General features: G+C 38.0%; 1 protein-coding gene across 4 annotated transcripts; it reads right to left on the reverse strand.

Moving 5' to 3' along the window:
• Positions 1–614: 614 nt before the first annotated feature.
• EED (embryonic ectoderm development) lies at positions 615–35,218 on the reverse strand. 4 transcript variants are annotated; one of them, XM_082628623.1, is made up of 13 exons: positions 34,474–35,206; positions 29,086–29,238; positions 27,033–27,125; positions 23,716–23,781; positions 22,065–22,190; positions 21,336–21,417; positions 16,110–16,201; positions 14,172–14,305; positions 11,332–11,437; positions 10,087–10,161; positions 2,402–2,560; positions 1,367–1,440; positions 615–950 (listed from the first exon to the last, which is right to left on the reverse strand). In XM_082628623.1, the coding sequence occupies exons 1-13, from the start codon at positions 34,585–34,587 to the stop codon at positions 824–826; spliced, it is 1,401 nt and encodes a 466-aa protein (XP_082484749.1). In that variant the 5' UTR covers positions 34,588–35,206; the 3' UTR covers positions 615–823. The 4 variants fall into 4 exon arrangements, with proteins under 4 accessions (XP_082484749.1, XP_082484750.1, XP_082484752.1 ...); XM_082628624.1 differs by lacking the exon at positions 10,087–10,161 and having other exon boundaries at positions 34,474–35,200; XM_082628626.1 differs by lacking the exons at positions 27,033–27,125; positions 29,086–29,238 and having other exon boundaries at positions 34,474–35,218.
• Between the last annotated feature and the right edge of the window lie 36,871 nt (positions 35,219–72,089).

Below are 72,089 nucleotides of genomic sequence, written 5' to 3' on the forward strand. Positions count from 1 at the left end.
TTACTTATTTCTCTTAACCAATACCCTTCTAGAAAAGGGGACAATAACTCACTATACAAACGTACTCCCCATTTCTTTCATTTTTCAACCCACTGCATTTAAGCTTCTATGTCCTCTCCTCCCTTGCTCTACTGATAGTATTTCCACTAAGATGACTAATGACCAAGTTGTAAATCGAATGGCAATAATATTTAACTATAAAGATAGATTATTAAAACATTACATGTCACAACTCTTATAGAATTTACTTATTACAAAATTATTATAGAAGAAATCATTAAGAAATATAAAACCATAGATAAGATAAGGGTTAAAGATAAAGATAGGGTTAAATAAAGATAAGGGTTTAGTGTAGTCAGGTACTGTTCTAATTGCTTCACATGTATTAGATCACTTGATCCTTTTACTTACCCAAGGTCAGTTAGTGGCAGAGCCAAGATTAAAATTCAGTTTGTTCTAGAGCTTATACTTAATCACTATATTATATAGCTTTCTCCAGTTACACAAATAAAACAATAATAATCACTGCAAAAAGATAAGGTGTAATTTTATTACTTTCAACATTTCTTTTCATCACAATGAACAAAACAAAATAAACTAAAATACAACACAGCTTTACAAAAATAAATTTTTATTAAAAGCAGTAGAGTCTGAGCAGGAGACAGTACAAAGAGTGTAAACAATGTAAACATCACTACATTCAGCTCAGCTTGATTGAATGCTGAAAGACAACTCTAAATGCTCTATGTGCCCTTACTAGCAAGATACGTTAGTTCTACTGTACACAGAAAACACACTCTAATTTTGATTGAGAAAAAGTATTTTATCGAAGTCGGTCCCAGCGCCAAATACTGGCATCATCACAAACAGCTATAAGAATGCTGCTATCCCTGCTAAAACTGGTTTGTCGAATAGCAGCACCACATTTATGATGAGTCAGTGTTGTGCATCTAGGGAGAAAACATGACAACAGGTTAAATACCATGCATATATAATGCTGTCAGTATCTAACTTAAAACAATGAATCAGAAAATGAATAGATGTTCCAAGTCATATAGAAAGCACTTGAAACCAGAATACACTTCACAAAGAGCCCAATCTCAAATGTCATAAAATTTGGGTATATTTTAAATCCAAGAGGCACCATATAACTTATATTTAAAAAAGAGAAATAACTTATTACCAAAGTACTTGGGAAAAACAATCATTATTAGAATAAAAAAGAAATACTTTACAGTACTCTGAGAATGTAAGTGTTACAAATGATTTAAGGATGGCATTGCAAGTATCAATTACTTCCTCTATGCTGACATAACACTTTGGAGAAAAAGTGAGAAATTATGAAGAGGAATTTCTAAATACTTACTTGGCTTTATGAGGATCTTCTACTTCTAAATCCCAAACATAAAGTTTGCCAACCTGATTGCCCAATGCAAGCATCTGTATAAACATATTTTTTTTAAAAATCAAATTATTAAAATAAGCTATAAAGATTTCAAACAATCTTAAGACATCTTTCTTATTTCAGAAAAACCTCAGCTCTAGCCTATGGCAACGCTCTTGGTTATTTCTTTGCATCTTATATTTCTTTTTGTTTTGCTTTTTTTTTTTTTTTTTTTTTTTTTGGTGGTACGCGGGCCTCTCCCGTTGCAGAGCACAGGCTCTGGATGCGCAGGCTCAGTGGCCATGGCTCACGGGCCCAGCCGCTCTGCAGCATGTGGGATCTTCCCAGACCAGGGCACGAACCCGTGTCCCCTGCATCGGCAGGCGGACTCTCAACCACTGCGCCACCAGGGAAGCCCCATCTTATATTTCTTATATTGTGTAAATGAGGATAAGAGCAACTAATGCTTCACAAAGATGTCTTGAGTAAAATAAGGAGGTTATTTTGCAAATTTACGAAGAACTTTACAATTTATTTACATAGTTAGCATGTATTCTTTATTCTGCCTTAAAGAACTGTAGTAAAAGCCATAGGAAATTTCCAAAGCTTTCATATAGAAATAAATACCCAAGTAATTTGTTATCACAAAATTCTAACACCAAATTTTAAAAAAATTTTAGGTAACTAATATTTTGTCTCTATCTTCCATGTTGGTTTTCTATATAAAAAGATTAACACTCTAATCCAAAACATTAAATCTTAGTAACAGATATTACAGAAAGTAAACACCTAACTGCCACCATTGACACCTGTCAATTTCATTTATAATAAGCACTGCAGATGGTGTGCAGAGCCACAAGGGTAGAATAAATAACATCAAAGCCCAAAGCAATTAATACAAAAAAAATCAAGGTAGATTAAACTTAGAGGTAATAGAATACAGATACACTACAGAGAAAACTAAAATTGCCATGGTTTTAAGTCAAATAATTTCAAAATGTAAAAATATGTTGCTACCTTTTGCCAGAAATCCATAGAAAACCTCATGTACCAAATGTCACACTGGCTGTAATCAAATCGCCCAAGAATAGTCACATTAGACTCACTGGGTTTAATTTTATCTATATCATCTTCCATTTTGCCAGGTTTCCAGCATACAATGGCATTTTCACAAGACTTTAAAAAAGACAGAAATGAGAAAAAAAGAAATGTTAATCAAAGAACTGAATTTTAAACATTAAAAACAAAGCTTCTTCTCTACTATCATTTCAGAACTCACAGCTCTTAGAACCTGGTTATCCATCTACTGAGTCCAGCGATATACATTCATTTATATTTACAGAGTCAATATCCACACTTAAGGACAAGAAGTCTGATTATCAACAGATTTTAACAATACAAAAGCATTACACTGTTAGAATATTCATTTTTGAAGTCACAAATTCTCTTTCAAACCAAAACAAATTCAGCTTTAGATACTTCAGCATCCAGAGACTTGAAGTATTTTATAGCAAAGGTAAAATTACACTGTATTAGAATACACAGCTCTTCAATATGGCCCCTGCTTACTCTGCTAGTTTCATCTTTCCCCATTCCACTTCTAAACCCCCATGGTTCCCTTTATATCTGGTTAACTATTAATCCTTCTGTCTGTACTACATGATAGGTGCTCAAGAGATGTCATAGGAAAGCTAATGAATTCAGAGAAGGGGCCTTAGAGATCAGGTTATACAGAAGGCAATAAAAGCAGTGGTTCAATATTAAGACACTGATAAGGGGATGGAATTAAAATAGGCTGAGTTACACCTTCCCTATCCTGCAACACTGAACCTTTACATACATTCTATTTAAGCAGCAAGTGGTAAAGAACAGAATGGGAGGAAAAAATGCAAACAGAGGACACTATTTATATTCCTGTGTAGGTCAGTGATTTGCTGGCTAAGGGATATTTGGCAATGTCTCTGGCTTCTAGTTAATAGAAGCCAGAGATGCTGAACACTTTGCAATGCACAGAACAGCTCCTCCCACAAAAAAGAATTGTCTTACCCAACCTCCACAGGGCCAGGATTGAGAAATCCTGGTGTAGGTGAAGAATGCCTCCTGGAACTTTACAGGACACAGCCTAACAACCACATGTGGTAGCTCTGTGGTGTCACAGGGAGATTAGGGAGTGGACAATATGCTTTTTTTCTTCTCTGCCCTTTTTGGATTATATAAAATCCCAGGGATATAGATCTGTTATACAAGTTCTTTTTTTTTTTTTTTTGCAGTACGGTGGCCTCTCATTGTTGTGGCCTCTCCCGTTGCGGAGCACAGGCTCCGGACGCGCAGGCTCAGCGGCCATGGCTCACGGGCCCAGCCGCTCCGCGGCATGTGGGATCTTCCCAGACCGGGGCACGAACCCGTGTCCCCTGCATCGGCAGGTGGACTCGCAACCACTGCGCCACCAGGGAAGCCCTATACAAGTTCTTTATTGTAAAGTATCTTAGAGATCACCTAGGCTGATGACTCTTAACTAAGTACACAATTGGATTGATATAGACTGTACATTTTTCTTTAAAAACTCATACTGACCCCAACCCTACTGAATCACAAACTCTGAGAGGGGAGGCCAAAGCAGCAGAATTGTAAAATACTTCTTTAAGTGCTTCTTACTGACTGTACTGGTAAAGGATCCTTAATCAATAGAGTTCCCTCATGGAGAACTAAATAATCGCACTAATGGATGGCTGTACTAGAAAATCATCTAGAGGGTTTTTTTTTTTTTTTTTTTTTTTTGCAGTATGCAGGCATCTCACTGTTGTGGCCTCTCCCGTTGTGGAGCACAGGCTCCGGACACGCAGGCTCAGTGGCCATGGGTCACGGGCCCAGCCGCTCCGCAGCATGTGAGATCTTCCCGGACCGGGGCATGAACCCGTGTCCCCTGCATCGGCAGGCAGACTCTCAACCACTACGCCACCAGGGAAGCCCTAGAGAGTTTTTAAACATTACAAATTCCCAGGTCCTTATGCCAGATTTAGAATATCTGGGGATGAAGCCTAGGAATCTATTTTTACAATGTCCTCCCAATAGTTCTGATGTGGAGCCAGATTTGAGACCACCAATATTCAGTTCAGCTTCCCACCTAAAATGCAGAAATCCTTTCCTATCATCTGATTAAGTTCTAAGAGCAGAAATTTTGGAGCTACTCCTTTTTTAATTCTGCTTCCAAAACAGATGAAGTAGAGGCACTTTTTCCTATTTATCTCATTAAGTACAGCTTAAAAGTCTGAAGGCTAGGGAGGAGGCAGACTGATTAGGGGCCCTGGGATATGAAGGTCATTGAGTTGCTTGGTTTTCTTTTGCTTCTTTATGTACCCCAGAGTGGATGCTAGAGAAGGTATCAACTCAACAAAGCTAACAAGTGAAGACAAAACAAAAAAAAGCCCCAACAAAAGCCTACTCTCTGCAAAGGACCAGGAAAGCGGCAACCTAGCATGAGAGAAAATTTTCAGGTAAACACTTAATACCACAGGAAAAACAGTGGACCCATCCACACATGTGGACCAGCAAAGTCCCAGTGGAGTCCCTTCTCAGGTGATAACTAAACACTTCAAGTATGTAACACCCTGACTCCTCCATACCCCTCATGGTAATGAGGTGACTCTCCTCCTCCTCCTCTGCCTGGGGTGGTATTAGAGGAAGCCTAGCAGAGAGTCAGAATGTTCACAACTACCCACCACTCTCAGTGTCAGTGGAGACCACTCGGGGAGCAGTACTGAGGCCTCCCAACCCCTCTTGCTAGGGTGGTGTCACCTGAGGCCCAGTGAAAAGCCTGAACTCCCACCCCAGTACTAAAGAGACATCATCACCAAGTCAACCAAGTGGGGAACCTGAACTTCCCTTGCCACCTGCCAATAATGAAGCAGCACTCCCCTTCCCTAGCTGAAAATTTATCAAAGAAAGCCTGCTTAAATATCAGTAAGATCCAGTTTTGTAACAGTAACCAAAATATCGATATCTTAATCAAAATTCACTTGTCATACCAAGAAATGTAAAAATCTCAACTTTAATGAGAAAAGATTACCAAGAGATACCAACAGTGAGATGACATAGATGTTAGAACTATCTGACAAGGATTTTAAAGCAGCTATCATAAAAATGCTTCAATGAGAAATTACAAACACATTTAAAACAATAAAAAAAGTCTCAGCAAAGAAATAAAAGATAAGAATCACATGTAAATTTTAGAACTAAAAAAACTATAGCTAAAATAAAAAACAACTGAAGGGCTCACCAGCAAAAAAAGAGAGATGAAAGGGTCAGTAAATTTAAAGTTAGAACATAGAAATTACCCAATTTGAGCAAAAGAAAACAGACTTATTAAATAACAGAGTCTCAGGGACCAAACAAAAAATATAATATTCACATCATTAGAGTTCCTAAAGGAGAGGGGGAAGAAAGTGGGGCTAAATAAGAATTTGAATAATGGCTGAAAAGTTCCCAATTTTGGGACAAATTATGTCCCCCAAAGACAAACCTACTACAGATTCGAGATGGGTGAGTGAACCCCAAAAAAGATAAACTCAAAGAAATCAATATCAGGCATATCACATTCAAACTTCTGAAAACTAAAGACGAAGAAAAAAAATCCCGAAAGCAGGTAAGACAGAAAGAACACCTTACCTATGGAAAAAAACAATTCAATGATGGCAGATGTCTCATTACAAATGACAGAGACCAGAAAGAGGGGGAACAACATTTTTCAAATGTTTAAAGAAAAGAACCATCAACACAAAATCCTACATTCAGTGAATATATGCTTCAGGAATGAAGGGGAAATGAGAACATTCTCAGACTAAGAAAAACTAAAAGAATTTGTCACCATTCTAAAAGAATGGCTACAGGAAGTTTGATGAACAGAAAGGAAATGATATAAGTAGGAATCTTGGAATATCAGAAAGGAGGAATGAACAACAGAAAAAGCATAATGAGTAAACACAACATTCTCCTTCTTCTTGAGTTTTAAAATTCTGTTTGGCAGTTGAAACAAAAATTGTAATACTCTTTGATGAAGTTCTCAATTATAAAGCGAATATTTGAGACAATTATAAGTGGAAGAGAGAGAGAGGTAAGCTTCCTATACTTCACTTGAAGTGGTAAAATGTTGATATACTGACTGATCATATATATATATATATATATATATATATATATGTATATATATATATATATATATACACACATACACAGTAACACCCAGAGCAAATACCAAAAAAGCTACACAAAGAAATATACTCGAAAGTAGTACAGATAAATCAAATTGGAATTCTAAAATATGTGCACATAGGCAAAAAACCCCCAGAGAAATGAAAAGAATGAAAAAAAATTAAATAGTAAACTTAATGTAATAATTGGTAAGTTAAGGCTCAAATATAAATGGTCTGAATATACTAGCTAAAAGACAGTTTGGCAAAGTGAATTAAAAAAATATGACCCAACTATATGCTATCTTTAAGAAACTCACTTCAGGTATAACAGTACAGGGAGATTAAAGGTAAAAGGTTTGAAAAAGATGGGACTTGCCTGGTGGTGCAGCGGTTAAGAATCCACCTGCCAATGCAGAGAACACAGGTTCGAACCCTGGTCCAGGAAGATCCCGCATGCTGCAGAGCAACTAAGCCCATGCGCCACAACTACTGAGCCTGCGCTCTAGAGTCCGTGAGCCAAAACTACTGAGCCCGTGTGCCACAACTACTGAAGCCCATGCACTCTAGAGCCCATGCTCCGCAACAAGAGAAGCCACCACAATGAGAAGCCCGCGCACTGCAATGAAGAGTAGCCCCCACTCGCTGCAACTAGAAAAACCCCGCGCACAGCAACCAAAATCCGATGCAGTCAAAAATAAATAAACTAAAAAAAAAAAAAAAAAAAAAAAAAAGATTTGAAAAAGATATACCATTAATTAAAGGAAAGCAGGAATGGCTATACTACTGTAAGACAAAGGACCCATCAAAGCAAAAAATTTACCAGAGACAGAGATGGACCTTACATAATGATAAGAGGGTCAAGCTACCAAGACAAAGCAATACCAAATGTGTATACACCAACCAACAGAGCTGCAAAATGTAACAGAACTGAAAGGAGGAAGGGAAAAGGCCAAAATTATAGTTGAAGGCTTCAACACTTATTTCTCAATAATTTATTAATTATTAGACAGAACAGTGGACAGAAAATCAACAAAGACATAGAAGAATTCAACCACACTGTCAACTGACAGGATCTAACTGACATTTATAGAACACTCCACCCAACAGCAGAATATACATTCTTTTCAAGCTCCCATGGAACATACCCAAAACAGGGTCATAAAACAAATCTCAAAAAATTTAAAAGAATCAAAATCATAAAGAGTATATTCTGACCAAAATGGAATCAAACTAGAATCAATAAGAGAACGATAACAAGAAAATTTCCTAGCACTTAGAAACTATACAACACACTTCATATCAAAATTTTTGTGAGATGTAGCTAAAGCAGTGCTGACAGGGAAATTTATAGCACTAAATGCTTACATTAGAAAAGTCTCAACTAAATAATCTAAGCTCCCGTCGTAAAAATAGAAGAACAAAAACAACTCACAGCAAACTAAAGGAAAGAAGGAAGACAGGAGATAACAGAAAAAAAATTGACAAACCCTTAAAAAGACTGACAGAAGAGAAGATATAAATTACTAATTTCAGGAATGAAACAGGGGCTATCACTAGAGACCTTGCAGATATCAAAAGGATAATAAGGGAATACTACAAACAACTCTCCACACATAAATTTTTTATTAGATGGAATGGATCAACTCCTCAAATGGCACAAACTACCACAATTCACCCAATATGAAACAGTTCATTCGAATAACCTTTTCACTTTTAAGGAAACTGACTGTTTAATTTTTAAACTCCTCCTCAAAAATTTCTAGGCCTAGAGGCCAGTATTATTGATACTAAAACCAGACAAAGGCAATATAAATAAGAAAACTTCAGACCAATATCATATCTCACTAATACATATAAAATCTTTAACAAAATATTAGCAAATAGAATTCAGTAACATATAAAAAGAATTATACAGCAAGACCAAGTAAGCTTATTCCAGTGATACAGTATTCAGAAACAATCAGTGCAATCCACTGCATTAACAGGCTAAAAAAGAAAAACCAGTGATCATATCAGTTGATGCAGAAAAAGCATTTTACAAAATTTAACACCCATTCATGATAAAACTCTGAAAAAATCAGGCAGAAGGACAGCTCTCAACTTGATAAAGAACATCTACAAAAATCGTATAGTTGATATACATACTTGTGAAAGACTGAATTCTTTTCCCCTTTAACATCAGAAACAAGCCTAGGATGTCTGCTCTTAACACAGCTATTCAACACAGGACTAGAAGCTTACCAGTGAAATAAGACAAAAAAAGGAAATTAAGAAAAATATAGTTCAGAAAGGAAGATATAAAAACTGTCCTTATTTGCAGATGAAATTATGATCTATGTAGAAAATCCCATGTAATTAACCAAAAACAAACAAAAACCTTCCTGAACTATAAATAGTTCAGATTGAAGGATTCAAGATTAATATACAAAAATCAATTTATTTCTATCTACTAGCAATGAACACAAAGAAATGGAAATCAGAAATACCATTTATTACAGTCACTCTAAATGGAGAGACATACATGGTCAAGGACCAGAAGACTAAGCAGAGTAAAGATATTAATTCCCCACCAAACTGATATACAGGTTTAACACAATTCCAACGAAAATTTCCCCACCCCCCCAAAAAAACCCCTGCGGGATTTTTTGTAAATGTAGACAAGATTATTCTAAAATTTATATGGAAAGACGAAGTAACTAGAATAGCTAAAATAATATTGAAAAAGAATAAAGTGGAAGAAATCACTCTACCAACTCCAAGACTAATTATAGAGCTAGAGTAACCGAGCCTGTGTATGTAGTACTGGTAGAGGGAACAGAATAGAAAAATCAGAATCAGCCTCATACAAGTATGGCCAAACAATTTTGAAGAAAGTACAAAAGCAATTCAAAGGAGGAAAGACAGGCTTTCAGCAAACGGAGCTGGAACAACTGGATAACTATAGGCAAAAAATGAACTTTCTACCTAAACCTCATACAAAAATTAACTTAAAATGGACCATTAAATTTAACATAAACCATTACAATACTTTTTGAAGGAAACACAGGAGAAAATCTTTAGGACCTAGGGCTCAGTAAAGAGCATTTAATAAACACAATATCATAAGCATGATCCATAAAATAATAATTTTTTAAAAAAATCAATAAATTAATTGAACTTTATCAAAATTAAAAACATTTGCTCTGTAAAAGACCCTGTTAAGAGGATGAAAAGACAAGCTACAGACTAGAAGAAAATATTTGCAAACTATTTACCTGACATAGGATTTATATTTAGAATATATGAAGAACTCTCAAAACTCAACACAGTAAAAAACAAAACAAAACAAAAACCAATCCAATCAGAAAATGAGAAGATATGAAGAGACATCATTGAAAGGATATATGGATGGTAAATAAGCACATGAAAAAGATGTTCAACACCACTAACCATCAGGGAAATGCAAATTAAGACCACGATGATGTATCACTACACACCTATCAGAACAGCTAAAATAAAAAATAGTGACAATACCAAATGCCGGCGAAGATTCGAAGACACTGGATCTTTCATACATTGCTGGTGGGAATGTAAAATGGCACGGCCACTCTGGAAAATAGTTTGGCAGGTTCTTAAAAAACTAAACGAACTTAACCATGACCTAGCAATTGCTCTTCTAGGCATTTATCCCAGAGAAGTGAAAACTTAAGTAAGTCCACACAAAAACCTATACACGATTGTTCTATAGCAGCTTTATTTGTAATAGGCCCAAACTAGAAAGGATCAAAATGTCCTACAATAGATGCATAAAGTTAAATAAACTGTGGTACATCCATTTCATGGGATACTACTCAGCAGTAAAAAGGGAGACCTATTGATACACACAACAACTTGGATGGCATTATACTGAGTGAAAAAAAAAATCTCAAAAGGTCCCATACTGTAACATTCTTGAAATGACAAAATCACATGTGATAAAATGACATAGAACTACACACGCACATTGTACAATGTCAATTTCCTGGATTTGATATTGTATTATAGCTATGTAAGATGTAATAACCAATGGGGGAAATTGGGTGAAGGGCAATATGGAAACTCTCTGAACTGTCTTTGAAACTTCCTGTGAATCTAATTTCAAGATCAAAAGTTAAAAAATAGAAAGGTAAAACTATACCCTCATGGCCAAGGAAAAAATAAATCAGGCTCTGCCCAAGAAAAGGTGAAATGCCCTGAAACCTGTATCAAGAAAAGAAACTAGATAGCAGTTTCTCCAAATTTGACAATCCTAAATGTTCAGATGACATCACCACCAACTTCTCTAAATTATCAGTAAAAAATATATATATATAAACATATGTATCAACATACTAGAGCAGGGGTTGGCAAACTACATCCCATGAACCAACTCCACCCGTCTGTTTTTGTACATGTAAGTTTACTGAAATGAACACAAACATTAAAAACAACAACAACAAGAAAAACCAACCACACTACTGGCTTTAGATATTGGTTATTTTACAGTAACACTGGATATCAGAGAACAGTATCAACTTGCAAGTTAACATTTTTCATCTTATTGGAACACAAATTATAATTCATCAGGATGTTTTATGCCTAAAACAAATTTCCAAATCTTTCAAAGTTATATGACTTAAAAATAAAAAAAGCAATTTCCCATCTGTTATCCAATTTACCAACTGCATAAAAAACTGTGCTCCCTGCAAAGTTCCAACTCACACAAACAATGGAAATACAGCTTAACAGCAGTTACCATACCTTGGAAAGTATCAAATCACCTAACCATCGCACACAATCGACATAATTTCTATGTATGTCTCTGGTAGAAAAGTCAGGAAAATGAATTTTCTGAGAAATAAATGGCCTGAAATGGAAATATCAAAAGTTAAGAGAAAAACGTGTAGCAAAAGCTCACTAATTTTCCTTTTTGGATTTATAAAACTTTGAAAAATAAAATATATGAATACTAATTCTTCTGTGTTTCTACAAAACTAAATACCTTCTTATCTGTTTACTCGGAGCTAAAATCTCATTCCATTTTTGTTTCTACATTTTACTCCATTATTAGCTCTCAACTGAATTTTGTATTCATCCTATGAAATTTCATTTATAAAAATTGCACCTTCCGGGCCTCCCTGGTGGCGCAGTGGTTGAGAGTCCGCCTGCCGATGCAGGGGATACGGGTTCGTGCCCCGGTCTGGGAGGATCCCATATGCCGCGGAGCGGCTGGGCCCGTGAGCCATGGCCGCTGGGCCTGCGCATCCGGAGCCTGTGCTCCGCAACGGGAGAGGCCACAACAGTGAGAGGCCCGCATACCGCAAAAAGAAAAAAAAAAAAAAAAATTGCACCTTCCTGCCTTACTACATATAGGCCAAAATTAATCACTTCAATTCTGGCTATCTAACCAATAACCAAAGACACCTGATTACAGAGCTGAAAATTTCTCATAGAAAATACTAAGCTACCTACTCAGTCCTTTAAAATTAAGCATTAATGGTCTATGAAAGTAAACACATCTAGATTATTTCAATAGATAATTATCTTTTAGGAACAATGACACATCATTTCAAAGTCTGCCAAAGGTAAAGTTAGGTGAGAATCCTTCCTAGAACAACAATTTCTGAAGATGACATCTGACAGGAATTTGACATTTATTAGTTAGAACTTCTCCTGTATTTAGAAAAGTAAAATATGGCGCAACTTTTCCTTAAAGATGTTTGTGAGAAGACTATAAACTAGAGAAGTTGCTACCAATTCTGAAGTTAATTAAATGTATACCTAATATTTCTAATCTAGTAAGTGATTTTTATTTATTTATTTATTTATTTATATTTTATTTTTGGCTGCATTGGGTCTTCGCTGCTGTACGCGGGCTTTTCTCTGGTTGCGATGAACAGAGGCTACTCTTCATTGCAGTGCACAGGCTTCTCATTGTGGTGGCTCCTTTTGTTGCGGAGCACGGGCTCTAGGTGTGTGGGAATCACTAGTTGTGGCTCGTGGGCTCTAGAGAGCAGACTCAGATGTTGTGGCTCATGGGCTTACTTGCTCCACGGCATGTGGGATCCTCCTGGACCAGTTCTCAAACCCGTGTCCCCTGCACTGGCAGGCAGATTCTCAACCGCTGCGGCAGCAAGGAAGCCCCTGATTCAGTTTTTAAACTGAAGTAACTGCAGAAGTATCATATACCATGAATTAGTTGTGTCTTGGGCAACTCACATGTCCTCTCTTTGCTTTTCCCTCATATGTAAAAAGGATGTTGGGCTGAATCATTTCAAATACTCTTTCCAATTCAAATTCTGGGATCTTTTCTTTTCTTTTTTTCTTTTTTTTTTTTTTTTGCGGTTTGCAGGATCTCAGTTCCTCAACCAGGGATTGAACCCAGGCCACGACAGTGAAAGCCTGGAATCCTAACCATCAGGCCACCAGGGAACTCCTGGATTTTTTCTTTATTAAAACATTAAAATGCTATTAATGATCTGATATAAATTCTTAACTGCTATAATTTTATTAATTACTTTTTAGCCAAATATGTATCATAATCTATGGTTAAACCTCTCTCAAAAAGACCAGCATAATTCACTGTTATTTTCTGTAAGCTGTAAAATATAACTTCTATTTATTTCAGAGCTCTAGAAAATATAAAAACATAAACTGAATATTATACTAAGCCCTGGTGTTTTAAAATAAAAATCAAAAGTCATACTAATTCTTAGAGGCTTGAGATCTGATGCATGTCTGTGTATTAATACATTTACCGATAATTACAAATTCAACTACCAATCTATTAATAATCTGGCTTGATAACCAGAAAATTAACTCTGCTAAAATGAAAAGTGCAAACAAAGTTAACATTTACAAACATATGATAGTTACAGCAAAAGTGTTAATAATAGCTTGATAAGATTCTGAAAAAGATAGTAAATGAATTAAGAGTTGAGGTTTTTCAAAAATATACTAAGAAAAATGCCAAGTTCCCACAGCTAGTCCCTCCCCTTGGTTCAAAGCTCCTGCTTTTGAATTTTCTCCATTTAATGAAGTGAGTATCACTTAAAGGAAAGCATTATGTTATCATGAATTAAAGCTAAGAACCCCATTTAAAATTATGATTTACTTCTGTTTATATAATCATCTTCCACAGATGTGTGAATTTTCAAATAATTTATTTTCTTAGAAACATAATCAATATAATAGTTTCAAGGCATATGATATTTAAGGACTGAAAATAAAGCTCTTTCATTATGAGTGAAAAATAAAAATAAAATTATTATTTACTGTCTTGAATTAGAACTTACAGTACTGACAAGCAGTGCTAATAACATTAGCACATGCATACCTAAATAAAAGTAAGTGAAATGTGCTACTAAATTAAGATAAATACAACTGAAAGGGATTTTGAAAAATGAGCCACAAACATATAGACAAAAATAAAGGCCTTCCATTTAAAATCAGTGAATTTTATGGCATATAAGTTATACCTTAAAGTTATTAAAAGGGGATTCTAAAATCAGTGTTGGAGACCTATACAATAATTTTGGAAAAAGTAAAACGCTATTCAACAGCATGAGATAGCAAATTGTTTTAAGTACTACAACTGTTACCTGTTAGTTTTATTTGGGTTATAATCATAAGATTCCTTAATTGCATTCATCATTCTCTTTGAATTGATCCTCCAAAGTTTAAGAGAGTGATCCATACCACAGGACATTATTTTTTCACCCAAAAGATCATAATCCTGTATGTAAAACAGAAAAGCTTAAATTAAATATATAAATTATTTCCCCAAATTATGCTATCTAATTTTCATCTGATGTCCAGTATTGTGAAAATTGTATTTCAAACCACCATACTAACATTTTGGGTTTCATATATGTAGGCCGTAAGTCACAAAGTTTTCACTGCTTTTGAGATTTATTTTCACTGATGTGTCACCACCACAATATATGAGCTTATACAATATGGAAGGCAAAAAAGTAAACTGAATTTAATTTTATCTATTCAATTATCTTTATTCAAGTATTTCCTATGCTTGATTTTGAAGGTGAATCGAATGATGAGGTAAAACAATTATATGACACAAAAACCTAAATGGTTATGTTACTTCTTTGTCTAACCCTGATCAAGCAATGAAACTGACATCTGTATGTGAAATTATGAGTCCTTAAACAATTGAAATTTTACTTTATTTGTACACCTAAGTCACAACACTTCAGGTACCTTGGTTTTAGAGTTCACTTTTTAAGTGAATAAAGGAAAAAATGTCTAAAAAAGGAAATAACATATTTAAACTTTTTCATTTGCTGTTTACTAATTTTTACTAAGCTCCTAACAGATCATCCATTATAACCTAATTCTACCTCATTTCATAGATGAGACACTGAGGCACAGAGATGATATTTAATTTAGCACATGGTACATACATGTGTTAAGGAAAATCTCACACATCAATCCTTCTAGCAGTGAACTCCTATTGTTACAGAGAAGAGATACAGACTCCTGCTCTCATTTTAAGAAATAACAGTAGAGAGTTCTATTTAAGAAGAGTATTTTCCTCACTAAACTAGATATTCTGTTAATCCAACCTTTGAATTAATCATGAACACTGTTTTACATAGCCTGAGAGCTTTAGCTTTGGTGTTTATTGAATCCAAAGTCTGGTAGCTGCTCTTTTCCTAATAACCTCACTGTCAACAGCAACAAGACAACCCTTAGAGCCAGGAGCTCTCATTAGTTTTTAAGGAAGGACAGTAGTCTTTTCACACATAGAGCCAGGTGGAGATTGCTATTGCAACTTCTAGAAAATCCAAGTTGCAAGTTCTAGAAAATCCTTTAAGGTAGGTATAATTCTCATAAAAAACCCTAACAAACCCTAACTATAGGAATAGTTAGTACTTCCAATGAAAATGTCACATGCTTCAAAATATGGTGCCCCTTTAAATAGTTTAAAAAAAAAGAAGAAAAGAAATGAGCTATAAGACTACTAAATAAGTAAGCTCTACACGGAACACAAGTAAATCTGAAATAACATAAAAATCTGAAACTTGACTAAAAACATTTATATCATTACAATAGATCAATAGATTATAATACGTAAGTATAAAGATAACACCATGCCATCAAAGGGAAGAGTTATCTAAAACTCAGTGTGAACAACACTTCCTAGAAATGAATAACTTATATTTCAACTTCAAATAAAAGATGAAAAAGTTTCTTAATTGCCAAGTAGGTTAACCTTTTCCTTTAATAACTGAGAAACAACAAAAGTTAACTTGGTGATTTTAGATTAAAAAAGGAAAAGAACAAGTTCATAGTATTCGTTCATGAGAATCCAGGCACTGAGTACAGATAAAACACAAAGAGCCTATTTGCTTTACTTCTTCATCTGTAAGTTAAAACCTTCTCTGTCACAAGTAAATGAAATAACTGTCTGCCAGACTAGATGAAACAAACCACATGCTTTCTTATAAGGAAAGAGTTCTATGGGTATTGTTCACAGCTTTGTACACCTGAAGGTCACTGCCCTGTAGCTTTCAACTTACAGCACTTAGAACTTCATCTCTGTGCCCTTCTACACCTCCAAATATTGCCACCAGAGTGTCCGTTTGGATATTCCATAATCGTAAAGCATGATCTAGTACAGACATAAAAAAATTAATATGAACTTTTATCATTCATTTACTGTGGACTTTCAAAAGCTCTTTAAAGAAGAAAAAGCTACCAAAGTTTGGACTAAACTTACTCACAGTAAAGATTAAGAAGGAATCCATACCATATAGGAACTTAAAATATTTATATCACCTGTAGATTTAACTAGGTATGAGCTCATACTTTCAAGATAAGAAAGAAATATTTCTCTGGTCCTAAATTTGATTACTGCATATGCCACAGAACAAGGTTCTAGCTTTTCCCTCTACCATATCCATTTACAAATTGAAGAGGACAAAGTAGATTTATAAGATTTCTATAGTAAATCCCAAAATAGGACTGAAACATTCATAGTGACATAATTTTAGAGTATTATAGACCTTACAAACAGGCTGTAACTGTAATTTGAGCAATCTAATTTTCCACTAAACATCAGCAACAAAATAAACAGACAGCAATAGTCATAAATATAACACTATGCAAAGCTTGAAATATAGCAATGTCCATACTGTACATGAATATTGACATATTACATAGGTAACACTAAGAGGCAGTAATATATTGTGTTAGTAGTGGAAATTAACATTGCTACAAAAATGATTTCTTGATTCCAATTTGTGTCCAAGTTTTTGTGCAGACATATTTTCATTTCTCTTGAAGACATACACACCTAGGAGTGGTAATTCTATGTTCAACTTTTTAGGACTGCCACACTGTTTTTCAATGTCCTTACATTTTACATTCCCACCAGCAATGGATGAGGGGGGTTCCAATTTCTCCATATCCTAGTCAACATATTTTATGGTCTTTTTTTTTTTGCGGTACGCGGGCCTCTCACTGTTGTGGCCTCTCCCGTTGTGGAGCACAGGCTCCGGACGCGCAGGCTCAGTGGCCATGGCTCACGGGCCCAGCGGCTCCGCGGCATGTGGGATCTTCCCGGACCGGGGCACGAACCCGTGTCCCCTGCATTGGCAGGCGGACTCTCAACCACTGCGCCACCAGGGAAGCCCTGTCTTTTTGATTACAGCCATCCTAGTAGGTGTGAAGTGGTATCATTTTTTTATTAACATCTTTATTGGAGTATAATTGCTTTTCAGTGTTGTTAGTTTCTGCTATAAAACAAAGTGAATCAGCTATATGCATACATATATCCCCATATCCCCTCCCTCTTGCGTCTCCCTCCCACTCTCCTTATCCCATGCCTCTAGGTGGTCGCAAAGCACCGAGCTGATCCCCCTGTGCTTTGCAGCTGCTTCCCGCTATCTATCTATTTCACATTTGGTAGTGTACATATGTCAATGCTACTCTCCCACTTCGTCCCAGCTTATCCTTCCCCCTCCCCGTGTCCTCAAGTCCATTCTCTACGTCTGTTTCTTTATTCCTGTCCTGCTCTAGGTTCATCAGAACCATTTTTTTTTTTTAGATTCCATATATATGTGTTAGCTATGGTATGTTTTTCTCTTTCTGACTTACCTCACTTTGTATGACAGACTCTAGGTCCATCCACCTCACTATAAATAACTCAATTTCATTTCTTTTTATGGCTGAGTAATATTCCATTGTATATATGTGGCACATCTTCTTTATCCATTCATCTGTCAATGGACACTTAGGTTGCTTCCATGTCCTGGCTGTTGTAAATAGTGTTGCAATGAACACTGGTACATGACTCTTTGAATTATGGTTTTCTCAGGGTATATGTGCAGTAGTGGAATTGCTGGGTCATATGGTAGTTCTATTTTTAGTTTTCTAGGGAATCTCCATACTGTTCTCCAGAGTGACTGTACCAATTTACATTCCCACCAACAGTGCAAGAGGGTTCCCTTTTCTCCACACCCTCTCCAGCATTTATTGTTTGTAGATTTTTTGATGATGGCCATACTGACCAGTTTCAGGTGATACCTCATTGTAGTTTTGATTTGCATTTCTCTAATGATTAGCAATGTTGAGCATCCTTTCATGTGTTTGTTGGCAATCTGTATATCTTCTTTGGAGAAATGTCTATTTAGGTCTTCTGCCCACTTTTGGATTGGGTTGGGTTTTTTTTTGACATTGAGCTGCATGAGCTGCTTGGATATTTTGGAGATTAATCCTTTGTCAGTTACTTCGTTTGCAAATATTTTCTCCCATTCTAAGGGTTGTCTTTTCGTCTTGTTTATGGCTTCCTTTGCTGTGCAAAAGCTTCTGTTTCATTAGGTCCCATTTGTTTTTGTTTTTATTTCCATTTCACTAGGAGGTGGGTCAAAAAGGATCTTGCTGTGATTTACGTCATAGTGTTCTGCCTATGTTTTCCTCTAAGAGTTTTATAGTGTCTGGCCTTACATTTAGGTCTTTAATCCATTTTGGGTTTACTTTTGTGTATGGTGTTATGCAGTGTTCTAATTTCATTCTTTTACAGCCCAGTAGCTGCCCAGTTTTCCCAGCACCACTTATTGAAGAGGCTGTCTTTTCCCCATTGTATATTCTTGCCTCCTTTATCAAAGATAAAGTAACCATATGTGCGTGGGTTTATCTCTGCGCTTTCTATCCTGTTCCATTGATCTATATTTCTGTTTTTGTGCCAGTACAATACTGTCTTGATTACTGTAGCTTTGTAGTATAATCTGAAGTCAGGGAGCCTGATTCCTCCAGCTCCATTTTGCTTTCTCAAGATTGCTTTGGCTATTCGGGGTCTTTTTTGTTTCCATACAAGTTGAGAAATTTTTTGTTCTAGTTCTGTGAAAAATGCCATTGGTAGTTTGATAGAGATTGCACTGAATCTGTAGATTGCTTTGGGTAGTATAGTCATTTTCACAATGTTGATTCTTCCAATCCAAGAACATAGGATATCTCGCCACCTGTTTGTATCATCTTTAATTTCTTTCATCAGTGTCTTACAGTTTTATGCATACAGTTCTTTTGTCTCCTTAGGTAGGTTTATTCCTAGGTATTTTATTCTTTTTGTTGCAATGGTAAATGGGAGTGTTTCCTTAATTTGTCTTTCATATTTTTCATCATTAGTGTAGAGGAATGCAAGAGATTTCTGTGCATTAATTCTGTATCCTGCTATTCTACCAAATTCATTGATTAGCTCTAGTAGTTTTCTGGTAGCATCTTTAGGATTCTCTATGTATAGTATCATGTCATCTGCAAACAGTGACAGTTTTACTTCTTCTTTTCTGATTTGTATTCCTTTTATTTCTTTTTCTTCTCTGATTGCTGTGGCTAAAACTTCCAAAAACTATGTTGAATAATAGTGGTGAGAGTGGGCAACCTTATCTTGTTCCTGATCTTAGAGGAAATGGTTTCAGTTTTTCACCATTGAGAATGATGTTGGATGTGGGTTTGTCATATATAGCCTTTATTATGTTGAGGTAGGTTCCCTCTCTGCCTACTTTCTGGAGTTTTTATCATAAATGGATGTTGAATTTTGTCAAACCCAAAAGCTTTTTCTGCATCTATTGAGATTATCATATGGTTTCTCTCCTTCAATTTGTTAATATGGTGTATCACATTGATTGATTTGTGTATATTGAAGAATTCTTGCATTCCTGGGATAAACCCCACTTGATCATGATGTATGATCCTTTTAATGTGCTGTTGGATTCTGTTTGCTTGTATTTTGTTGAGGATTTTTGCATCTTTGTTCATCAGAGATATTGGCCTGTAGTTTTCTTTTGTTGTGACATCTTTGGTTTTGGTATCAGCATGATGGTGGCCTTGTAGAATGAGTTTGGGAGTGTTCCTCCCTCTGCTATATTTTGCAAGAGTTTGAGAAGGATAGGTGTTAGCTCTTCTCTAAATGTTTGATAGAATCCGCCTGTATCACTGTGTTTTTGATTTGCATTTCCCTAATGATTAATAATGCTGAGTGCCTTTCTATGTGCTTATTGGACACTTGTGCAAGTTCTTTGGAAAGATGTCTATTCAAAACCTTTGGCTGTTTTTAATTTGCTTGTCTTTTTATTACTGAGCTGTATGACCTCTTGATACAAGTCCCTTATTAGATACATAATTTGCAAATATTTTTTCCTTTTCTATAGGTTGTCTTTTCCTTCCTTGATCATTACTTACAGAAAAATTCCTATTCATTTTGAGAAACTGTTTGAAAAATGCTCTTACTGACACAGTGGGGGAAGGACAGGGTTAAAAAGTTGTAACATTAAGAACAAGTAACGCGTTATGGCCTATGTTACTTGTAAAGGAATACCTGAGCCCAGCTAATGTTATTAAGAGAAGAGAAAAAGTTATTAGCTCTCTTCTTAGGTGTCTATTTCCAAACAAGCCTTGATAGTTAAAGAAAAATCACACTGAAACATGTTGTATGTAAGAGTTTTAATTTGAGGACATCTTTTAATACGAGCAGATTGTGGGGGTTAGGTTATCAGTGTGACAAATTGTTAAAAGAATAAACTTGACTAGAATAATAATGTAGAAATGAAACGAGAAAGGGCAATCGAAAACAGAATGTAGAGATAACAACCCAAATCATTTTAGAGAGCTCAGAAATGATTAAGAATGATTAAGAATGATTAAGAACACTGTCTGAACCCAGAATAAACTTATAATGCCGACACAGCCATACAGAGCAAAGCAATGCTTTCTCTTTATAAATAAGGGAAAAATTACAAAGAGCTTACACTGGATAACTTAGCATTTTAAGGACTTTTACAGGGAATCCTTTATAAAACAAACGTTTTATATAGAGAGAGTCAAAAATAAGCAATATCGATCTTCAGATGAATTATTTCTTACTACATGATTGGAAAGAATGGTAAGATGATTTGCAAAACTACCTTCAAACTATTAAAAATGTCATAACTTTGGTCACTTAAAATTAATGAAGCTTAATATGATAATTCAATTACAGATAAAGTTCTAAAACTATCATAATGCAATATGGTAAATAAGGGTAATACACACTTAATCCTCAGTACCAATTATTTTATTTACATCATATGTTAACAGTGTATTTCAAGGTCCCATCCTCCAATTCTTGGTTTGGAGATGCTAATGTAGGCTAAGATTTTTCTAAAACTTACTTCTTTTTAAATTTGGCTTTTTGCTTTAGAACAGTTTGTCCCTAAAATAAAAAACTCACTCCCAAATAATAGAACTAAAGAAACATTTGCTTCTCTTACCTTTACTTACTGACAGGAGAAGATTTGGATCTCTTGGATGGAATTTCAGCTCATTGATAGCATTTCCATGGCCAACATAGTGCTATAATAAATTTAAAACATTTCTTCAACTTTCATATAAAAATCAATAAATTCTTTTTCATTAATCTTAGAAGAGTGGAAAAATAGTTTCACTTGAAATAGTGGTTCTCAACCTTGGCTGCATATTAAAAGCACCCAACTTGCAGGAAAAATAAAAGATGTTCAAGTCCCATTTGCAGATATTCTGAGCCACAGGAAGGATTTAAAAGATTTTCAGGTGATTCTAATGTACCCCCAAGGTTAACGTGATTTGTGAAATTTCTTTTAGTATCAACTTCCATGGCTTCAGTTTTCAGTTCTTTACAAGGTGCTCTTGACTCTATACGCCCTATTTAGGGGATTTTGGAAAATGAGCCAACTCTTTTCTTATTGTTCATTTAAAGCCTCTCAGACTAAAGCAAGACAAAAGGACAGAAATTATTTTAAAAGAAAATAGTTCAAATGAAAAAATTTTCCCACTTATTCCTTAATTTGCATTACCCAAATGTGACAAAGGTCTCAAAAGACTTGTCTAAATGAAGCAATAGGCAAAGTACAAACCAAATTAGAAATTGCACAGACACTGACTGTTTTAAATTCAACATGACAAGCTTTTGCAGGTGTGCATTCAAAAAAAAAAAAGATCTATAATTTAACAAGAAAACCCACCTTTATGCACTGCATTGTTATGGGATTAATTATCCTAATTATGCCTCTAGATCCAGCTACAGCCAGCAGAGGATGGCTTGTATTGCTATCATATGTCCATGCACAAGTGTAAAAGTTCTCATCAGCCTAAGAAATGCCAGTTAAGAAATATAATTTGCTTTTGAAAGGTAAACACATCAATGATCACAATACTATACACAAAAACCTCCAAAGAACTGCTGAAGTTTTTGACAAAGAAGTTCCCGTTTTTCTTTACACTACCAGGTTTAACCAATGGAGATTTTAGGTCTAAAATCTATACCAAATGATCAAACAAATCCAGTCCTTCCACTCAGTTTTTTTTTTTTTTTTTTTTTTTTGGTGGTACGCAGGCCTCTCACTGTTGTGGCCTCTCCCGTTGCGGAGCACAGGATCCGGACGCGCAGGCTCAGCGCTCATGGTTCACAGGCCCAGGTGCTCCGCGGCATGTGGGATCTTCCCAGACCAGGGCACGAACCCGTGTCCCTTGCATCGGCAGGCGGGCTTTCAACCACTGCGCCACCAGGGAAGCCCCTTCCACTCAGTTTTGATTACTATTTTGCTGTTTGCATAACTATTTACCTCTGTCTTTTGAAAGCAGCCATAGCCAATGTGTAAATAAATGGGCATGGCTGTGTCCCAAATAAAAATTTATTTACAAAAACAGGTGGCCAGGGGCTTCCCTGGTGGCGCAGTGGTTTAGAGTCCGCCTGCCAATGCAGGGGACAGGGGTTCGTGCCCTGGTCCGGGAAGATCCCATATGCCGTGGAGCGGCTGGGCCCGTGAGCCGTGGCCGCTGAGCCTGCGCATCCAGAGCCTGTGCTCCACAATGGGAGAGGCCACAACAGGGAGAGGCCCGCGTACCACAAACAAAACAAAACAAAACAAAACAAAACAAAACAAAACAAAAAACAGGTGGCCAGCTCTACAGGCTGTAATTTGCTGATCCTGGCTCTATCTCAGTAATGCTATGTGCCTCTAGATAAAGATCAATATTCAGTTTTCCACCTTTTCCTGTGTGAGACCTTCCCAGTATGGCTACAAGTCACTTCTTTTCTTATCACCTAAGGGAAGACTAAATGTTCCTGCACTTTCTTATTTGCTAGCTTTTTCAAATGGATCTGGAAGAAATCTTATCACCAAGCTTTGACTGTTGTACCCTTTGGCTTTTTAAAGCGTTTTCTTTATAAACCCATGTTTTACAGTATTTCCTAAACAAACTGCACATGTCTATTTTTTCCCTGTAGGCTTTGATGACCAAATACTTGGTATGACTGCCAGGCACAGCTTCTGATTAATCCAAGTTCACCAATATAACTGCCTTGAAATGATAAAATTCCAAGCAAGGTCAAAGAAACAGGAAGTTTCTGCTATCATTTTCTATTACAGGATTTCCAATGCTCATCTCCAGATACCCACACTGTCCTCTTTCATATCCACCCTACAATGGCTTTCTAGGAATCAGGAAAACTAGATACTAGGAATCTTTTGGGTGACAGTGAAGGACAGCATTGGTTAAAGTTAAAAAAGGACAATATAACTTTAGAGAACTAACTAATTTACAAAAGTTTTGGGGTACTTATTGAAAGTCAATTTCTTTAGCCAACAATATGGAAAACCCAGGAAAGGATACATCAGCATCCACATAAGATTGCAACAACCGGATTTCTCCTTGTGAGTGACATTCATATAAGGTAACCTAATGAAAACAAAAATACAGTAAATTTTACCTCAAATGTAGAAACACACTCTTCAGCTTTTGAACATATTTTAGTCACAAATGTATCTCAAAGATGCTACAGAAACTACTGCTTTAAAATGGCTCCTTTAAACTTAAGGAAGCTATTATAAAGCCTAATGCATTACATAATTTTCAGAATATATTAAATACTACAGTAATAATAATGGTTTCTGTTTCCAATGTTTTCAACTTTTATCTCATCCATCTAATTGCACCAACTTTTCCAAGTAAATAAAGTTGAATACCTCACAGTAAAGTATAACTACTCCCTAAAACTGTAGTTTATCTTTTTTTTTTTTTTTTTTTTTGGCTGCACCACAAGGCTTGCAGGATCCAAGTTCCCTGACCAGGGAATGAACCCAGGCCTACGGCAGGGAGTCCCAACCACTGGACCATCAGGGAATTCCTGTGGTTTATCCTCTTTTAAAGCTTTAAAGTCTTTGGATAGTTTTAGAGCATTATTAATTACATATAAGAAAATCTAGGACTTCCCTGGTGGCACAGTGGTTAAGAATCCACCTGCCAATGCAGGGGACACAGGTTCGAGCCCTGGTCCAGGAAGATCCCACATACCACGGAGCAACAAAGCCCTTGCGCTACAACTACTGAGCCTGCGCTCTAGAGCCCGCGAGCCACAAGTACTGAAGCCCGTGTGCCTAGAGCTGGTGCTCTGCAACAAGAGAAGCCACTGCAATAAGAAGCCCGCGCACTGCAACAAATAGCCCCTGCTCGCCACAACTAGAGAAAGCGCACGTGCAGCAACAAAGACCCAACACAGCCAAAAATAAATAAATAAATTAAATTAAAAAAAAAAAGAAAACCTAAAATTTGCCTAATAATTTTCTCATGGACATTGCTCATCAAATATTAACTTTCTGATGTACAGTGGCCTTTTCGTCACACATTCTAAAATTAATAATATATACACTTTATTCAATTATGTACAGTTGTCCCTTGGTATCTGCCAGGGATTGCTTCCAGAACTCCCCACAGATACCAAAATCTGAGGATGCTCAAGTTCCTTATATAAAATGGCATAGTGTATGCATATAACCTCACACATCCTCCCATATACTTTAAGTCATCTCTAGACCACTATGACATCTAATACAATGTAAATGCTATATAAATAGTTGCCAGCACAAAGCAAATTCAAGTTCTGCTTTTTGGAGCTTTCTGGAATTTTCTTTTCTGAATATTTTTGATCCACACTTGGTTGAATCTGTGGATGTGGAACCCACAGATATAGAGGGCTTACTCTGTAATACTAATTTTTTTATAAATTTCTTTCCATTCTTCTTACAGCTTAGTCATGTTAGCAATAACCTGTTACTAATCTTAATATAAGTCTATAAGAACTCTATAAAGATCCTTTAAATCATCTATCATCACCTATTAACAAGATAATTGCTACATAAATATTCTAAAAAAAATTCCTTATATGGATGCTAACTAGGTTGTCTTAAGAGATTATTTTGTTTTGTTTTTGTTTCTTTTTTTTTAAAAAGAAGTCCAAACAGCAGACCTTTTTATAATTCAGTAACGTATAATTCAATGTCATTTTAAATGAGAACAGGGATTCTTTTTGTTAGAAAGCCTGGAACATTACAATGAGCATACTGGAGCACAAATTATACTAATTCTAATTATACTAATATGATGGTGAAGTTAGTGAAGTATAATCAGGCTTATAGTGATGTCTGAAAAGTGGATTCAAATGAATTAATGGATTATGTTCCCAATTTTCGGAAAAATAACCTTAATCTCTTCTTCAAACTACATCAATTTCCCTCTGAATTGTTGTTTTCAAGCTACATATCACAACCTACATTTGGCTAAACACCAAAAAAAGCTGTTATCCCAGGTTATCAACTTGAGTATAGAGTTTCAAATTTTCATAACTTCAATGACCAGTAAAAGCAACAGAGCCTTAAATGTAATTAAAACTTCCTTAAAGACTTCCAGGAAATTACTTAGAGCCAAATTTTACTTTTTAGAAAACAGGAATGGCAAAGTTCTAGCCCAGAATAGATGCATGTGTGTTTGTATGATTCTCAAACTTTCAGAATAAAAAAGGAAAAAAGCTTGGAAATATGCTGACATTTGAAAAATACTCAGCTGACAACTCCCCAAGTTAGTTTTGATTGAGAACAGAATACTAACACTAAAACAGCAAACAAATATAGGAAATGGCGTGCATTAAAAATCATGGTCTTTTATTTCTCTAAAAAGCTTAGCACAATTACTAAAGAAGCATAAAATTTAATTTCACTCGATTAAAATAATAATTTAGGGAACACCTCTCAGATTCACCTCCTTCCCCTCCCCTCTTGTGCTAAAGGTAAAGAAAGTGACTTTGTTTATTGTCAATCCATATCAATTAGTCAATTTCCTCCATCTTTCTTTTTCCAAATACGCCAATCTATTTCTCTGTTACTTCTCATAACTCTTAGTACAGTACTAATGAATAAGCAGAATGTCAGCTAATAGAGTAAAGACTTATCAGGAGAACAACTTTTCCGAAGTGATTTCAGCTTAACAGAAAACTCCTGATTCTCCCTGGTAAGCACTAGGGAAATCTTTCTTTTTCCCATTCATTTAGAAGTGAATGGAAGTAAACAAGTCTTTGCAATCCACTTTTTCAGCCCCAGGTTTAACTAAAAAGTTTAATCATTGACATCAAAACATGCCCAGCATGTTTTTTTCCATGCATGCTCTTAGTTCAAGATACTCTGGCTTCCTAAAAACAATTCAAAACAAATGTTTATTGCATATACTTAAAATATTTTCAGTAACTATTACATAAATCCACTGGATTTACGCCTTCCATTTACAGAGAGCAACTAATTATGTTTATTATTTTTAAGAAATCACAGACTTTTTACCCTAAATTGACAAACAACTATTACAGTCACTTCTAACAAGCAAGGTCAATTTTTTCAGCCACTCAAAACAAAATATTTATGAGTACAAAATGTAAATAAACCTGTTTCATGAACAATTGGGAGTATATATGAAATAAAGATATATTTTCATTCATGAATATTACTTTTAATTTTGTCAGTTTCTAGAATGCTTCACTTTTACATAAAGGAACAATATTGTCAAACCAGCTATACAAAGTTTACTTCAAAATCATTACACTTCAATGTTATATTAACACCAGACTCTGATAAGCCAAATGCCAAACAGTCCCCTTTAACACTCACTCTGTTGCTTCCTACAGTTGCAAACACTAATGGATCTCCTTCTTTACTGTGCCAGTTAAACTGAACTCCAAACAATGGCTGATTATGATCTTCCTATAAATTAACCAAGAAACAAGAAAAATTAATATATTTTAGAAACCAAAAAATGGTACTAAACTGACCATTCCCATTACAACTTTTTTCCAAAATGCAAGCTGCAGTTTTATATATCATACATAAACTGATTTTTGACACTTAAAAGGTATCTGTTAGTCCAGTTTTCACATTTTAGAATACTGGTGCATGATAAAGCTTTATAACAATTAAAGATTTAGATCAAAGGTTAGGTAACAAGTACTCATCAATGAAAATACTTTGATAGTTGCCTTCTATATTCTTAAACCCAACTGCACGCTTCTGAATCAAAATAAAATGGATACTTGTGGTAAAGGCATTTAACCCCTTAGAACATAAGGACACAATTTATTTTTCTGAAATAACAAATAACCTAACAGTTAATATAGTTTCTCCAGTACTCATTAAACTTTATTAGGTTTAATTTCCCTCGTACAGTGAAGCATATCAGACTCCATTCAAATCACTGCTTTCTACAGTTCTATAGAAACAACTTTAAATAACCTTGAATTTGGGTCCTAAAAGAAAAACCACCCAAGAAGTTTTATAATGAACAAGAATACTTGAACAGTGGGGGCCAGGGGAGGCAGTGGGCTGTAACTTCACAGTTACCAGGAGGCTATAAGGAGATGTACAAAAAACAAGTATTCAGGTTTTTAAAATTTTTTATTTTACATTGGAGTAGAGTTGATTAACAATGTTGTATTAGTTTCAGGTGCACAGCAAAGTGATTCAGCCATACATATACAGCTTTTTCAAATTCTTTTCCCATTTAGGCCACCACAGAATACTGAGCAGAGTTCCCTGTGCTACAAGGATTCAGTTTTGTTCACGAAGTTATTTTTCAGCCTTAATTATACTGGCAATCTCCTGGTGTTTAATAGTAACTTTCATATTCACTTTAAGGCACTGTTTTCACTTTTAAAGTATAACAACATTTATTTCTTATCCTTTAAAAAGCCATAGCTTTAGGCTTTGGAAATATTTAATCAAAATATCCAAATGGCAGTTAAAACCACCTTCCAGATATACTACGTAAAAATAGGTTAATATACCTAAATATTAACATGAAACTACAATGGACACTTAGCTTTAGAAGGAAAAAAAAACCCAACAACCACTGAGATTAATTTCCCTCCTTTTAAGACAATATAATTTTAAACACTGAGCAATGAATTTTGCTACATAGACAGGAAAATAATTTCTATAAAGCCATAGCTTCTTACGCTTTCCGAAGACTTTAAAGTATATTTAGATATTTTAAAAAGAATCTATCTAACATATGTATAAGATAATATAATGTATATTTTTGCTCAGCACAGGAAAAACACCCCCAAATTTAAAAAACAGGAAATGAATATATGTAAAACATTTAAAGTAAATATCAGTAATCCTTTTTAAAAATAAAAAGACTATTGAGGAAGGCAGTAATCTAAATAACTCCAACCTATTATTTTTTCCAAATATTGAATATTCAAAAAATTTTTTAATTTCTACCTTTTTCTTTGAAAACAATTACAAATAAAAGAGTTAAATTTTTAAAGACTGCACAAAGACATCTGTTTCAATTTATGCTAACTCAAAGTTAATGAGTCACATTCAGTTTTTTTCAGTAACAGGTACCAGGAAGTGGCTTATGCTTTTAAGTTTTACCAAAATATGAAGAGTAACATTTCTCAAAGTCAATAAAAACAGTAAAGAAAAACCAGATGCAATACTAGGTACTACCCATTTAATGTAAAACAAACAAAAAAAAGCTAAATAAATGTGGAATGGATTATAATAACTATGCAGTCTGCCCTACAAACAAAACTTCAGATTATTATAATTTTATAATATTTTTAACTTGACAGAGTATCCTGAGCATAAAATGTTTACCACTGAGAAATAACTCTGGAGCCCATCATTCAGCACATAGACTGTGTCCTTCTGTACATACCTTGAGACTATTTACACATTTGAAAGAATATTTGCATTTCTTTGACTTCCATTTTCCCTTCCCCCAACTTTTCCTTCCAGGCGCGTTTGGCGTATTTGTAGGTGTATCAGGGCGTTCAGTGTTTGTACCACTTTCTATACTGACAGCATCATCCTATGAGCAGCAAATCAGAAAAAATTATATGAAACAGCAATACTGTACTTAGGAAATGAGTTCATACTGGGTAGCTACTGACTGGCCTAAAAGAATTAATTAAGAAATCCTGCAAGAAATGAAGAAATTTATTCTTGTCTCCAAATAAAAATAAAACGCAAACACATTAGGATTTGTGGATATTTGATATTTCAGCAAAAATATAAACAAAAAAGCTAACCATGATGATGCTAATGGTAAGAATAATACTGCCTTTAAATAACAAGGCACTGGTCTGTGCCAGCCACTTTATTACATTGCCTCACTTCATCTTTACTGCCCTTCATACAAGGTATTGTTAGATAAGGAAGTGTTGCTTAGAGAGCCTAAATGGTGTCTTGCTGGTTAGTGCTGCTGGTATTCAAAACCAAAAGCTATGACTCTTAAATCTGACTGACCTACGTGTCTTCATAATTTATTTGACTGCTGCTCAGTTTGGAGCATGGGAGTGGGTAGCCGTTTGAGGCTACAGTGTTAGTGCTTCCTACTTTAGATGAAAATCCTGATTATCATTCAAACTCTGCTTATTTATAACACTTAAACCATTTAGAATATTTTTAGGTTCTACATGTTATGTGCTATATACAAGTGAAATCGGACTCATAGCTCTAGAATACTCATATAATAGAGCTCCAGAAACTCACTGTAAAGTAAAATTCTTCCAAATGTAGAAATGACTGCAGGAAACCTTGAAAATTCACCTAATTTATATATACCCTGTCTCCAGTCCGCAAGCTATATTAATGGTTCTCTACTCTGAGAACAGGATTTCAGTACCTCCTTTGATTACACATTCCAAAGTGTTCCTTGGAATAAAGAGATTTATTTAAACCTATATCACCTTAGGGCAGCAGTTACTAAATTCATTCCAGAGGAAGCTTTTTTTTCATGGAGTGCCTATTAACACCTATGAGAACACATATTAGGAACCATTGTCTTAGAGGTTATTTTTAAATTATTGCTTCCTAAAGTTGGTTTTATGATATTACTGATCATTAAAAATTAACTGGAGTATCAAAAAGTATATTAAAAATTCATATTAATTCCTTAAAAACTATATGGTATTATACAGTAGTTCTTAGGGGTGGTTTTTCAAAACGAATGGTTCCTACCAAAATGGAACGCTTTTAAAAAAAAATACACAAATCATTCTAAAATATACTGGTTATCTAGGGTGAAAAAAGAGAATGAAGTGGATAGATGGCACATAGTAATGCTCAATATCTAGACTGTAATTTCATGTAAATACAATCAGCTTTTATAGATATAGAAATGTAAAACTTTAGAGTTCAGTTCCTAGGTTGAAATCACTGGGGGTTTTTTTGTTGTTGTTGTTTTAATTTTTATTTATTTAGGCTGCCCGGGGTCTTAGTTGCGGCATGCATGTGGGATCTAGTTCCTTCACCAGAAACTAAACCCGGACCCCCGCATTGGAAGTGCAGATTCTTACTCACTGGACCACCGGGGAAGTCCTGAAATCACTGTTAATCTCTATTTCTCCCTACCTTTCAGTTGTATTTACACAGATAAAACCTAGTGTAGAAAACAATTTTGTGTTTCACTGGAAAACTATGTAACTACTGCACGCTCTTCCGTGTTATCAGATTATTCTAACCCCCTTTACTGCCTTTGAACAATCTTACATTTCTCACACTGTGCATAATCCAAAGGTAGAGGTTCAAATGTCTTCCCTTTCACGCTGAAGAAAAGTTTTTGTCTCCATTTGCAATTTCATCTCTACATTCCTTTAATCCATATACATTTGTACCGTTTGACTTACACTTGCCCAGTTCCCTCATATGAGTAAAATAAAATGTTTCTGAAAATTTATTCTTTTTCTGAAAATTATCTTTCAACACTAGAGAAATGAAATAATAAAACGGTGAGACATTTATTCACTAGCTTCTTCCCAGTCTGGAAAATTCTTCTTTCCATTCTAAGAATCCAACTGCTAATCAAGAAGCCACCCAAAACACTGTTAATAATCGGGGCACATTACATGTATGTGTATGTGTGTGTGTGTATGTGTATAAACTTTTAACCACTTAATTTACCCATCTCCTCAAATAGGCAAATCAAGATCAAATGGAAATCAAACAAATGGAAATGAAATACAGTCACAATGCTTTCACTTTATCTTTAAATTCAAACCTTTCCTAAGTATCTAATATGTGTACAAGCTGACTTCCACCTTGGCCCCTCATCAAAATACAGAATGGTACTATGCAACAGATATGGCACTACCATCTGCATTTGCTCAACAAGGAAACAGGGATAGTAATTTGGCCCTTAATCTTGCCACAGGCTGCTTAAGCAAAAGACATGTCTCCAGATTCAGCCTTCTGATCTCAGTACCAGACAACAATTAGTATTCTTCCATAAGCTAACTACTCTGCAGTCATATGAAAAAGTTAATAGAATGGCAGATACATATAAAACAAACTTAAAATAGGTCGGATGTTAACTAGATTTACTGTGCTGATCATTTTGCAATGTATACAAATATCGAATCATTATGTTGTGCATCTGAAATAATATAATATTAGTTAATTATACCTCAATTGAAAAAAATTTTAATGTCCTTTCAATTCTTTGATTCACTTTAACCGTAGCAAGCGCTCAGACTACCTTCACTCCAACTCAAAAACACCACATTCTTTCCTCCACTTGCTTTTGGCCTTCCTGTCATTATTTGGCTCCCTCAAGAGTAAAACCACTGCCCTTGTTAGCTTTTTCTGAGCTCATTTTTATACAGAGTTCTCTACTCGCTTCCCTTAACCTATGTCCTAGATCTGGGTCCCTGGATGAAATTCAGAGGACCTGTGAACTTAAGTGGCAAAATAAACAAATACATAAATAAATTTAAAGTTGCATTTTAATTTTCACTGTCTTTAAGTGAAATCTATTACTTCCTTCTATTATAATGCAGGCAGCATACATGCTAATGTTACTGTAGCTGTGACTTTCTCACCAATGAAATCAGGTATTTTTATATGACATTATAGTAGTTGCAGATCTCAAAAATTGTCTATGCCCATCATAACTATCAGAGTCACTGCTAGACCTAGTTACTTAATGTGCTAATAAAGAAGCACTTGATATTAAAGCACTTTATTAAAACAAATCTTAAATTTGTTTTAAAAAATTCTGTAACTTTTTAATAATTTTATCACTGATTTTGTTTGTAATCTTATATATTGTATTTTATACATTTGAAACTATTATTCTGAGAAGGTTTCACAGGATTTATTAAGGTGTCCAAGGCACAAAAAAGGTTAAAAGTCCCAGCCAAATGGAGGAACCAAAACAACGGCTTAGTCCAATCATCTAGTTCTGAATAGCTTTAGTATGCATCAAGGAGTACATTCCTCTTAAGGGTCTGTAAAAAGAAAATAACCTTTCAATTTATTTGGTTCCCTGAAATTTTCCTCAGTCTAATAGGTTATTGACATTTTCATTACATTTCTGCCTGATTAATATGTGGAAGGGCCAGAAACATAAGTCTAGACAATGTGATTACAAAAGAAGTAATAGTAATTAACACTTGTATGGTACTCATTAAGGGGCAGGCACTCTTTTCAGCACTTCACCTATATTATCACATTTAATCCTCACAAACATCCCATGAGGTAAATACCGTTATTATCCCCATTTTAAAGATAAGAATCTAGTGCAACTAGGTCAAGCACCTTGCTCAAGATCAAGCAACCGGTAAGCAGTAGAGTGGGGATTTTAACCTAAGAGATGCAGTTTGTGCTCCTAGTCACTAACCTAATCTGCCTAGAGAAATTTAAGAAGAGGTGGAAATAAAACAGACATCAAGGGCTGGAATGAAGAGGGTCAAAAATGTTAGATCCCGATATATAATAAGATTGGGAAGCACAAACAGGAAAAAAACAGATTTAAAGTAACATTCAACACCTAAGCCTTCCAGAAATTTCAAGTCCAAATCCCACAAACTGACAATCTCCCAAATATCTTTCTTCTATCTGCAAAAAGAATTCTTTCCCATCTGTTCAGTGAAAATTCTGGTCTTGGCACCATGCCATATATATATGCTTCAGTCGGTGATGCAGTGATGTAGAACTTAGGAACTGGGTGTGTAAGGTACAACATTTATTCTTAAAACTAGCTAAACTGAGAAAAAGAAGAACTTACACCACCTTCCTATAACACTTTAAAGGTTTAAAAAAGATAATCAGATGTTGTTACTTCGGAGGGTTCACATTTCAGAGTAGTAATTCGTTGAATGAACTGTGAAGACATTTTGCTGACCTTATTGGATATAAATTTAAAACATGTGACTGAAAATTAATGTCAGTTCGGTCATTACTGGCGTCTCACCTAAAAACACTGGGATCAACTGTTGGGACGAACTAGAGTATTAACAAGATCCATTTAAGAGTAAAAAAAAAAATCTGATTCCAAAACACCTTACACATGCGAAGCCACGAGCCCACACCTAAAGACATCTACCCTGACCACAGCGGCCTAAAATCTTCCAGGTCATCCCCTTTATCTTAGTGAAAACTTACAAAAGAGTAACTGTCCCTTCTCATTCCTTCCTCAAGGGTCGTTTCCCCCTCCAAGTCAGCAGACGACCCTCTCAATTTTCCTCCTCCTGAAGAGAAGCCGACTGTCAGGCACGCCCCTTCTCCACGGACAAGACAGAAGCGGACACAAAAGCCCCTTTAAAAGAGTCACCGAAATCTCTTACGTCTAAGAGCTACTCTTCCCATCCTGGACAGTCGGTAAGGGTCTACGAGTGACACGGCCCCTAAATTCCTTTTTAAAAGTCCATTAACACACGCTGGCCCCTCCTTCCAACTGTCTTAGAAAAACCTCTAACTTGCCTTTTAAACTACTGGAATCTCAGATCCGCACTCTCCCCAAATCTGCCTAAAGGCCCAGACACTCCGCATGCACGCAAAAGGATCTCAGAACCCTCTGACCTCCACCACCACGCTCTCTCTTAAACCACTCTCCTTCGTCAAGTTTCCGCTCGCTCTCGGCCGCAGCTCAAAATCCCCGTAGAGACAAGTTCGATGTTCTCCTCCACGCCCGCGTTTTCCTGAGTAGAGGGTGACACCTCTCCCTCCCCCCACAGCCGCCTGCCCGCCCCCGCGCCTACAGTTTAAAAAGAATTTGAAACTTTCACTCCAAAGTCCCGTCCGGACTGCTCAGTGCTGCACTCACATTCTCGTCTCCAGAGAGGTCCGGGTTGCTGTTCTCGTCGCTGCTCAGCTTCTGCTTCTTGGCCGCAGGCATGTCTGTTCCCGCCGGCGCTGTAGACACTTCCCTCTCGGACATATTCCTCCGCCTCCCTCCAGGTTCCTGCCGCCTAGGGCGGGGCCTCCGCCACACCGCCGTCAAGCAAGCCCGTCCGGAGCTTGCCGCAAAGTTGCCACTGCCGCCGCCACCTCCACCACTCCCCCCACTGTCGCAAACCGCGCCCAGCCGCCGAGGCGGGCGTGCGTGCGACCCCGCCACACTGCTGAAAAAGGGGCGCGCGCGCGCGCCCTCCCGCGCGGCTTCCTGGATCCTTCCCTTTCCCCACTCCCGTCTTGCCCTTTTCCCGCCGCCCTCCCGGCAGTTTGCACGGAGAGGTGTGATCCTTGGCTTTCGAGGGCAATATTTCGTACGTCCCCCTTCCCCACGACCGCCTCGAAAAAGGAGAGGCGGAACTCAGAGGGATGCCCCCTCACCCCCTTCCTCCTTCCAAAGACGTTTCAGCCGCTATTGGCCCAATCCTTCGATCCCCGACCCGCTGCAAAGACTCGAAAGTCTGTGGAATGGACTAGCCTATCAATGTCCCAGGAGACGGGGTACGAGACGAGAAGTCACCTCTTGGTTTAGCGGTATATGCCAAGTGTCCTTAATCTTGAACTCGGAGAATAACGCTCTCACATTATTCATGGAACTGATCACAATCTAATTTTCGGTTGCGGAGAGAAATTTTAAAATTGTAGACTGCTTCTCACTTTCCTCCCCTACCTAGCAAATGGGAGTTACCCGCTAATGGGTGCGCATGCGCTGGGGCGTATTCTCGCGCTTGGTTGTCCGGACCCGCCTCCTCCAAGCCCCTCCTCTTTGAAATCTTGTTTGTGAACCAGGTAGTCTTCCACCGGGTTTCCGTAGTCCAGGATGGATTTCTAAACGCCACAAAATAATAATCCCTGAATGCCTCCTAGTTTCTTGATGAATATTTATTCTAGTGAATGTTTATTGCAATGAATGTTTATCCTCGTCCAATTGGTACCAATATTGGGTAGGGTTTAGGTAGGAATATACTAAAATTATAATTCTAGACTCCAATGAGTTACATTCCGGAGTGCTTCTTTTACCTGTTAAAGGATTATCAAGGCCGTGAAAAACGACAAGGCCTAAAAGTCAATGGTCATCTCCAAGCATGTATGCGACTGTGAGACAAATGACGGACAATATTTTTTGGCACACCAGATACAATAAAATTCTAGGGGAAGGCAACAAAACTGTTATGCTTCACCAAGATGTTTGCTGTGTTACCGTATCTGGGCGGTTGACAGGTGCTAATTACATTGGTGAGCCTCGTGGATTTGTTAGATGGGTGATTAAGACACATAACCAAATGAATAGCCCAGAAAAGGAGAACTATGACAAGAAATAAAAGTCAGTTCCCCCTCCCTCCCCCTTTTTTGGAACTTAGCTGTGACAACTTATATTTCTGGGCCTCATTGTCCTCATCTGTAAAAATGAAGGTATAGGAAGGGACCTAATATTTCTTGATCACTTGATATTATATATTTTTTGTCTTTTAGACCTCATTACATCACCCATTGGATAAACAGTATAGAGGAGTGCCCCACGATAAAATTCTAGTGTATTAGAACTACTTCTGCATGATGCCTTAATATAGAGAATATCATTATCTCTGTTTCATTAACTGCAGATTGCAAGTCACTCTTGGGGATAAGGAGAGAAGTCAGTTGAGAATGAGTAAGGGAAGGTAAAGCAAATGCAGGGCAGAATAAGAAGTTTTTGCAGTGAAGACTCAGGAAAAATAACGAAGCTGAAAAAATTAAAGTTCATATCTTAATAATAGTAATTGCCCTTGTTTGTTGAACTCCTAATGTGCCAGGCGCTGCTAAGTCCTCCTCAGTTGGTGAGAGAGAGATGAGATTGGTATGGAATCACCACTGAGAAAGTAAGATGTGCTTTGGTATGACATTTCCACAGACAAAGACAAACATACCCCACTTATCTGTTGATAAGGATGTTTGTGAATGTAGTTCTACAAATAAAAGATAATTAACTAAAGCGTTTCCAATCCAAATTACTCTGTGTATCTGGGATCAGTGGGAGTCACCTTCTACTAATAAAATCAGAAAAGTGCTGAACATTTGGATAAAGGACATATGGAAGGAAAGTGCCTTTCAGCATGCATGTTATTCATAACAAAGCAAAAATATTTTAAAAAATATTTTAGTTGGGCTTCCCTGGTGGCGCAGTGATTGAGAGTCCGCCTGCCGATGCAGGGGACACGGGTTCGTGCCCCGGTCCGGGAAGATCCCACATGCCGCGGAGCGGCTAGACCCGTGAGCCATGGCCGCTGAGCCTGTGGGTCCGGAGCCTGTGCTTCGCAACGGAAGAGGCCACAACAGTGACAGGCCCGCGTACCGCAAAAAAAAAAAAAAAAAAAAAAAAAAAAAAAAATATATATATATATATATATATATATATATTAGTTTTATTAAAACTAGGAGAGATATTTTAAAAATTTGATGAGTCAGGGATAATAAATGGAAATTAATGTTCATTATTGCTAATGTTAAAAAATTATTCTGACACTTGTTAAAACAGTAAGGAACTTTAGGACTATTGTAATAGGTGTCAAGCCTATCACAGTAGGAGAGGGAGATGGGGCTTAACTCTGAATACAGCAAGGATAGGTGTGGATTTATAATCAAAGAGAAGAGTGGTGGGGGGTGAAAGAGTTCAGGACATGCCACCTGCAGTATGCTGCTTTGGAATATTGTTTTTTTTTTAATTTTGAATTTTATTTATTTTTTTATACAGCAGGTTCTTATTAGTTATCCATTTTATACATATTACTGTATATATGTCAATCCCAATCTCCCAATTCATTACACCTCCACCCCTCCACTTTCCCCCCTTGGAGTCCATACATTTGTTCTCTACATCTGTGCCTATTTGTGCCCTGCAAACCAGTTCATCTGAACAATTTTTCTACATTCCACATATATGCGTTAATATACAATATCTGTTTTTCTCTTTCTGACTTACTTCTCTCTGTATGTCTCTAGATCCATCCACGTCTCTACAAATGACCCAATTTTGTTCCTTTTTATGGCTTGAGTAATATTCCATTGTATGTATGTACCACATCTTCTTTATCCATTCATCTGTCGATAGGCATTTAGGTTGCTTCCATGTCCTGGCTATTGTAAATAGTGCTGCAATGAACATTGGGGTGCATGTCTCTTTTTGAATTATGGTTTTCTCAGGGTATATGCCCAGTAGTGGGATTGCTGTGTCATATGGTAGTTCTAGTTTTAATTTTTAAAGGAACCTCCATACTGTTCTCCATAGTGGCTGTATCAATTTACATTCCCACCAACAGTGCAAGAGGGTTCCCTTTTCTCCACACCCTCTCCAGCATTTATTTGTAGATTTTCTGATGATGCCCATTCTAACTGGTGTGAGGTGATACCTCATTGTAGTTTTGATTTGCATTTCTCTAATAATTAGTGATGTTGAGCAGCTTTTCATGTACTTCTTGGCCATCTGTATGTCTTCTTTGGAGATATGTCTATTCAGGTCTTCTGCCCATTTTTTGATTGGGTTGTTTGTTTTTTTAAATATTGAGCTGCATGAGCTGTTTATATATTTTGGAGATTAATCCTTTGTCAGTTGATTGTTTGCAAATATTTTCTCCCATTTTGAGGGTTGTCTTTTTGTATTGTTTGTAGTTTTCTATGCTTTTGCAAAAGCATTGCAAAAGCCTTTAAGTTTCATTAGGTCCCATTTGTTTATTTTTGTTTTTATTTCCATTATTCTAGGAGATGGATCAAAAAAGATCTTGCTGTGATTTATGTCAAAGAGTGTTCTTCGTATGTTTTCCTCTAAGAGATTTATAGTGTTCAGTCTTACATTTAGGTCTCTAATCCATTTTGAGTTTATTTTTGTGTATGGTATTAGGGAGTGTTCTAATTCCATTCTTTTACATGTGGCTGTCCATTTTTCCCCACACCACTTATTGAAGAGGCTGTCTTTTCTCCACTGTATATCCTTGCCTCCTTTGTCATAGATTAGTTGACCATAGGTGCATGGGTTTATCTCAGGGCTTTCTATCCTGTTCCATTCATCTATATTTCTGTTTTTGTGCCAGTACCATATTTTCTTGATTACTGTAGCTTTGTAGTATAGTCTGAAGTCAGGGAGTCTGATTACTCCAGCTCCATATTTTCCCTCAAGACTGCTTTGGCTATTCAGGGTCTTTTGTGTCTCCATACAAATTTTAAGATTTTTTGTTATAGTTCTGTAAAAAATGCCATTGGTAATTTGATAGGGATTGCACTGAATCTGTAGATTGCTTTGGGTAGTATAGTCATTTTCACAATATTGATTCTTCCAATCCAAGAACATGGTGTGTCTCTCCATCTGTTTGTATCACCTTTAATTTCTTTCATCAATGTCTTATAATTTTCTGCATACAGGTCTTTTGTCTTCCTAGGTAGGTTTATTCCTAGGTATTTTATTCTTTTTGTTGCAGTGGTAAATGGGAGTGTTTCTTTAATTTCTCTTTCAGATTTTTCATCATTAGTGTATACAAATGTAAGAGATTTCTGTGCATTAATTTTGTATCCTGCAGCTTTACCAAATTCATTGATTAGCTCTAGTAGTTTTCTGGTGGCAACTTTAGGATTCTCTATGTATAGTATCATGTCATCTGCAAACAGTGCAGTTTTACTTCTTCTTTTCCAATTGGGATTCCTTTTATTTCTTTTTCTTCTCTGATTGCTATGGCTAGGACTTCCAAAACTATGTTGAATAATAGTGGTGAGAATGGACATCCTTGTCTTGTTCCTGATCTTAGAGGAAATGGTTTCAGTTTTTCACCATTGAGAATGATGTTTGCTGTGGGTTTATCATACATGCCTTTATTATGTTGAGGTAGGTTCCCTCTATGCCCACTTTGTGGAGAGTTTTTATCATAAATGGGTGTTGAATTGTGTCAAAAGCTTTTTCTGCATCTATTGAGATGATCATATGGTTTTTATTCAGTTTGTTAATATGGTGTATCACATTGATTGATTTGTGTATATTGAAGAATCCTTGCATCCCTGGGATAAATCCCACTTGATCATGGTGTATGATCCTTTTAATGTGCTGTTGGATTCTGTTTGCTAGTATTTTGTTGAGGATTTTTGCGTCTATATTCATCAGTGATATTGGTCTGTAATTTTCTTTTTTTGTAGTATCTTTGTCTGTTTTTGGTATCAGGGTGATGGTGGCCTCATAGAATGAGTTTGGGAGTGTTCCTTCCTCTGCAATTTTTTGGAAGAGTTTGAGAAGAATGGGTGTTAGCTCCTCTCTAAATGTTTGATAGAATTTGCCTGCGAAGCCATCTGGTCCTGGGCTTTTGTTTGTTGGAAGATTTTTAATCACAGTTTCAATTTCATTACTTGTGATTGGTCTGTTCATATTTTCTATTTCTTCCTGGTTCAGTCTTGGAAGGTTATACCTTTCTATGAATTTGTCCATTTCTTCCAGGTTGTCCATTTTATTGGCATAGAGTTGCTTGTAGTAGTCTCTTAGGATGCTTTGTATTTGTGTAGTGTCTGTTGTAACTCCTCCTTTTTCATTTGTAATTTTATTGAGTTGAGTCCTCTCCCTCTTTTTCTTTTTTTTTTTTTTTTTTTTTTTTGCGTTATGTGGGCCTCTCACTGTTGTGGCCTCTCCCATTGCGGAGCACAGGCTCCAGACGCACAGGCTCAGCGGCCATGGCTCACGGGCCCAGCCGCTCTGCGGCACGAGGGAACTTCCCAGACCGGGGCACGAACCCATGTCCCCTGCATCGGCAGGCGGACTCTCAACCACTGCGCCACCAGGGAAGCCCTCCCTCTTTTTCTTGATGAGTCTGGCTAATGGGTTATCAATTTTGTTTATCTTCTCAAAGAACCAGCTTTTAGTTTTATTGATCTTTGCTATTGTTTTCTTTGTTTCTATTTCCTTTATTTCTGCTCTGATCTTTATGGTTTCTTTCCTTCTACTAACTTTGGGTTTTGTTTGTTCTCCTTTTTCTAGTTCCTTTAGGTGTTAGGTTAGATTGTTTATTTGAGATTTTTCTTGTTTCTTGAGGTAGGATTGTATTGCTATAAACTTCCCTCTTAGAACTGCTTTTGCTGCATCCCATAGGTTTTGGATCATCGTGTTTTCTTTGTAATTTGTCTCTAGGTATTTTCTGATTTTCTCTTTGATTTCTTTTGTGATCTCTTGGTTATTTAGTAACGTATTGTTTAGCCTCCATGTGTTTGTGTTTTTTACATTTTTTCCCCGGTAATTGATTTCTAATCTCTTAGCGTTGTGGTCAGAAAAGATGCTTGATATGATTTCAATTTTCTTAAATTTACTGAGGCTTGATTTGTGACCCAAGGTGTGATCTATCCTGGAGAATGTTCCGTGCACACTTGAGAAGAAAGCGTAATCTGCTGTTTTGGATGGAATGTCCTGTAAATATCAATTAAATCTATCTGGTCTATTGTGTCATTTAAAGCTTGTGTTTCCTTATTAATTTTCTGTTGGATGATCTGTCCATTGGTATAAGCGAGGTGTTAAAGTCCCCTACTATTATTGTGTTACTATATATTTCCACTTTTATAGCTGTTAGCAGTTGCCTTATGTATTGAGGTGCTGCTATGTTGGAGGCATATATATTTATAATTGTTATATCTTCTTCTTGGATTGACCCCTTGATCATTATGTAGTGTCCTTCCTTGTCTCTTGTAACAGTCTTTATTTTAAAGTGTATTTTATCTGATATGAGTATTGCTACTCCAGCTTTCTTTTGACTTCCATTTGCATGGAATATCTTTTTCTATCTCCTCACCTTCAGTCTGTATGTGTCCCTAGGTCTGAAGTGGGTCTCTTGTAGACAGCATATATATGGGTCTTATTTTTGTATCCATTCAGCAAGCCTGTGTCTTTTGGTTGGAGCATTTAATCCATTTATGTTTAAGGTAACTATCAATATGTATGTTCCTATTACCATTTTCTTAATTGTTATGGGTTTGTTTTGTAGGTCCTTTTCTTTTCTTGTGTTTCCCACTTAGAGAAGTTCCTTTATCATTTGTTGTAGAGCTGGTTTGGTGGTGCTGAATTCTCTTAGCTTTTTCTTGTCTGTAAAGTTTTTAATTTCTCTGTCTAATCTGAATGAGATCCTTGCTGGTAGAGTAATCTTGGTTGTAGGTTCTTCCCTTTCATCACTTTAAGTATATCATGCCACTCCCTTCTGGCTTGTACAATTTCTGTTGAGAAATCAGCTGTTAACCTTATGGGAGTTCCCTTGTATGTTATTTGTCATTTTTCCCTTGTTGCTTTCAGTAATTTTTCTTTGTCTTTAATTTTTGTCAATTTGATTACTATGTGTCTTGGCGTATTTCTCCTTGAGTTTATCCTGCCTGGGACTCTCTGTGCTTCTTGGACTTGGGTGGCTATTTCCTTTCCCATGTTAGGGAAGTTTTCAACTATAATCTCTTCAAATATTTTCTTGGGTCCTTCCTCTCTCTCTTCTCCCTTTGGGACCCCTATAATGTGAATGTTTTTGCATTTAATGTTGTCCCAGAAGTCTCTTAGGCTGTCCATTTTTTTTCATTCTTTTTTCTTTATTTTGTTCTGTGGCAGTGAATTCCACCATTCTGTCTTCCAGGTCACTTATTTGTTCTTCTGCCTCAGTTATTCTGCTATTGATTCCTTCTAGTGTATTTTTCATTTCAGTTATTGTATTGTTCTTCTCTGTTTGTTCTTTAATTCTTCTAGGTGTTTGTTCTTTAATTCTTCTAGATCTTTGTTGAACATTTCTTGCATCTTCTCGATGTTTGCCTCCATTCTTTTTCCGAGGTACTGGATCATCTTCACTATCATTATTCAGAATTCTTTTCCTCGAAGGCTGCCTATCTCCACTTCATTTAGTTGTTTTTCTGGGGTTTTGTCTTGTTCCTTCATCTGGTACATAGCCCTCTGCCTTTTCATCTTGTCTGTCTTTCTGTCAATGTGGTTTTTGTTCCACAGGCTGCAGGATTGTAGTCTGGCATACTAATTATTTTGAGCTGAAGGCACCTGAGACACAGACTTCTCTGAGCTCCACTTATCTGCCTAAAGATAGATCCTCCAGAAGGAACTTGACTCTCATATATCCCCTCTCCAGCAGTTTCATCAACCAGGGAAGATTGACTCTTATCATGGAAGAGGAGACTAGAAGTCAGAACTCAACACCACATCCAGAGAAAATTTGTCACAAATGACCATTGTCCCCCTTCTATTCTATGGGCCCATTCATCTTTCCAAAACATTACTCTCCCCTAAGCGGTGTACATCCTCTTTCCACTTTCCCTGCTGAGATGATATAAACTCTCAAATATCACTGCTTTTTTTGATATTCACTTTTTTCCCCTAGCAATGCTCCTGTGCATACAATATTAAAAATTAATAAATTTGTAAACCTTTTCTCCTGTTAACTTGCCTGTTTTGGGTTTATTTCATAGATACAGCTTTCAAACCTAGGACGGTAGAGGGAAAGTCTTTCTACCCCTTCCCGGGGGTTGGTGGATGGAAATTTATTAGAAGAGACCTCAAGCGTAGGGGGATTCTTCCTAAACTGACTTGCCAGGGTTATCAGATATCAAAGGTGGAGGATTCTTTCTAAACTGACTTAGAAGAATTCTTGCTGCAACTGAACTAGGCAGGTCGAAGGATAAGGTCTAGTTGAGAACAGGACTCAGAGGAGCCTGGCTAAAGTTTGGTTAAGGAGTATTTAGTGAGGATCCTCTGAGCCCTCTTTTTTTTTTTAATTTTTATTGGAGTATAGTTGATTTACAATGTTGCATTAGTTTCATGTATACAGCAAAGTGAATCAGTTATACATATACATATATCCACTCTTTTTTAGATAGTTTTCCCATATAGGTCATTACAGAGTATTGAGTAGAGTTCCCTGTGCTATACGGTCGGTCTTTATTAGTTATCTATTTTATATATAGTAGTGTTGTATGTCAATCCCAATCTCCCAATTTATCCCTCCCCCAGCCCTCTTCTAATTTAACATATATAAAACATCACAGGTCTGCCATTTAGAGTGATATTTTTATGGTATTAGTTTAATAAATGCAAAAGATTAGTTACCTATAAAAAGTCATAAGTTTTTCAACACTGAATTCCCTTACTGTGAAAGATTTCAGAAACCATCGCAGTTGGAGAGGTCTTACCACCTCCATTTTACAAATGTGGAAACCATTGCTTAGTGTAATTAAACAATTTGCCCAAAGACACACAGCTTTTCAAAGTGGCAGAGCTAGGGATCATATTCAAGTCTGGTTGATAGGAAAGTACTTTTGCCTCAAGATGAAGGACACAGGCCACTCTAGATTTATGTATTTCTATTCAGAGCTTGATATTTAGAGTACACAATCTTTTATACACCACTGAAGAACATCAAAAAGCTGTCTCACTTGGGACAGAAAGAGGACATAACTGGAGAAATGGGAAATCCAAATAAAGTCTGGAGTTTAGCTAATAGTTATGTGTTTCAATTTCTTAATTTTGGCAAATGTACCATGGTGATGTAAGATGTTAATGAGAGAAATTTTGCAACTATTCTGTAAAATTATCCCCTACGAAAAACCTTATTTAAAAAAAAAATCTATCTTAGATTGTTGAGAACTCAAGTCAGAAATATCCCTTAAGGCTTCCCTCATGGTTAAGAATCTGCCTGCCAATACAGGGGACACAAGTTCAAGCCCTGGTCCTGGAAGATCCCACATGCTGCAGAGCAACTAAGCCCATGTGCCGCAACTACTAAGCCTGCGCTCTAGAGCCCGTGAGCCACAACTACTGAACCCGCGTGCCACAACTACTGAAGCCTGCGTGCCTAGAGCCCGTGCTCTGCAGCAAGATAAGCCACCTCAATGTGAAGGCCACACACCACAACAAAGAGTAGCCCCCGCTCGCCACAAATAGAGAAAGCCCACACGCAGCAACAAAGATCCAGTGCAGCCAAAAATAAAAATAAATTTATTTAAAAAAAAAAAGAAATACCCCTTAGCCCTTAAACAAGTAGTTGATCTATCTTGGAAAACTCTCAAAGATCATGTATTTTTAAAGAAAAAGAAAATTCACAGCCTCCCTTTGTATTGTCTTCTAGTATCTTGTAAACTTCATATCAGGAAATGAGTTTCAAAAGCTAAATTAAATCCTTACCATTTCAATTGAAGTCTATTTCTCATTTATTCAACAATTTTTGTCTCTTCTGCTTCATAAATAGCAGCTGTTCATCATCACCCAGGCAGTGTGTAATCATACGCTTGCAGATCCACTTTTCTGTGAATAGAACATCTATGGCTTCTTTGAACATTTTTAAATCAATCAGGAGGAATTTACTGAATGCCATTTATGTGCAAAGCAGTAAGGTAATTGTAAGGGGTGGAGTGAGGGAGGAGGGAAAAAGGGAAAATAAGATACAGACTCTACCTTCAAAAAGCATAATATTCTTCCAACAGTAAAAAATGTCTCATGTGTTTCATAAATATTTACTGAGTACTCACTCTGTGCCAAGCACTGTTCTAGGTGCTGGAAATACTTGATAACAAACAAAACTAGAGCTTACTGTCTAGTGGGGGAAACAAATATTAACCAAATAATCACACAAATAAATGTAAAATTACAACTGTGAAATACTATGAAGAGGAAGTACAAGGCCAGGGCTGCTGCTAGCCTGTGTAGTACCTTGTGCTATTTTTTAAGAGGCACTTCCATAGACAGAAACAACCTAGAGTAGGCACAGCTTGGCAAGCAGACTATGCCTTTGATGAATTAGAAAAAGGCAGCCCTTTTCCAGGCAACACAGCCCTGTTCCATGTGCAAGTCTTTGTAAGTAGAGTACAAATTGGATTTTAGCCACTATTACCTCAGCTGGGAACCATTGTTAAGATGAACAACCTGCACAAGTGTACACAGCAGCCCTACAAAAGTTTCCATGGACATACAACAAAGTGAGATTTGGTAGGGTTTCCCTGAGGAACAGATAAAAGAATGAGAACCAAAGAAGAATGGGAGTTAACCAGGTAAAAAGGAAGAACAAGAAACATTCAAGGGAGTAGTAACAACATGTGCAAAGGCCCTGGAGCAGGATAGGAATACATGCCATTGGGAGAGTGAAAGGTCAATGTTGATGAAAGACTGAAAAAGTGACAGAAGCAGTGGTGACAGATAAGGCTAGAAAAAGTAAGTAGGGGGTCAGATCATGCAGGACCTTGCAGATCATCTTAAGATTGCAAAGTAAAAATAGATCTCCTGCTGATAAGACTTATACAGAAAGAATTCAAAGAGCATTACTTTAATTTTTAGTTGGCATTGCATTTAAATACAGCAAAATACACAGGTCTTCAGTAAACAGTTTGATGAGTTTTGACATAGGCATAAACCCATGCCATCTGCTTTCCTCATGCCTTTTTCTGTTTGAATCCCTACCCCGACCCCTTACCCCACCCTCCAGGGCAACTACTATTCTGGTTTCTTTCACCTTATATTGGTTTTGCCTATTCTAGAACTTCATGTGAAAGGAATAATTCTTTTGTCTCTGATGTCTTTTGTTTGGCATAATGTTTTTGAGATTTATAGAATGGTGTTAACTGTCTAGTCAGTGGTTCTCAAACTGTAACAGGCATAAGAAGCAGCTGGATAGCTTGTTAAATCACAGTTGGCTGTGCTCCACCCCAGAACCTCTGATACGCTATGTTGAGGTGGGGTCCCTTCATGTGCACTTCTAACAAACTCAAGGTGATGCCCGAGCAGCTGATTCAAGGACCACCTTTGAGAACCACTGGTCTAGATGATAAACTCAGAACTGTCTTATGAACAGCTTCTAGAAATGTATGTATTCATTCAGTAAACATATTTTTAAGGACCTGCTATGTGCCAGGCACTTTCTAGTTTCTGGGGATTCAAAAAAAAAAAACTAAAACATCTTGCCTCTCCTCTAGTAACTTACAGTCTGGTAAGAAGACAGAGGTAAACCAAATGAATATTTCTAACTGTCTGAGAAAGTCTCTTCACTCAATGATGGACAAAATATTTTAAAAGAGAAAGTGCTCTTGCTTTCCCAAATCGATAAACAACTAAAAGTAAAAGCAAGGCTGTATAATCGATCCCATCCTAGTCACAGGATTCCTCACTGCCATGCTGAATGCAAAGATGATCAGTAAGATTGACTTTATTGAGTGTTTTCCATGCATCCAGTACTGTGAAAATTGTTTTCCATGCAGCTTGTCTTTTAATTCTCTCAATAACTCTGTGAAGCTAGTACCATATTATCTACACTTTATGGATGAGGGAACAGTAGCTCAGAGAGGTTAAGGGATTAGACAAAGGCCACTCAACAAGTGGGAGAATCAGAATTCAAACCCACATCTGGTTAACCCAAGTGCTAGTCCTTTTTATCACTAACACTTGCAGCTTTCTAGGAGAAAGCAACCTTCATAAATAACTATAGTGATAAAAATACTAATGAGTCCTATAGTAGAAATACCCAACACTGAATACGGAACTAGGATAGGATGGGCAGGGTAATATATAATTTTAACTGGGTGGAAATATGAGAAGGCTTCATAAAGAGGTGGGAATTAGCTAGGAAAATACATTTTTATCTGTCTTTCCTAATAGAGTCTGAGAGACAGAGACAACACAGTGGATGTATATACTGTATTCCAAACACTAGAAAAGCACACTCTATTGTGGATAAAGGAAAGTTTATTGGGATCAATTATAGCCAGAATAAAATCTCCCTCGTGATTATGCAATGACTTTGCTTACCAAGTACTACCTTATGATCGCTAGTTCAACCTTCTGGTTTCCTTGATAACAGGAAGGGAGTGCCCTAAAGAGTGGATATTTGTATTTTAGTCTTGGAGAGGTATATTTCACAGCATAATGTTAATACTTGGGTATATGGTTTATAAATAGGTATCTTGTTAGTTGGGAAGGGGCCAGATTATGAAAAGCCTTCTGCCGTTAGTCTGTGGGTAATGGGTGGTCAAAGAAGAGTTTTCCCTTTGGCAGATATCAGCAGGTAACACTGGAGGCAGGGAGGGGAACTCCAAGGCCACTGCAACACTGCAGACCTGAACTCAGACAGTGCCAGTGAAGGTGCAAAGTAAAGGGTTGTTTCCAGAGGTATTTAAGAAATATAATCAACTGGACTCTGTAATTCATGGACTGTGAGGGATGAAGAGAGAGGGCCATTGAGTGACAGGTTTATAGTTTGGCTGACTTCCTGGGTGGTGGTATCTCTAAATAAGATAAGAAAAAAGGGAGGACAAGCAGGTGGACTTTTTAAATTTTAGTGTTGAGCAGAGAGACATATAATTTTACTTCTCCCCATATCTAAGTATAGTCTTCAAGGGCAAGTGGAAATGACAATGACCTATCATTAATCTAAGGGAAGAGTTAGCTCAAAAAATGGAGATAATTCTGATGTCTTGTGCTTTCAAAAGAGTTTTGTATGAGCATTAAATGAGGCGATCTGTGTGGAAGAGCTTGAAATATTTGTTATTGCATGAAAAATTGTTGAATGATAAGTTTATTTTGTTTTATGAAAGAAAAGCTTGCTTGTGCTTTAAAATCACCAGTCTTGATTTTAGGAATAGCAAGATTTTATCTACAATTTTCCCCTTATAAAATAAAAAAGAAGTATGAAGAAAAATATATTTTGATTATAACTATCTTCTGAGACACTACTGATTATAACTATCTTCTGGGACACTCAGTGCTCTTTTCAAATGTAAATCAAACCCAGCAATGTCCCTGGATGAAAATGCTAAGACAAAAAGTATCTAGAAAGTTGAACAAAGAGTTAATATTCATTGAAAGTTTGCTATATGCCAGGGACATTGCATGATTTATCTCATAATCTTCACCACATCCTTGAACCTCTATTTTGCAGATGAGGAAGATGAGACAGAGAAATTAAATTACTAGCTCACAGAGGTGGTAAGTGGTGGAGCTAGGTTTGAATGCACACAGCCTAAGGCTGGAACCTGAGTTCATCTCTGCACCATATGGCTTCCCACTGAAATGTCAACATGTTTATCTCTTGGTGGGTGGACCTGAGTATATCCTTTATTTCTTTCTTTCTACTTCTCTGTGTTTTTGGTAATAAGCATGTATTACTTTGGGATTGAGAAAAAAAGGTTATTTTAATTTAAAAAGCAATCAGCTAAATGAATTTATTTTAAATAGCTCAATTCTCATTCATTCCCTGAAAAAAAACACCTCTGTATCTAATTTTGATTTTAAGCATTAAGTACCTTGCTGTTTGAAGACCAAGTTTTGTCTGGCACATGGTTCATATTGTGTGCTTAATTCTCTGAAAAATAAACTACAATTATTGCCAGGTTAATTAACTATCATTATCTTAGAGTCTGGAATATTAGAGATAAATGCACAATTCTGAAATAAAAGTTTAGCTATCAAAGCCAGAGAAACAGGAGTTTTTTTTTTTAACATTTATAATCTTTAAATTATCTGAAAGACTGTTAATCAGCCTTAAGAAATTCACTACTATCTATAAGTTAAAGTCAGTGCCCAAACAGTCCTGAGATCTGATGTTTAAGTTAAAAATGTGAGTTAGCACCTTAGAGGTGCAAAATTGCATTTCTAATTTCTTTGCCAATATTTGGTTTTCCTTTTTCCCATGCCCACATTGGATTGTTATTGTATGATGCCTCAGGAGTGTTAATCTGTTGGATCAGATAGTGCTATTTTTGTTGGAATAAGGCAACATCTCGGAAGTTTTTGTGTTGAAAAGGTAATTACATAGATTAAATTACATGGACTTTGCAAAAAACATGAGCACTTGGGAACAAAGAACAAAAAACAACAACCTCTAGAACAGCGTATACTTGGATTCACTGAACAGTCCACCATCAGTATATATAACCAAGGCAAGAAAAGAAATATATTTAATGTAAATATGCTTGATACAAAAATTACTTGCTGCTTTTGAAGATCTGTGTATATTTAAAAATATGCCTGAGAACCTTCAATAGGCTTTAAGTACAAGGCAGTTTTTGCCTAGTGAAGATGTGATAAGTAAAAATAAATGTGCTTTTAAAAAGGGAGTAAGAACTAATTTTAAAATTGTACCTTTTGGGCTTCCCTGGTGGTGCAGTGGTTAAGAATCTGCCTGCCAATGCAGGGGACACGGGTTCGAGCCCTGGTCCAGGAAGATCCCACATGCTGCGGAGCAACTAAGCTCATGCGCCACAACTACTGAGCCTGTGCTCTAGAGCCTGAGAGCCACAGCTACTGAAGCCCGTGCACCTAGAGTCCATGCTCCACAACAAGAGAAGCCACCGCAGTGAGAAGCCCGTGCACCATAACAAAGAGTAGCCCCCGCCGACTGCAACTATAGATACCCCTTGCACAGCAACAAAGACCCAACGCAGCCAAAAATTAAAAAAAATTAAATTAAAACAAATTGTACATTTGGAATTTTACTCCAACTTGGGTTCTGACTTTATTTCATTTCTTTGAGCAAAAGGTGACTTCTGGTTCTTAGAACAAAGACTTGATAGAGCTAAAGCATTCAGAAAGCTTAGATTGACAACTGTGAAAAGAGATTTTGATGAGTTAAATGTAAATGAATCAGAAACATATGGATTACACTCCTCAAAGTGCCCATGAGTTTAAAAGTGTAGAGGAAAACATTCTCAGTAAAATGCTCAAGGGCATTCTAGAGCTCAAATACTTGAAATATTTCAGATTTGAGGTGTGCACTTAATGAGACCATGGCCATCCATATCCAGGGTAAACGTGATAATTTCCCTTAACTTCATTTATCCATTCCACATTTCCTAAATCTTATGCCAAAGAACGAGGATGCTATATTCGTGAGCATCCTCCAGAGAAACAAAAGCAGTAGGGTGTGTGTGTGTTTGTGTGCGTGTGTGTGTGTGTATGGCGGGTGGTGTTTAAAGGAATTGGTTCACTTAATTATGAAGGCTGGAAAGTTCAAAATCTACAGCTCAAGTTCAAAGGCCATCTGCTGGCAGAATTTTCTCTCTCTTGTGGGTGGTCATTTTTTGTTCTATTCAGGCCTTCATCTGATTGGATGAAGCCTACCTGCATTATGGAGGACAATCTGCTTTACTCAAAGTCCACTGATTTAAATGTTAATCTCATCCAAAACACCTTCACATGTTTAATCTAGAATAATGTTTGACCATATATCTGAGTACTATTGCCAAGCCAAGCTGACATGTAAAATTAATCATCACAGATGCCTAGTTGGCTGATGTTGTCTGCTTATTTTATTTGATATTTAGAATAATAAAGCAATACCAGTTGAAATGAATGACTAGAATTCACTAAAAAACTTTTAGATCTGGAAAGGCCATTGGAGACCTTCTAATGGTATTTCTTAATGCAGATGCTATTAGCATAGAGGGCAGAGTAATTTTGGTATGTGGGAGATTGTCCTGAGCATTGCAGGGCATTTAGCACCCCTGGCCTTAACCTATGAATGCAAATAGCTCTCCCAGTCATTGTGACAAAACCATCCCTCAGATTTCCAAACACCTTAGGGTAGGTTTCTTCATTAGGAACCACTCCCTACTCTCTTATAGAGGAAGAAATAGATTTATGCAGACTGTTACTTTCATTTTTTTTATGATTTGATGATGTAATTAATTGTATCAGATTATTTCACAGTAAATAATGTGTAAATCTATAATTAAACTATATAAAATGAGGTTTAGCATATAAACTGTGGGGGAGGGATAAATTTGGAATTTGGGATTAATGATACAGACTACTATATATAAAATAGATAAACAACAAGGACCTACTGTATAGCACAGGGAGCTATATTCAATACCTTATAATAATCTATAAAGAAAAAAATCTGAAAAAGAATAGATGTATCTATGTATAACTGAATCGCTTTGTTATACACCCGAAGTATTGTAAATCAACTATATACATAATTATGCCAAGTTGGGTGAGGACTTCAGTCATGAAACCACTAGGGTTTTTGTTAACACACATGTACATTTTTGGTATTAAACTAAAAGCATGGATAAATTACCCCCAATTTTGAAAAACTGGTTAGTTGGGGAAGCATTAATCCAAAACAGTATACACAAAAAAATTGGATGTCACTGTTGATACTGAAAGGGATGACATTTCTGGGGTGACAGCTTTGTTTTGGTTAACTAAAACTCACTCTTTCAACATGAGCTTAGATGTTAACTGTTCCAGGCAGTCATCGCTAACCACACAAATGCACTTCACTGACATCCTATATTCTCCCAATCACAGAAATCATCATTGTAGATTGTAGTTCACATTGCTATTTCCTCCATGAAACTGGAGGCTCCGGGAGGTCAGGGACGTTGTGAAGATTGTTTACATGACTTTGTAAACTCTAACTTTGATCCAAATGCCTGGCATGTAATTGGACTTCAAAAAACATTTGTTGGATAGGTGAATTAGGAGGGACAGTATAAAGAAAACAAACTTCTATCTTTACTGAACCCTATGCACATTTCATTTTCTACTGGGAAGCCTAGGGAACTGTGATATCTAATCATCTGTGTGTTCCACAAGGCCCTAACATTGCACCGGGCATGCATAGTATCTCTTATACTTTATTGAGGTATAATTTATATATAATAAACTGCATTCATTTAAAGTATACAGTTCAATGAGTTTTGACACCAGTGTAACCCTTGCCACCAAGATATAGAATTTTCCATTATCCCAAAAGTTCCCTAGCACCCCTCTGCACTCATTTTCCTCCTCTACCTCCATCCTATGCAAACACTGATTTGCTTCCTGTTGCTATAGATTTGTTTGCATTTGCTAGAATTTTATATAAATGGAACCACACAGTATGTAGTCTTTTATACATACATACTTCTTGAGATTCAGCAGTGTCATTGCATGCATATGTAGTTTGTTCCTTTTTATTGCTGAGTATGTATTTCATTGTATGGATACATAATAATTTTTTTATCCATATACCTGTTGATAGACAATTGGGTTGTTTATACTTTGGGGCTATTATGAGTAAGGCTTCTATGAATATTTATGGACAAGTTTTTGTTGTCCGTAACAAGTTTTATGGACAAAACAAGTTTTGTTTTGATTTTCCTTGGATAAATGCCTAGGAGTGGAATTCTTGATTATATGGCAAATGTATGTTTGTCTTTATAAGAAAATATCAAACCATTTTCAAAGTGGTTGTACCATATTTTTATTGCCACCAGCAATGTATGAGAGTTCCATTTACTCTACATCCTTCTCAACACTTGGTATTGTCAGTCTTTTTTTTTTTTTTTTTTTTTGCGTTACGTGGGCCTCTCACTGTTGTGGCCTCTCCTGTTGTGGAGCACAGGCTCCGGACGCGCAGGCTCAACGGCCATGGCTCACGGGCCTAGCCGCTCCGTGGCATGTGGGATCCTCCCGCATCGGGGCATGAACCCGTGTTCTCTGCATCGGCAGGCAGACGCTCAACCACTGCGCCACCAGGGAAGCCCCTGTCAGTCTTTTTAATTTTAGCCATTTTGGTGGGTATGTAATGGTATCTTATTATGTTTTTATTTATTTATTTTTTTTTGCGGTACGCGGGCCTCTCACTGTTGTGGCCTCTCCCATTGCAGAGCACAGGCTCCGGACACGCAGGCTCAGCGGCCATGGCTCAGGAGCCCAGCTGCTCTGCAGCATGTGGGATCTTCCTGGACCGGGGCACGAACCCATGTCCCCTGAATTGGCAGGCGTACTCTCAACCACTGCGCCACCAGGGAAGCCCTATAGTTTTAGCTTTTGCATTTAGATCTATATGACATTTTGAGCTAATATTCATGTGTGATGTGAGATAAAGATTGAGGTTTAATTTTTTTCCATTTGTATATACAGTGGTTCCAACACCATTTGTTGGAAAGACTTTCCTTTCCCCATTGAAAAACTTGGCACCATTTTCAAAAAATCAACTGATCATAAATGTGTAGTTCTACTTCTGGGCTTTCTATTCTATTTCATTGATCTGTATGTCTGTCCTTTCACCAATACAACATCGTCTTGATTACTGTAGCTTTATAGTGAATCTTGAAATCAGGTATTATCTGTCCTGAACTTCTGTTCTCTTTTTTTAAAAATTTAATTAATTAATTTATTTATTTTTGGCTGCATTGGGTCTTCATTGCTGTGCGTGGGCTTTCTCTAGTTGCAGTGAGCTGGGGCTACTCTTCCTTGCGGTGCGCAGGCTTCTTATTGCAGTGTCTTCTCTTGTTGCAGAGCACGGGCTCTAGGTGCACAGGCTTCAGTAGTTGTGGTGTGCAGTCTCGGTAGTTGTGGTGTGTGGGCTCAGTAGTTGTTGCACACGGGTTTAGTTGCTCCGCAGCATGTGAGATCTTCCCGGACCAGGGCTTGAACCCGTGTCCCCTGCATTGGCAGGTGGATTCTTAACCACTGCGCCACCAGGGAAGCCCTGAACTTTTGTTCTTTTCTGTGTATATTTTTTATGTCATTTAAGTGTTTATCCGAGATATGATCCTATTCACCAGGACCAAGCATAACTTTTGTTTCTTTTCATAGCCCTTGATGACTTTAAGTGTCTCTAAAGCCATAAAATGAAAGGATCATGCTTTCCTTACTCTGCCATTTCTAGTTTATTCCCTGTCCCAGGAGACTACTTTGTTCTCTGGCCAGGAGATTCTTTGGCTTACCAATGGATAAAACTTGGTTTTAACTATACAATATAGAGGGTCATGAGATGGGTAAACAGGGGTACTTCTACACGTGCTCAGGGGAATTGCAAAAAGAGATTTCTGTGTAATTTTACAAAAATTATTTGGGGATGAAAATTATGACAAATAGATGAAGTCTGTCCTTGTTATCCATAAGCTAAGACTAAATATTTTTACCTGGCTTTTTTGTTTCCTGAAGACTTTTTCATGTATGTCATATGCCAGGAAAACTGTTCAACACTTACGTTCTATAGCTTCCTCACGTCTGTGCTCTAACATTGCCATCACTTGAAATGACTTTACCCCTCATCTTAGAATATCTAAATTTCCTCCTTCTACAAAACTTTTTGTAATCTTCTCAACCAGGAGTAATTGTGCCTTTTCTAGCTCCCCCATGACACATATTTATCTCTTTATTGCATTTATCATAGTAATATAACAGCTTGTATTTATTGACTACTTATTATGTGCCAGATATTGTATTAAGTACTTAACATGCATTATCATTTTTAATCATCATAGAAACATTATTTAGGTAGATATTACATTATAGGTAGATACTATTATTATCTAATTGACAGATAAGGAAATTGAGACACAAAGAGATTAAATAATGTACCCCCAAGGTAACACAATTTTAGAGTTAGTGTTCTAACTAAGGTCTGTTTGACTATGGAGTCTGAATTCCTGACTGATATCATGTCCTGTCTCCAAATAGGCCCTATTTTGCAGGCCTCTCTCAGAAATTCTGGGATACTACTGAAGGCCATCAATAATCCTATTTGCACATGGCCACCTAGTATACTGGAAGAGATGGCAAAGACTTTGGCATTACTCATGAGGCCCCAGAGGTACCATAATTAAAAACCCCTGAACAAAAAAAGATGTAGGAAAGATGCTCCCCACAGCGTCTGTGTCCCAGACAGGATAGGAAGTGACCCTTTTCTTTGCCTCTAGATAAAATTTCTGTGAGTAATGTTTTGAGATGGCACAGTTGGCATCACTAAAATAGCCTTTCGTTCCAGGCCTTGGGGAATTTGGTGAAACTTCTTTGTCAAAACGAGCTACATAATAGGAAGAGCTAAACCACTTTTTGGTTCTTCTTTTTGAAAATATATTTGTTTCAAATATTGAAAGTAACACATGTACATTTTGGATAATTTAGAAAATACAAGGAAACCACAAAGAAGAAAACTCTCTTATATCTTAGCACCCAGAGATAACCACTATTAATATCTGAGTCTTCTAATCTTTCTCTGTGCACAAGCATGAATATACACATATTTGGAAAATATAGTTGATACCATGTTACAGTTTTGTAAGCAATTTTTACACCAGCATATAGAATATTTTCCTTTGTTTTCCTGAAGCATCCTTTTAATGGCTGCATAGTGTTACATCATAAGGAAATCCATAATTTATTTAACCACACCCCAATTGTTTGGCATTTAAATTGATTCTGATTTTTTTCATATATATATACAAACATGTTTATATCTACATTTGATTGTTTCCTTAGGAGAGGGAAGGGGGAAGGAAGCTAAATCACTCATTCAAAGTTACTGTTTCACTCCGGCAAAGTTGTACCAGTTAAACTCTCGGTGGAGTTGGGTTACCATCTGGTGACTAAAAGATCTCTAATGCCTTAGGGGCCAGATCCTGAAAGGGTTGCCAGAATTGTAAGGAAAGATTCCTCCCCTGGGAGCAGGAAGAACAGTGACAACAACGAGAAAATACTAAGCAAGCTTTTCAACTTTCATACCAGAATGCCAACTTTGCCACATGCCATTGTATGATCAGGCCACTCAAGATGACTGTTCTCTTGCTCTCTGTACACTCCCTGCTTGACCAGTGCCTGCTTCACCTACACCCTCACCTGAATGACCTTCCTACATGTTTGCCCCAGGCCCCAGCTAATGACTGTTCTAACTTTAGCCATGTGCTAGCTTATTAAGGGGGTAGTGGGGAGCGTGACCCTCTGCTGGTTTCCTGATAACTAATGAGCCAATCTGATGTCAATTCTCCATATAACTGGTAACCTCCCCCTGCTCCCAGGAGCGAGGACGGCCGCCGTGTCCTACCTGCCGTCTGCCCCATACAGTGGGCTGTCACTCCAGGACTTTGCTTCAGACACGTAAGATCCCCCCCATCCATTAAACCACTGATGTCTCTGTTGCTGACTCTGGGCTCTTTCTTCAGTCTTGAAACTGCAAAAAGTACAGGTCTTGTAGGCCTGTGGGATGCAGCCCAGCACCGCCTGTTTATTGGTCTATACCACAAAGGATAACATGGATCAACAATACAAAATCGTGTACTTCAAGTTCTTAACAGAAGTGTCAGCCTTAATGTAGCTAATCAGCTGTGCCACAACCCCACCCCAGGCTAAATTATTTGTGGGCAGAATCCATTTCTGATTCATCTTGATATTCACAATGCCTTCACACTCAATAAATGTTTTCTGAATGAGTGATATCAATATTATCTTACTTACTCTAATTTATATTGACTTCTTTAGAGGATTTAAGGGAGGCAAGCTCCTAGAGTTGTTATCACAAGGATTGAAAGACTTTACCAGGTGAGAACAGAATTAGACCAGCTGAAACCACTTTTACGGGTTGGACCTTCTGGGCAGAGACCTCTTCCACAGTCTCATTAATCCACGTAAATAAAAAGACTTTGAACTAATTATATTCAAACCTGCATTTGGAATCTATCCAATTGTGACACGCTTGTGTAACTGGGTTTTATAATATATATGAATTTTTAAGAATCCCTGCTTACATCAGCAGGAGAAAGGTACTTTTTCTGAAACTGCACAACTCAGATGGGACTCGAACCCAGCCAAATTCCAGATTGGGACTTGAACCCATGGGCTGGGACTTACACCCACTGTCTTTTAATTGAAATCGCACGCCTGTTCTCAGGACTTAATGAAGCTCAGGTTCTTTATGTCTCAGTGCAGAAGGAATTCAGCTAGAGGCAAAGTGATAGATAAGAGGTGGATTTATTTAGAGAGATACACATTCCATAGACAGAATGCAGTCCGTCTCAAAAGGCAAGAGCGGCCCTGGGAGAAGCACACACCACAGACAGATTGTGGGCCATCTCAGAAGGGCAAGAGGCCCAGAAATATGGGTGGTTAGTTTTTATGGGCTACGTAATTTCATAGGCTAACGAGTGAGAGGATTATTCTAAGCATTTTGGAAAAGGGGCGGGGATTTCCAGAATTTGGGCCACCGCCCACTTTTCTGGCCTTTTATTGTCAGCCTGGGAACTATTATGGCACTCATGGGTGTGTCATTTAACATTCTAATGTATTACAATGAGTGTATAATGAGGCTCAATTTGACTTCTACTGGAAGTCAAATCTTCTGACATCTTGGACCTAACCGATTCTAACCAGTTTATGTCATATCCTCAACGGCTATGTCATTCTTTTAAAGGTCGTGCCCTGCCCCCTTCCCTCGTTTCATTTCCACAAGATCTGTGCTGAAACTTGAGGACCAAGTTCTGTTCTTTCAGGTCAAATTCCAGGGAAACAATTTTCACTATCACAGGGTGGATTATAGTGAAAGTATTTCTAAGCTTTTGCAGGCCCATAATACTAATGCTGTGTTAATATCTTTATAAGTGTTACCGAGTCCAAGCTCCCTCTGCTCTCTGCACAACCAGCCAATAAATCAGTAGATGAGGTGTTGAGGCAAAAAACAGTGACTTTATTCAGAAAGCCTGCAGACTGAGAAGATGGCAGACTAGGGTCCCCCCAAAACCATCTTATAGGGGTCTGGATGCCAGTTTCTTTTATAGAACAGAGAGGGGGAGGAGGTGAGGAAGTAAAGTAAAAAGGTCATTTATCTTAAAAAACATCTCGCATGGCCTTCACCAAGGAGGGGATGTGGGGCTTCCCTGGTGGCGCAGTGGTTGGGAGCCTGTCTGCCGGTGCGGGGGACACGGGTTCGTGCCCCGGTCCGGGAGGATCCCGCATGCCGCGGAGCGGCTGGGCCCGTGGGCCGTGGGCCGTGGCCATTGGACCTGCGCGTCCGGATCCTGTGCTCCGCAACGGGAGAGGCCGCAACGGCGCGAGGCCCACATACCGCAAAAAAAAAAAAAAAAAAAAAAGGAGGGGATGTGTTGATTTCTTCTTTTCTGCAGCCATTCACAGGTGGGCAGAGTCAGAGTATCTCTCTGTGAGGTGAACAAAGACACTTTAGTTTAACAGTCAGGGAGAGGGGTAGGGTTCCCTGTGACAGGCCATTATGTATGCTTACAGCTATGGACAGTGATTATAATGACAAAAGCAACGAAAAGCAAAGGTTAGAGTAAAAGAAACTGATCCAACATGGAGTCAGAATTGGCTCTTCCCTGTTACATAAGGAGATGGTTTACTTATCTCTAACACTCATTCATGTCATGCTAGTGAAAACAACATAGGGTATCTTCCATGGCCAGTACATATGCATGAAATAAAGAACATTGTGGGCTTCCCCGGTGGCGCAGTGGTTGAGAGTCCGCCTGCCGATGCAGGGGAGGCGGGTTCCTGCCCCGGTCCGGGAAGATCCCACATGCCGTGGAGCGGCTGGGCCCGTGAGCCATGGCCGCTGAGCCTGCGTGTCCGGAGCCTGTGCTCCGCAACGGGAGAGGCCACAGCAGTGAGAGGCCCACGTACCGCAAAAAAAAAAAAAAAAAAAAAGAGTGGAAGAACATTGTGTGGGGTAGAACAAGGCCTTAAGGAGTCCCATAGTTTGTGCTGTACTGATTATAATATAGAAAAGATGCTACTTCGTTTGTTCTGAGCACATATATTTGTATGCAAACCGTTAATGCCTTTTTGCTTGTGAATGCTAAAGGATTGGAGTTTTAGGTCATTTTTGATAAGAATTGGAGTTTTAAGGTAAGGTGTTAATGCCAAAAGCTCAGCTTCTCTGTACACCAGTGCCGAATCAAATCTCGGAGACAGAGTTTTGGGTGAAGTAGAAAAGGACAGCTTTATTGCTTTGCCAGGCAGAGGGGGAGCACAGTAGGCTAGTGCCTCAAGAACTGCGGTCCCCTCCCTGGGGAACAGGGAGAGGTCTTACAGTCAGGGCTGTGGTCAGGCGTATGTGATAAGGACCAAGGCAATAATAGTCTTGCATTCTTCTCATGGGTTGGTGGTGAGGTAAGTAGGAGTCAGCATCATCAACCTTCAAGTCCAACTGGTCTGGGGTCTACATTTTTGTGGGCAGCATACCATCATTAATCCTTAACTTCTCCCACCTGGAGGGGGTTTCAACATCTGCAAAATAGCTCAAAGATATTTTTGTGTGTTCTACTGATGGTGAAACAGGACCTTGCTCCAAGGCTGCTCTTGACTGTTTCTCCCTGGTCTCGCATCCCCTCCCTTCCCTAATTAACAACTGCCTGAATCTGCCATTGGAACTCAAGGAAAGTCATGGAGGCTGAATGAAGGCTGTTTCCTATAATCAAAGAAATGGAGGACAGAGAAAGGCTTTGGGCCCAGGAGCGCCACAGGGCCCTGCGCAGTATCAGTGTTGTCAACTTAAAAAAAATATGTACAATCTAAAAGTTGAAGATTATGTTTTATTCGGCGGACATTCTGAGGACTTCAAGCCTCCGAGTTGGCCTCTCAGATAGCTCTGAGGGACTGCTCTGAAGAGGTAAGGGAAGAGCCAGGATATATAGGAGTTTTGCAACAAAAACCAGGTAATCGGAACATCAAAAGGTTACTGTTAATTAAAGAAAACCAGAAATCTCAAGTTAGAATTTAGAACTTTTCTATGTGTGGGAAGGTGCAAGAGTCTGGGCTCATTGAAATCGTTCCTTTGATATTCACCTTAGCTGTCTAGGGCCAGTATTCGGCTGTTTCCCATCCAAAGTTCCGTCAGGGCTCACCTTCAGCGTGGGGAGGGGGCGCTGTAACATGATGGCCTGATGGACACAATATCCTTTGTTTACTGATATGGCATCCTTAGTCCACAGCGTCTTTTTAAAAAATATATATATATTTTTTATAAATTTATTTATTTAATTTATTTATTTTTGGCTGCGTTGGGTCTTCATTGTTGCACGCAGGCTTTCTTTAGTTGCGGCCAGAGGGAACTACTCTTCGTTGCCGTGCGCAGGCTTCTCATTGCAGTGGCTTCAGTAGTTGTGGCTCACGAGCTCTAAAGCACAGGCTCAGTAGTTGTGGCACACAGACTTAGTTGCTCCACGGCATGTGGGATCTTCCTGGACGAGGGCTCGAACCGTGTCCGCTGCATTGGCAGGCGGATTCTTAACCACTGCGCCACCAGGGAAGGCCCACAGTGTCTTTGTAAACTTCTCCAAGCCTTAAATTCCTACTGTATAAAAAACTTGGGAATCGGGGCTATTGAGGGAGGTTTATAATGTACTAGCATCATCTCTTTCCCACATCTGCTTTCCTGGTTTTGCTAGTCTGTATATCTATGAATCATAAGCAACTTAAGAGTCAGCATGGTGGAATGAAGATCTATAGAAGACCTGTTATAGTTCCAGCTCTACTATTTAAAAACTGTGAAATTGGGACTTCCTGGTGGCACAGTGGTTAAGAATCCGCCTGCCAATGCAGGGGAAACGGGTTCGATTCCTGGTCCGGGAAGATCCCACATGCCACGGAGCAGCTAAGCCCGTGTGCCACAACTACTGAGCCCCATGTGCCACAACTACTGAAGCCTGCGTGCCTAGAGCCCGTGCTCCACAACAAGAGAAACCACTGCAATGAGAAGCCCGTGCACCGCAAGAAAGAGTAGCCCATGCTCGTCGCAACTAGAGAAAGCCTGCGTGCACAGCAATGAAGACCCACACACAGCGACACAGCCAAAAATAAATAAAAATTAAAAAACAGGGCTTCCCTGGTGGCGCAGTGATTGAGAGTCCGCCTGCCGATGCAGGGGACACGGGTTCGTGCCCTGGTCCGGGAAGATCCCACATGCTGCGGAGCGGCTGGGCCCGTGAGCCATGGCCACTGAACCTGTGCGTCCGGAGCCTGTGCTCTGCAACGGGAGAGGCCACAACAGTGAGAGGCCTGCATACCGCAAAAAAATAAAATAAAAAAATAAAAGTAATGAGTCCTATTAATTGAAAAAAAAAACGAACTGTGAAATCGTGGGCTAGTCATCTAAATCAGCTTAAGTCGCCTCTAAAATGGGACTCTGATAGAAACATCTACTTTAAATACCTTGGGGTTGTGAATTTCAAGCGAGATAAAATTATTTGAATCCTTTATTATGCTAATATTCGAGTTCTTTGTTATGTCGGTTTTTTTGTTTGTTTGGTTTTTTTTGGCACGTGGGCTCAGTAGTTCTGGCTCTCAGGCTCTAGAGTGCAGGCTCAGTAGTTGCGGCACAGGGGCTTAGTTGCTCCATAGCATGTGGGATCCTCCCGGACCAGGACTCGAACCTGTGTCCCCTGCATTGGCAGGCAGACTCCCAACCACTGCGCCACCAGGGAAGTCCCATGTTATGTCACTTCTATTTAATTTTTGAATGTTCATTGAAGGCCTTTTTTAAAAAAAACTGCTTTCCTTGGCTCCTTTTCTTCCACCTACCACCTAAATGTCTCCTTTCCTTAAGATTCCATCATCTCTTCCTTTTGTTCTATCAACAAATATGTAACCCCTAGCTGACCTATTCCATTCTCATAGTTTCAGCTATGGAATATATGCTGATAACGGCTATTGGCATGTAGCTCTCTTGTTGAGCTTCAGACCTATATGTTCTACTACTTATTTGACATAACCACCTACATGCTCCAGAAGGACAAGGTCAAATGTTCAAAACTCACTGCACATCCTTCTCCGTTTACTTGCTCCTCTTGCCTTGGTGACTAATACCATCCACTGAGTGGGCCAATCCAGAAACCTGGTATTCATCTTAGATTCTGCCCATTCAATCACACCCTTGTGCAGTCAGTCCAAAGTACTGTAGTTTTACTCCCTTAATAGTTCTCTAATATCATACTCCTCCTCTTCAGTCCACTGCCATCACTTAGTTAAAATCCTCATAAATTATTTCCTGAGTTACTTATATAGTTCTCCTGGCCTCCCAACTTCTTTTCTGGTTCCACTCTATTCTTCTCATTCTTGTTACAGTAAGTTTCTAAAACATAAATATAACCATGTCATAGCCATTCTGCTTAAAACCAGTCAGTGGCTCTGAATAACTTTCAGGATAAAGTCAAATTTCTTAGGTTATCACATGAGGCCCTTTAGGATATTGCTAATTTTGAATTTAGTTTCCTAGCTAATCATTCTGCCACGTTACCCTCTTTCCAGACACAGATTTTTCTCTTCTTATGAACAAATTCATTTCCAAATGGCTCTTCTTAGGTCCACTTGTCCCCAAGACCAAACGGACTAAGAGACGTTTAAGCTTTCAGGCCTAGGATACAGTTCCACCAAAAAGATTCTCTGAAGATTTCAAAACCGACAGACTTACTGTTTATAATAGCAAAAGACTACAATATAAATTCATCCATGGAGTGTTGATTATATAAGTTATGGCATATTTTTATATGTAGCTTTTAAAATGAATAAGGTGTATCTATATGAATTAATATAAAACAATCTCCAAAATACATTAAATGGGAAAAAAATTGCAGAAATAAATGTATAATATGTGCTGACTAATATGAAAGGAAGTATAAGAAACTCTTAATAGTAGTCACCTCTAGGAGGAGAACTGGGGGTTTAGGGCAAAAGAAAAACTTGTTTGCTACTGTATATCTTTTTAAACTATCTGGATTTTTAAACATTTACAATGTTTGCTTTAACAAAACCAGTTAGTCTTTAAAATCACAAACCAGACATGCTCTTTTCTCTTGCCTTCTAATAATCTGTAAGTTATCTTTTCCTATAGACCAGTTTCCACTATGTTGAACATATGCCAGGAGAAGTGATTCCCCTCCTTGGTGATGGCTACAAGTGTGGGAAACTCCTTGGAAGCTAAAATATCCGTAAACTATGGAACTTAACTGTGGCTGTGTCAGAAGTTCTCACAGCAGCATTTTTATCATGTTCAGTGTTTAAGTTCCTAAACACACGTCGGTCTTTGCCCAGAATTAACTTTATTTAGGCATTTGGCATTGATCTCCCTTTTCTAGGTGCACACTTGTTAAAGCCTTTCATTCTGACAGTCACTTTTCATTCTTTTTGCTCATTATTATTATTATTATTATTATTTTTTGTGGGACGTGGGCATCACATCCTCTAGGCCTCCTATTTTCATTTTATCATAGAGGCCTCCTACATGCCTAGAGTCAGGCATTCAACATAAACTTGAGGGAATGAATGACTTAATGTCTTAATCTGTATGTTGTATATGATTTGCTTTCTCTTACCCTGTCAGCAACAATTTTGAGCAGCAGTGTGTAAATTGACAAGGTCTGTTTTTTTTTCCTTAAATTATCAGCTTAGTTATAGTTTGTACTGGAAATTATCTTTTGATATGTTAAATGTTGGAGCATAGGAAAAGTAAAGAAAGTTTAGATCTAAATTCATGAATCTTGTATGGGGCCTAAGGTTATTAAAAGGCATCCACCCCTCTCTTCCTAGAAAAGCTATCATGTGCCAGAATAGTGCCAGAATATTTAATTCAGCCACACATTCTCAAGAGTGCCTAAGATATCTAATTATCAGATAAATGACTCAGAGTAAGATGGTATTGGGGCTAGATGAAGTGGGGAGGGGAGTGCTGTAATTACTGAGTGAAGACATGCTGATGTCATGAACTTCCCCAGTGAAGAAGTTAATGGGAAATTAATTGCGTTGAAATACAAGTGTAACCTAATGACTTACTATTACCTTTGAAACCTTGGTTAACAACTTTGCCAGCATTATAATTACAAACTACTTATTAGCTGTATATACCCTTACATTTATGCCCTTAAATTAATTCCCACCCTGTGGTATCATAGAAGGATATTTTTTTTTTATCCCCAGTTCCTGGCATAGCTCCTAAGACCCTTGGAATTTCCTGAGTGATAAGGGTGATAGGAGTGTCTTTTAATGACGCCACTCTTGGGAAGCCTCTAGATAGCTTCAGGATGGGGGCTGGTGTCCAATAAGACCAAACATTGACTGGAAGTATGGAATTTTCAGCCCCACCTCCTGGAAGGGGAAAGGGGGCTGGAGACAGAGTTTAATCACCAATAGGCAATGATGTAATCCATCATGCCAATGTAATGAAACCTTCATAAGAACCCCTAAATGATGGGGTCCAGAGAGCTTCTGAGGTGGTGAACACATCAAGGTGCTGGGAGGGTGGCAAAACCCACTGCACAGGGACAGAAGCTCCTGCACTGGTGAAACCGTGCAACTGAGATTTGGAGCTTGAACCCACGGTCTTTTTTTTTTTTTTGCGGTACGCGGGCCTCTCACCGCTGTGGCCTCTCCCGTTGCGGAGCACAGGCTCCGGAAGCGCAGGCTCAGCGGCCATGGCTCACGGGCTCAGCCGCTCCGCGGCATGTGGAATTTTCACGGACCGGGGAACGAACCTGCGTCCCCTGCATCGGCAGGCGGACTCCCAACCACTGTGCCACCAGGGAAGCCTGAACTCATGGTCTTTTAATTGAGATCACACACCTGGTCTCAGGACTTAATGAAGCTCGGGTTCTCCGTGTCTCATGGTAAAAAAATTCAGTGAGAGACAATGTGATAGGTAAAAAGTGGATTTATTTAGAGAAAAACACACTCCACAGTCCAAGTGTGGGCCATCTCAGAAGGTGAGAGGCCCCAAAATATGGGATGGTTAGTTTTTAGGGACTGGGTAATTTCATAGGCTAATAAGTGGGAGGATTATTCCAACTATTTTGGGGAGGGGTTGGGGATTTCTAGGAATTAGGCCACCACCCACCTTTTGACATTTTATGGTTGGCCTCAGGACTGTCATGGCACTGGTGAGTGTGTCATTTAGCTAATGTATTACAATGGACGTATTCATTATATGAATATGTTCAAGGTCTACTGGAAGTCGAACTGTCCACCATCTTGGACCTAGTTGGTTCTAACCAGTTTTTATCATGTCCTATGGCTATGTCATTCTTTTAAAAGTTGTGTCTTGCCCCCTTCCCTCCTGTTTCACTGGGACCCTTCTGTATCTCACACTATGTACCACTTCATCTGGCTGTTCATTCATATCCTTTATTATAAACCAGTAAATGTAAGTAAAATGGCTCCCCAAGTTCTGTGAACCATTCTAGCAAAATATCGAACCTGAGGAGGAGGTCATGGTAATCCTTGATTTATATCTAATGGGTCAGAAGCATGAGTGGCCTGGGACTTGGAATCGGCATCTGAAAGTGGGGCGAATCTTGTGGGAGTGAGCCCTTTAACTTGTGGGATCTGATGCTAACTCCAAGTAGATAGTGTCAGAGTTGAATTGAATTTTTGGACTCCCAGTTGGTGTCAGAGAGTTGGAAAAGACATCAACATATATACAGTCAGGAAGAAATAAGCCTCTCATGCCCTCTCACCAAGTCCTCATACCTGTAAGATTCTGTCATTGATTATTAGCAGTATGCTAAGTTACTTTAAGCAGCCCCTTTAAATCTATGTTTCAACTCCCTTTACCCTATTGCTTTTCATGCAAAAATATTCATTTACTCTACAAATATTGAAATCCTGTTATGTGCTAGGCTCTGTGCTAGGACCTAGGGTACAACTGAGACAGGAAGGCGGCAGGGTACAACCTCTAAAAGAATGACATAGCCCGACACATGACATAAACTGATTAGAACCAAGTAGGTCCAAGATGGTGGATGAGTCAATTTCCACTAGACCTTGAGCCTCAGTATATGCTCTCTGTAACACATCAGCAAGCTAAATGACACACCCACAGGTGCCATGACAGTTCCAAGGCAGGCCATAAAGGTCAAAAAGTGGGCACTGGCCCAGTTCCTGGAAATCCCCACCCTTTCCCCCAAATAGCTGGAATACCCCTCCCACTGATTAGCCTATGAAATTACCCAGCCCTGTAAAAACTGACAACCCCATACCCTAGTGCCTCTCTCACCTTCTGAGATGGCCCACACTTTGTCTATGGAGTGTGTTTCTCCCTGAATAAACCTTCTTTCTCTTTACTATGGCTCGCTCTTGAATTCTTTCCTGCATGAAGCAAAGAACCCACACTCAGCAGCTGTCCCAGGGACTCGCCTGAGACCTGGGACCTGACCATCCTCTTGTGCCCCACTCTCTTTCCTGCAACACAGTGGTGAACAAAACCAGATATGAGGCCTTACTCTCATGAGCCTAGTGGTAGGCTCAAAGAATCTCATATACAGATAGATTTATAATTATGGTAAATGCTGTGAATGAGAGGTACAGATGCTATGATTGTTCTCATCAGAAAGAGCATGAGACATTTTCCTAAGGAAGCTGAAATCTGAAGAACTGTAGGAGGATTACTAAGTGAAGATGTGGGAGTGGGTAAACTTAGACCTCGCTTCTTACAGTCTTCTGAGACTGAGCATTCTTTATCTCCACCCTCCTAGGTCAGCACCCTCCTCCTCAAGATTTTTTCCCCCACAATTTGGCTTCAATGAAGAGCCACTCAGAATATACTCAGAATAGCATCAGGAGAAAACATTTCATAAAGTTTAAAAAAAAAAACAGATCATAGTATGTAATATTAGATGCTCAATAAAGTAAGGCCCCTAACTTCTTGTAATTGAGTACTGCTGTCCTGATCAGTTTCCTCCTCACTTTCCATGATGATGCCAACTGAGTGCACCTGCCTTCACCCAGCCAGAGCCCCAGTGATTATGAAAATAATAGAGCTCTGAGACAAGACTGTAGGACGACAGTGGGAGCAATGTACTTTGCTGACTGGAGTCTGGATGTCTTCACAGAGATTTGAAATATGGTTTGAAGGATGAGGGAGAAAGGAGGACTCCAGGAGGAGGAGAAAGCATCCACAATGTCACAGAGGACTGAAAGAACATTACATATTTGCAGGACAGTGGGTAGTTTGGAATTCTCTTAAATAAGTCAGGAAAAGATCATAATAAAATATTGAAATTTAATCAGCTTTTTAGAAATCAAAAGAACTAAACTTTAGCAAACTCTAAAAGTCCCATAGGTAGATCTCCTCATTTCTATAAAATCCTTGATAAAAGAGTTTTTGCTACATGTATTAATCTGAATTTCTGCAATCGTCCTAGGTTCCAGAAACTTAGTTTAATCCTTTAGAATCTGTTTCTTTTCCTGGCATACCTTATTAAAATTCTCTCCCATTTTTTATTGGCTTCCAAGTGTTACCCTTCTCTTTTCTTGCTTACTATTTAGAGTCTTGTCAAATGATTTTCCACATCTTCCCAAACTATGACATGGTTGACGAAGAATTTGTTTTGGCATAGCTCTTTTTCAGTTTCCCTTTATTTGCTGGAATGGAAGCTTCTACCTAAAATGACATGTGGCAAGACCTAGAGGAAAAAAATGGTAAGAAAAACAATTTTAGCCTAATGAGAGACCCAACCACTGAAAGTTCTTCCATAAAGTACATATCCAGAGGGAAGACAAATATTTCAGCAATATTTTTGATTAAACAAGTTGTATGGTTCTTTATTACCATATTATCAGACACATAGTCCTGTATGCATCCATCTTCAGTGGATAAAGGCAAACTTTTCCCTTTCTTAAAATTGAGAATGTTGCAGAATGTTCCCATTATGTGTGAAAAAGGAGTAACTATTATACCATTTATTAGCATACATGTTATGCTAGGCTCTGTGGTAGGTGAATCTGAATGAATGATATCTTGTTTAATTAGCTATCAGTGTGCCTAAATAGGGAGATGGTCATACAATTTCAGCATGGTGATAAACTACAGAGTTCATATAACCCACTGCCTTGGTTCTTTAGAGGATAGTTTAGTGGTCATTTAGTTTATTAACGTGGGACTAGAGCCAGGGTCCCTGATGTTCAATCCAATGCTCTTTCAACAAGAGGCTGAGATTCTCAGGACATTTATCTTCTCATCCCTTTTCTCTTCTTTCTCTCTTTCCCCCTCTTTCATTTTTAAAAGTGCAATTATCTCTGTTCTTTGCAAATGGGATGTTTGAAATTGTAACAGGAGGGAAGGGGGCAGGGCACAACCTTTGAAAGAATGACCTAGCCCGAGGACATGACATAAACTGATTAGAACTCAATAGGTCCAAGATGGCAGATGAGTCGACTTCCATTAGACATTGAGCCTCCGTATATGCTCACTGTAACACCTCAGCAAGCTAAATGACACACCCACAGGCGCCATGACAGTTCTAAGGCGGACCGTAAGGATCAAAAAGTGGGCTGTGGCCCAATTCCTAGAAATCCCTGCCCCCTTCCTGAAATAGCTGGAATACTCCTCCCAGTCATTAGCCTATGAAATTACCCACCCCTATAAAAATGATAACCCTGGTGCCTTTCTCACCTTCTGAGATGGCCCACACTCTGTCTGTGGAGTGTTTCTCTCTAAATAAATCCACTTCTTACCTTACCTATCACTTTGTCTCTAACTGAATTCTTTCTGTGATGAAACATTAAGAACCTGAGCTTCATTAAGTCCCAAAACCAGGTGTGTGATCTCAGTTGCAAGACCGTGGATTTTGGCTGGGTTTGAGTCCCACCCATGTGGATTCAAGTCCCAATCTGGGTTTAGGCTGGATTTGAGTCTTGGCCCCATGAGTTCAGGTCCCAGTCTGAAGTGCACGGTTTCAAAATCATCCTTCAACAACTAAATTCAACATTTATCTAAGGATTATTTTCTGCACACTAGTCATCATGCTGGGCATTTGGTTGGATACAGTAAGATAAGCTATACATAGATAAGTAAAATACAAAGCAGCATACATAAGTGCATTATAAACAAGTTCTACAGGATTTCAGAGGTGAGTATGGGGAAACTGCCCTGGGACTTGGGCTTTTAAGGGATGAAAAAGATTTTCAGAATGGAGATAAGGGTTGAGGGTAAGGAAAAGAATTCTAGGTAATACGAAGGGTAATAAGGATACAGAGAAAAGGAACACGTTGGGGAGATGTCAAGTAGAATCATACGCCTAACAAAGTGTTTGTATTAGAAGAGAAGATGGAAGACAAGACCGGGAAACAAGCTGTGCTCTTTGTGCAGCTGGGTAAGGGGCCCTTTCTATCATCAAGATTAGAGTAGCTAAAACAAAGAGCATGGAAGCCCCGGTCAGTTGTCGTGGAAGTTGTAGACAGGTCACCTAGAAGGTGACTGGAAACGGGCAAAAGTCAGCAACCAAGTTAACTAAGGTCGCTGCTAAGAGGAACTAGGTGGGGTGAGTCAGGTGCCTCAGTCCAAGGAGACTCTTACTAGCACACTCCTACCTCCAGGGGGAGCTCAAGGTTTCCATCCTTCCTTCCAAAGTAAAGAGAGCTCAAGTGACTAGAACAGAAATGGAGAATTTACAGAAACAGGGATTCTGTGGGAGATTCTGTCGCGGGATTGAAATTGTTATATATGAAAGTGGCTGAGAGAATATTTTCCCCATCAGTCATCTCTGGCGACTCTTAGCCTTTTGCTCTTGTAATGCTCTTATCTCTTCACCTCTTCTATGCCTGTGATTAGTGTCTGGGACATTCTTAAGTCAGAAAGTCAAAAGTATCCGTGGGGGAGTCCACACTGTCCCACGCAGCTGCTGAGCAAGAGACCTGATAGGATTTGGGGCCAGCATGAGCTGGTAATAAAGAGTGGGCATTTACCCCAAGGGTCCTTTGTGTATGTGTCAGGTGAGAAGCTTTGTGCAGCCACATGCATGATGCAGGATCCTGGTCAGGCTGCTTTCACCTAACTGTATGTGATTAGCATCTGGTGTGGTCATACAGGGGACCAAGATTTCAGAAGTAGGATTTCATGGGTGGGATTCTTGTTGAGAAGGGATCTTGCTCGAAGCTTCAGCTGGTGATTACCAATAGGCAGAGATGGAGAACTATTTCTGGCAGCAGAAAAGGCTGAGACTACAAAGGCACCTAGCTGCACATTGGTGCAACTCCATTCCTCATGGTGGCAGCAGGATCTGGCCTTGGTCCACATTCACTTCTGGGACTGGAACAGTCTCATCAGCAGGAGCCTGGAATTTGAAGAAATGCAAAGCCACATGTGAGGCACATACCTTCTCTAAAATAGTCTGTCTTCTTGTGCAAAGTTTGCCCTCTCTTAATTTAGAAGTGAGGAGCTGGAAATACCAGGAGAAATGGCATGAATCTAGGACCCTGGAAAGATGTTTAATCTCCAGGAATGAAGGAGACCTGTGAATGACCTAGGGGAGAGAGATGCCAGTGTTGAAAATTTTTAGTTTTGCTAGTTCACGGTGATATTAGGTGCAAATCTCTGGGAGGGCAGGCAGCCTGCACAGGCGTTGGACTTACCCTAGCCTGTGAGTATCAGAATATCACAATTTTAACCTTATTTTTTCTGCATGCATTCAGAGAACATCTTTTGGTTTGGGTTTTGGTTTTTACTGTCTTCTATGTTCCAGTTATAGGAGCAGCATTATTATTCTAGCACACGATCTTATATTTTAACATGAAAGCCTATGGGTTCTAACCCAAATAATCTCTTATTCTATCATTTATGTGCTTCTAACTTTTCTTATTTATTTAGTAATATTTCTATCTCATTATAGAATTTATAAATGACTAATGCAGGATATTTGAAAACACAAAATACAATGTGGAACAAAACTTAGCCATAATTCAAACACTTAAAGATAAGCACTATTCTCTGTAATGACCAATATGGGAAAGGAATCTAAAAAAAGAGTGAATATATGTATATGTATAACTGATTTGCTTTGCTGTACAGCAGAAACCAATACAACATTGTAAATCAACTATATTCCAATAAAAATTTAAAAAAAGAAGATAAGCACTATAAACATTTTGGTGTATGCACTTTTAGTTTCTTACTATGTATGTACATATTTTAAAACAAAAATCATCATAACATTTACATTTTGTTTGGAAGTTTTTGGTTTTTTTCACTTAGTAATCTATTTGTGAAACTATTTCAACATCGATAAATAATCTACATAATTATTTTTTCTCTATATATATATTTTTATTATACAAGTACTATCTGTGCATTGTGTGAGCTTAGAAAATAGAGAAAAATTATACCAAAGGAAATAAGTCATCTAGAATTCTATCATCCAGAGATTGATTGCTTTTGATATTCTAGTCTATATCCTGGCAGTTTGTTTTTTAAAGTTCCATAAGTAATAAGTAAATGCATTCTCGCTGTAATATTTCAAATAATAGATATATTTTAGTCATTTTTCTTTACATGTAATAAAAAAATGGTTTTGTTGGGTTTTTTGAGTAATGTATATATATTTAATTAAATACAGGAAAGTATAAAAGAAGGTACAAATCACACCAAAACCCACCATCCAAAGGCAACTATTATTGGGACTTCCCTGGCGGCACAGTGAGTAAGACTCCACGCTCCCAATGCAGGGGGCCCAAGTGCAATCCCTGGTCAGGGAACTAGATCCCACATGCATGCCGTAACTAAGAGTTCGCATGCCACAACTACAGAGCCCACCTGCTGCAACTAACACCTAGGGCAACCAAATAAATAAATAAATATTTTTTAAAGGCAACTATTATTAAAATTTTAGTAAGTTTTCAGACAATTTTCTTTGCCATTACTGATAACTTTGCGTAAGTTGTTTCTTTAAATTTTCACAACATACCTAAGGGGTAGATACTGTTATTATCCTGAATTTATAGATGAGAAACTAGGGCTTAGGTGGGTCACATTATGTGCCCAATCTTCC

Source organism: Mesoplodon mirus, assembly GCF_964341445.2.
Source record: "Mesoplodon mirus genome assembly, chromosome: 7".
Lineage (NCBI taxonomy): Eukaryota > Metazoa > Chordata > Mammalia > Artiodactyla > Ziphiidae > Mesoplodon > Mesoplodon mirus.

Coding starts and splice junctions, on each gene's coding strand:
- EED (XM_082628623.1), bottom strand. CDS start 34,587: ATGTCCGAGAGGGAAGTGTCTACAGCGCCGGCGGGAACAGACATGCCT. Junction 11,438..14,171: donor AACCCAAATAAAACTAACAG/GTAACAGTTGTA, acceptor TTTCCATTTCAG/GCCATTTATTTCTCAGAAAA. Junction 951..1,366: donor GAAGATCCTCATAAAGCCAA/GTAAGTATTTAG, acceptor TTTTCTCCCTAG/ATGCACAACACTGACTCATC.